Here is a 58,320-nt window from a genome sequence, read left to right on the forward strand (position 1 = left end):
TAATAACATGCAATGTCACACTTGCCCAGACCCCCCCCCCCTCCCCCCCTAGAGCGTGGCATACTTTATGGATGACGCCTAATGCATTTTAAAACACTTTTTTCATTGAAATGTTGAAAGCATGGCTCGTAATTAAATTTTTTATACTTTTTTTATTTTTTTGCCCCCCCCCCCTCGACTTTGGTCAGAATCGAGGGACATAAACTTCAAAAAATATTTGCAACGGCCTTAACACTAGAAAAAAAAATCCAAGACTAAAAATAAAACCTAAAATTTTACATATTGGAATAAACGTATCGAATAATTGAGATTTTTTCATATAATTCTAAAGTAATTACACATTTTTTTGAAAATATTAAAAATTTACAATAAGCTGCGTATTTTGGAAAAAAGAACTTAAACTTAGTTATTTCAATAACTTTTTCATACAATACAAAAGACATATTATTCAAAATTCACATAATTTTCACAAAACCACGCATTTTCAAAAAGAGCATTGAAAATATTAGTATTTTTTTTTTAATTTAATACTCAAATCATCTGAAATGTTACACATCTTTCAAAAGTAACTTTCCTTTTTTCAAATACTAAATATTCAATATTACGCCATTTTGAAATGTTAGTCTTGATATGAAAATTTTGAAAATATTGTTTTCGAAAAATCGGTAAATTTCACGAATGTTTCATATTTTAACATAGTAAATCGGACCATTAGTTGCTGAGATATCGGCATTAGAAAATGGTGGGTTGTTTGGGTGAGACTTCAAAAACATCAATGTTCCTGTTTTTAAACCTTTGCATGGCAATATCTCAGCAACTAAGGGTCGTATCAACAAAGTTTCAAAAAGCAAAATATAGAAAATCTTCTCAGCTTTTAAAAAAAACATCAAAGGTGGGCAAACATGTTCACTTATTTAAAAAAAAAATTAAAAACTGTGACTATTTTCAAAAAAGTTACCTAAAAATGGCTATAACTTGAAAACGGTGCTCTTTATCAAAATTTCACTAGAGTACTTTTTTTGCTGTTCCTATTCAGACTGTAGTCTCAATTCACCTCAGATGACGGTACATAATGGATTTTTTTCTTCAATTTTGAAAGCAAAAAAAAAATGATAAAGCTCAGAATGTTCACAAAAGTACATGTTGTATACTTTGTAAAAAATTTAATTGTTTAGTACTATTTCAAAAATTCATAGCGGCAATTTTGAGATTTTTTTAAATTTTGAAATATTATTGTAGAATTGTATAAAAATTGTTCCTATATGCACCTATTGAATTGTTTGAAGTTTCAATACGAAGTTTAAAAGTTTATAAATATGAATTTGTTTTTCATATGTATTTCACGTTTTAGATTAGTTATTTTATTTTATTTTGTTTTTGATCCATCAAATTCGTGTGTTCTCTATTTTTTTGTTTAAAGAAGGACAATTGGAAACGATTTTTTAAAATTTTGTAATAAATTTTACAGAGATTGATTAATGTTCATGCCCTTTCCAAACCATACTAACAATCTCTTTTCAAAGGTCTGCAAAGGTCAACTTTGATTACGAAGTCCATTTTTTGATGCAATATTTTCGAGGGGTGCATTATTCAGTGTTTGTGAGATAATTGAACAAGACGCACGCTTCGAGGATGAAATTTTTAATTTTGATTGCCGTCCTAGGCATTAGTGGCTGTTTGGTAAGATTTACATAATTCTGAGGTGAATTTGACTAAATTCATCTTAATGTGTAGGCTGAATACAACAAGCAGCAAATGCGTAAAATAATGGACGCCGCAAGGCCATGTTACCAAAAGTTGGACATTCCCACCGATTCCGATATGCTTGAACGACTAGCATATCGAAAAAATGTCACCTACAGCGAGAAGGAAGTGGTAAGTTTGAGTTTTTTTAAACGAAATCTTGTGAAATTGTTGATAATCTTTCTCTAGGAGTTCATGCTCTGCTTTCAACAAAACTTTGGCGTGTACGACACTGAGGGAAATTTGCGTCCGGATGCAATGGTGGAGTTTTGTATGAAAAATCCGAAAATGGATCGAACTCAAGTGACGGAAGCAATTAATTTGTGCGTTAAAAAGTGCAATGATTTGCCTTTACTAGAAAGAGCGCGAAAGATTTACGATTGCTTCTTCGACAGCAAGCAAGCTTGGTTTTAAATTTAATTGTGGCACTGAGAATAAATTGAAATGATAGTTAATAAATAATTTCTAAAATTTCATCGATGTCATCATTTTTTCCAAAACCATAATTCTCCTCCACTCAACCATGCCCGTTTCTAATCTGCGCCGTTGTTCCAACTCCATAATTAAAATCAGAATCATAAATTTCGCAGAATGTTAAGAAAAAAAAACGCGCCATGCCCTCGAGCAATTCTTTCATTCAAGACTTTTTGCAAAACTTGCGATAAATATAATTACGCGGATAATTAAGTGAAGCCCGCGTGCTACGCGGAGCCGAAAATTCCAAAAATCTGGAAAGAGGGTTCTTGCACCCCTTTTCTTATGCATCCCTAACCCTTTCGAGAGCAGAATGCCCTATTCTTCACCGACGAAGAACGCGAATAATAGGATTGATCGCCTCCGGGGGGTGCCCGTAAATAAACGGCGGACGGTGGTGACGTGTGGCGAGAAGCGGGCCCTGACAGACGCCATGCAGAAACAATGTATCATTTCGCGTACTGTGTGACTTGAACTGAAGAAAAAAGTTAGAGGTTAGGTTTTCAAGAATTGTTTCGGCGAAATTCTGGTCACGTCTTCGGCGAACAAATCAACGCCAACTGCGACGACGTCGTCACCAGGGCAATTGTCCAAAGTTTGACTCGTTAAATATTTAGCTGTAATTGGCGAAGGAAAATAATTAAAATTATGATGGAACCCTTTTTCTTGGGAAGTCTTTTAACGGAGAAAAAAAATCCAATCTACAAAAAGTACCAGCCGTTTGACCAGCATGAAACCATAACAATAAATAAGATGTTTCCCCAGAGTCGGGAGGCCCACCCCTGCGCAGCGATCGCAGCGCCGCCACCGCCCTGAAGTGACAGCTCGAGGGGTAGGACACTGCGTTTTAAATGTTTGTAAAGTCTTAAAATTCGTATTATATTGGCTTGTTTTAATATTATTTTGTGTTTTTTTTTATTTAAATGTACAAGCAATTTCCTGAAAAAATAAAAATATATTTAAAACATTCAAGTGACGCACCCCCCGATGACAGCTCCCTATCCGTCAAGGGGTGAGACACGCACTTTTTTCGAGGAGAGGCCCAAAAACAAGCCGTAAACTGTTTGTTTCGTTACGGGGGGATGCGTGCGTGTATTTTTATGAGATTTTCTACAAATGTAGCATAACACACAACTCCAAAAGTGGATATAAAACACGCAGCGGGACGATTAAACGAGACGCCGGAAACCCCGGAATCTAAGGAAGGCATCCCTGGGCCCGCCGGGGGCTGTTTGGTCGCTGTTCCACAGGGGGACGAAACTTATGTGGTGAAACAAAACGAAATCGTTGGCGCAGATTTATTGAGCTCTCTGGTGGTGGGCAGCACAGGAAGCAACCGGTATAAATTGCGAGCCGAAACAAGCTTGGATGAGGCCTCTACTGTGACTTAATTTATTTGCAAATGTAGCACGGGTTGCAGAATTGGAGGCTTTTACAGCTAAATTCACCTCAGAACAAAATCATTGAAGGATTATTTCTGTAACCATGTCTTGAATCCACTTGTCTGTGATCAAAATCTGAAATAACCTCATCCTGTTTGTTGATTCTGTGGACCATGTCCAGCAAAGCGATAGTGGTCGTCGGTTTTGGATATGTAGTCTTGGTAAATACCTTCGGGACAGTTGGAAATGTTTCGTTGTTCTATCGGTTTTTTTTTTCGTCGCAAAACTGTGGACTTTTTGCAAACATGAGGGTTGTATAACTGGAGGCGTTTGTCTTCAGTGGACACCATGAAGCAAAGTTGTTGGTTTTTTGAACTTTTTTAACCCTCAACAAAGTCAATTTTGTTACATAGGACATTATCAGTGAAAAAATCTACAGAAATGGATAAATTGTTACACGTTTATTTTTTTGTTCTTTTTATCAAAAATACATTTTTTAAGTTTTCTTAACAAAATTAATGAAAAGTTCACGTCTTTAGAAGGATATGTTTTTTTTTTTAAATTCAAAAATATTTTGCAAAATTTTGGCAACAGCATAATCCGATTTGTTCAACAGCTTTTATGCTGATTTGTTTAACAGTCTTTATTAATTAATTACATTCTCTTTAATCATTTTTTTTTAACTTCAACCCCAAATCAATCTTGCAACATCCTCTAACGTCGTGACGCGCATTAGCGCGCAACAGAATTTAATTAAAAACTTGAAATTAATGAAAACATTTTTGCATAAACAAACACTAATCAAGTAAAGTGTTTTCAATTAGCGACACATTCGCCTGGAATCGACATGTGCGCTGCTGCTGGCTGGGTTCTTCCGTCACGGAATGTTGATCTCTCCACTGACGAGCCCCGTCCTAAGGCAAACATCATTCCCATTCCCGCCAAAACTTGCCGGCACCCCTCCTTCAGCAGTGGTCCAGCGAAACAAGTCCACGCGGCGGCGGCGTCCTCCTTTTTAATTGTGATTTATGCTCATACGATTTTCATGTACTATGTGCCTAGCTAGATGATCTCCCTTCTCTCCCTCTACCCTTCTTGAGTTTTAGGGGATGATTGTAATCAGTACGTCGAAGGGTTGGTTGAAATGGTGTGGTTCCGAATTGGTTTATCCTTAAGCTACAAACAGCAGAAAATTCAACGCTACCATCTCTATTTCCCAAGTAATGTGGAAATCGTTACACTTGACAAAACACGCATGGTAAGGGAGGGGGGAAACAGATTAATCAGCATCCACTTAATATCAAAGTTTTTCCTCCGATTTTTCCTTGTGGAAGTAAGCATGTGTGGATGAATCGACCAAGGGAAAGTACTTGAAGGATTACACACGAAAAGGACACACCCAAGTAGGCCAAGGGAGGTTTTTTTCCCGCGGAAAGTTGTGTCTTGTGTTTTGCAACAATGTGAGAATGTAAAGAAATCTAGTCATCCGTGTGACACTTGGAAATGGGTAACAAGATTAGGGTTTTAGGATTGTCAGCTTTGCAAGAAAAGGGAAAATATGTTTTTATCTCTTTTAAGAATTTCAAGACACTGATAATATTAAATCAGCTCAATTATTACATGTTTAAAGTGCAAGAATTATTAAACCATTTAAACCATTGACCTGGTGCACAGTATATACTAACAGGATATCGTAACCAACAAAAGAACAAATTACAAGTTACAAAATTTAATTAAAGTTGCATTCCCACATTATCGAATGTCAGGAACTAATGGTCCAACTATCAAAGTTGAAAAATGAAACATTTGTGAAATTTGAAGATCTTTCTGAAAAAATATTTTGAAAACTTTGGAGTCAAAACTAACATTCAAAACAGGCAAAAATCAAATCTTACGCCTATGTTAGTTTTGCTACCAAAATTTTCAAAATATTTTTTTCGAAAACATCATGAAATTTCACAAAAAAATAATTTTTCCGCATTGAAAATAGTTGTTAAACAACTACAAAACATTGAAAATTGAACCTTTAGTTGCTGAGATTGGCATTAGAAAATATGGGGAATGTTTGGATGAGACCTCAAAAGATTTTTTTTTGTTTCTTTTCATTTTATTCGCTGTATTTAAGCAACCAAAGGTTCAATCTTCCATGTCTCAATCTTATTGTAAATTGTCTGAGCTTTACAAAAAGAAATATTTTCAGGAGCACAATCAATCATGAACACTATTTTTAAAAAATCGAAAAGGGGATTTTTTCAGTTCAAATTTAACTGTTTGTGGCTACATCTTGTACTTTTCGATTGCAAATTTGATTTTACATTGAAAATTTAATCTAAACATTTTGACTAAAATTTATATTTTTTCAAAAAAAAAACAATTTTCGTCTGTACTTGGCTCAAAATGCGATTTGTTGTCCCATACAATATTTGAAAAAAATATTAATTTGGATTTTTGGAAATTGATTTTTATTGTGAAAAGAGTTGATTGAAAAATCCGCAAAAGAAAATTCCTTGCCAAATATAGAAAAAAAAATAAAAATCCTTTCAAATAGGCTTAACAAAAGCTTATTTGATACTCAAACTCGTAATAATAGTACTGATTCAGTTCACCAAAAAAAAATACATAACAACCACAACGCTTCTGATTTGTGTTTCACTTCATAATATTTTGCCAAGCAAAACCAGCAACCATGCTGAGCGCGAATAAAAATTATTGAAAGTATTCAGTTATTCGCAACACTGGCGAATCGTCAGCTTCGGTCATCATAATTCAACAACCACACAAAAACCAGCAGCTTTGACTTTTGTTAAAGCATCTTTAATTAATCACTCCCACTAAGTCCGGTTCGGGACACAGCGCCGGCTTTTTTGCAATTTTAAACCCAACAGGTTCGAGACACACCCTAACATACACAGTTAAAACATCTGGACGATTTTTTATTATTATTTATATTTTACTTGGGTATAGACGTGATTTCAAATCGTTGTTAAAATGTATGCTTTAAATATATTGCTTCGTTATACTGTGCGTCAATCAAAGAAGTTTTGAATATAAATTTTTCGCATAAAACGATACAAACAGGAAAGTGTTGGGTAAGAATGTCCAAGAAGTAATAGGTTTTGGCAACCAAACCTGTTTCTTATAAAACCAGTTAATTTACGTTTTGAATTATAACATTCTTTAATCAGTAAGGAAATGCTGTACATCTCAAAGTGTACATTTAACAAATTAACAGTTGAAAAATAAACACCTCCAAATTTAAGTCAACAAACTACCTTCCAACAAGTTAACCATCTGTATGACTAACGACGGGTAGCGAATTTGTATCCGATCAGGCCAAATACTCTTTCTTCGGACTTCCTCAAATCATCGTTTACGTACCTACCTTCGGTTGATCGTCCGAAAAAAACCCCCGCCGTCGTTCATTCATTCAGCCCAGGTCAGCTCACTTAATTCTCTTGGCCGGCTGATCCAGACCGATCTTAATTGGGTACCGGCTCATCGTCGCACTTGAGGGGACTTTACAGGCAGCATAGACAATCAAACGCAAATTTTTTATTTCTTTTCAATTTGAGTAAATAGAAATTTAAAACGCTTGTTACACTGATTTCTTACAAATTGAAAAATGCACTTCACATCTGTTTGTCTGTGTAGTCTGGAACGAATCACTGTTCTCAACAACGCACTGGCTCAGGTGTTTGGCCGAAAAACTTGGAAGTGATCAGTTGCTGGTGACTCGCGTCCTCGTCCGGTGGTTGTTTGAACGTTTTCGTTCGCTTTCGTGAGTTATGGCACTTTTTGAGGTGCTCAAGTGGATCCAGTTGGGGCTCCTGGCCGGGGCAGCCCTGGGTCACCAAAATCATCCTTCGGGGGCGGGAGAGCTAATTGGAACGAGGTTCCGTTTTCCCAGCGATAACGATGGACACGGTCCAAACTCGGATGTGTACATCGATCGGATAAGCAGCTTCGACCGGTGGTCGAATTACTGGGCTAAGACGCCGAAACCGGATCGGGGGTGGAACGAGGCACCGGGTGGTAGGTACTGACTTATGCGAGTGGTGAAAGTAGTTGTTTTGAAGTGAATACTAGAGTTGCAACAGTTATGTCGAACGAAGAAATGTGGAAATTTTTTATTTCAAAGCGTGTTTGGAGAAAAAGTTCGTTACACTCCTTGTGCATATTCAAAAATAAAACAAAATTGATGTTTTTCACGGAAGGTGGTTTTAATAGTGTGGAAATTTTGTAAAGAGTGAAATGTATATGTGAAATGTACCGTTCTACATTTTTTCGAAGCGTGAAAAGCTATCCGTATTATTGTACAAAAATCTTTTAAAACTTAAAAAATAATAATAAGACGAGCAAAATTATTCAATTTCATTATTACCAAATAATTTCTGAACGAAAAATAAAACATAAATCATCACCCTCCATCATCACAAGATCTAAATTTGCTGAGAAAGCGCGGAAATTAACCTACCAGAGCTCCTGGTGAATTAGAAAACAATTCACAAAGCAAAAAAAAAACACACAGCTCTAACAAAGTGCCATAAATTTCACACCACGCACCAAGGAGAAAAACGGCGGCGTGAAACCCTTTCACTTCCCCCTTTTTAAAGCTAGAGAAAAAAACCTGAAATGACTTTTTTCACAAACCTTAGAAACCATAAATCTTGGCCACAATCGGAGAAAACAGCGTTTAGAAGGAATAAAAAAAAAGTTTCCCGCTTATTCAAAAGAGTTTTTTGTTGAGAACTTTTATCAATTTTCCACCAAACAGGCTGGGGAAATTAGAGTGAAAATTTGTTCGCGACTTAAATGAACAACTGATCGGAGATAGATTGTGCGCTGTGCTTTTTTTTTCGCTCGACTTCTTAATAATTTCACAGTTGGTAGTAATTTATGACGGTTTGAGGTTGGAAAAAAGTTTTTCAATTTCCCTTAATTAAGATCTATTTTGGTGGGCCTTACAGCAGATGCAGCAGAGTTAAGATTAATGTTAATCTCGTTTAATGGAAATTAACACTTGGCTGAAATGATACTTTTTTTCTTACTCTGTTGATGGCGTACGTGACTTCTTCTCTGGCTGGTTAAAATTGACGAATAATTTTGTTCCTAACCATCGGCCGGTGCAGAAATGTTGGACGAGGTCGTTTTTCGGTTTGTCGGCCGCTAATTTGGCATGAAGCTACTCTTCATGAATTGCTCAAGTGTTTAAATAGCGGATAATTGTGCTTTCTTCCGGGATGATCGACAGGTTGTTGATTTTCTAATTCTAAATTTCAAATTCAGAATTAACAAAATTGATTTAACGTGTAAAATCCTTCAGAAACACTTTCGAACGGTAATCTCTGAAAAACTCGGCAGGAATCTTCTATATGAATCCCCGCTATCAAGTTTAACGTGAGAGTAAATTGCCTTCTTTGTTGATTAAAATGCGGAAATGCTGAGCTTTTGTAGAAGGAACAGTGTTGTCATTCAGAAAATAAACTGCATGTATCTTGCCATGTTATTAAAGTTCGGCTTCAGATTTATCTCATTTTTGCTGAGTCATGACGACCACAAGAGCAAGTAGGCGCGGTAAAGAATTCCTTCCAAAATTTGTTGTTGTTGTTCTTTGGTTATTTTGTTTATTTGTTAATTTGTTAATTTGTTAATTTGTTAATTTGTTAAATTGTTAAATCGTTAATTTGTTAATTTGTTAATTTGTTAATTTGTTAATTTGTTAATTTGTTAATTTGTTAATTTGTTAATTTGTTAATTTGTTAATTTGTTAATTTGTTAATTTGTTAATTTGTTAATTTGTTAATTTGTTAATTTGTTAATTTGTTAATTTGTTAATTTGTTAATTTGTTAATTTGTTAATTTGTGAATTTGCAAATTTGTGAATTTGTGAATTTGTTAATTTGTGAATTTGTGAATTTGTTAATTTGTCAATTTGTTAATTTGTTAATTTGTTAATTTGTTTATTTGTTAATTTGTTAATTTGTTAATTTGTTAATTTGTTAATTTGTTAATTTGTTAATTTTTTAATTTGTTAATTTGTTAATTTGTTAATTTGTTAATTTGTTAATTTGTTAATTTGTTAATTTGTTAATTTGTTAATTTGTTAATTTGTTAATTTGTTAATTTGTTAATTTGTTAATTTGTTAATTTGTTAATTTGTTAATTTGTTAATTTGTTAATTTGTTAATTTGTTAATTTGTTAATTTGTTAATTTGTTAATTTGTTAATTTGTTAATTTGTTAATTTGTTAATTTGTTAATTTGTTAATTTGTTAATTTGTTAATTTGTTAATTTGTTAATTTGTTAATTTGTTAATTTGTTAATTTGTTAATTTGTTAATTTGTTAATTTGTTAATTTGTTAATTTGTTAATTTGTTAATTTGTTAATTTGTTAATTTGTTAATTTGTTAATTTGTTAATTTGTTAATTTGCACCTTATGTGGCATTTTACATCAAAATAAGTTTTAACAATTATACAATTTGTAATACGAGACCATGACTGCAACGCAAAGGTTGACCAAGACCAACTTGTCCCGAGAGTGTGATAAAGCCGAACCCGCTCATCGCGAGAACCGGATTGATGAACTTCACGATCCGTTGTTGTCAGCAAACTGTCGCCCCGACGATCTTGAAGTCCACACTCAGTTAGGTTTCATCTCCCGTACGAATCGGTCGGCTTTTTCTTGGCTTCCCGAGTGTTGTGTGATTTTAGACTAAGTTCCAAGCCGTTATCAGTAGACTCAAATTTTGAGATGATCCTCCGACTCGCAGAAGTTGGAGTTTTGCTGGGATTGTTGGTGTTGATCCCGAGTTCCCTGCAGCAGAGTAAGTTCCCAATGGTTACAACCGAGAAGGCAATGACCATGGGGAGTTGCAAACCGGTTATAATCGAAACCGCTACGTCGCCAATACCGGTAGCGTTCGACGCGGGGTTTACCCCAAGAAACGACCTTGAACTAGCTGCTTTGAACACATTACTAAATTCGCTATCGTGCAACTGAGTTGATAGTAAGAGCGTCCAGAAGTGGCTTATGAAGAGTGCAAAAATTTTAAGCCGAACAAGGAAATGTGAAGAGTTTGGTTTACACGTTTTATGTTAAACCTTGAAATAGTGATAACACGATTTGTTATTGGGAAGAGTAGTCTAAACAACTGCATTTTGGTATTCCATTTTGCCATGTTTACATCGTTGGGTTCTTTTAATTCTAGCAAAAACTACTTGATTTAAAAAAAACTAACGTATTTTCACTCCCTCCAGAATGCATGACCCCAACGCGCAAGAACGGCCTTTGCGTGTCGATCCACGACTGCCCGAGCATGCTGGCCTTCTTCGGCGACCGGTTGCTGACCTGGGAGGAGCGTGACTTCCTGCGGCTTTCGGTGTGCACCGGGGCCACGTCCGGCCGGCAACCGTTCGTGTGCTGCCCGGACAAGGCCGTCCGCCCATCCGGGACTGTTGGCCAACCTACGACAGCGTACCCACCACCGGTCATCTCGACAACGGACGCCACCGCCGTTGATCCGACGCCGCGTGGTGAGGTAGCGGGTGGAGTTCTTCCCGACCCGAGGCGGAACGAGTGCGGAATTAGCATCGGGATGAGGATCTACGGCGGTGAGGACGCCGATATTGACGAGTTTCCATGGTTGGCCATGCTGGAGTACGAGAACTTCCGGGGCGAGCGCAAGTTCAGCTGTGGCGGTTCGCTGGTCAACAACCGGTACGTGGTCACGGCGGCGCACTGTGTGGTCGGGGAGGTCGAGAAGAAGGAGGGAACGCTGTAAGTTGAATCGACGAAATTTGTTTTGAACTCCTTGGTTAGCTCTTTCTTTATATTTGCAGAATCAGCGTCCGGTTGGGCGAGTACGACACCACGACCGAGATCGACTGCATCGAGCAGGATGGCGAGAAGATCTGTGCGGATCCACCGGTGGACGTGGCGCTTGAGGAGAAGATCCCCCACCCGGAGTACGACGAACTAAGCAAGGTGAACGACGTTGCGCTGCTGCGGATGGCCCGGGACGTCCTGTACACGGACTTTATCCAGCCAATCTGTTTGCCGCTGCCGGACTTTAGGAGTTCGGTGGCCGGTGACGTAAACTTTGTGACCGGGTTTGGACGCACGCTGAAGGGCAGCCGCAGTCCGATCAAGCAGAAGCTGGGCATCAAGGTGTACGATCAGGACCGGTGTCGGGCCAAGTTTGCCACGAAGAAGGCGGACATTACGTCGAAGCAGATGTGCGCCGGCGGGGACTTTGCCAAGGACTCGTGCCACGGAGATTCGGGCGGTCCGTTGATGAAGCTGCAGAAGGTTTGGACACTGGAGGGTGTGGTGTCGTTCGGAAATCGCTGCGGACTCGAGGATTGGCCCGGAGTTTACTCGAGGGTGCTCGCGTACATGGACTGGATTAGGGCGACCGTTAGGAATTAGGGAGAATTTTAGTGCGTGTAATATGTGTTTGAAGAAATAAAGACTACTCTGAATAATGTTAAGTACGCATTGCTGTTTGTATTGCAGAACGCTGGGAAATTCCAACAAACGTACCTAGTTGTTACTTGGGGTATTCACACACTTTGCAAGCGTTATCATCTTGGTGAGGATTCTCGTTCATTTCCTCTCTGGAACCTTAGTTGAAGCTGCGCAGTCCTGCGAACTGGATCGATTTCTGCTAATCGCGTTTCTGAGCAGAGCAATTCTCTGAGATTTCGGTCATTCGATTTTTTTTGTATTTTTTAATCCGGCTGAAACTTTTTTGGTGCCTTCGGTATGCCCAATGAAGCCATTTTGCATCATTAGTTTGTCCATATAATTTTCCATACAAATTTGACAGCTGTCCATACAAAAATGATATGTGAAAATTCAAAAATCTGTATCTTTTGAAGAAATTTTTTGATCGATTTGGTGTCTTCGGCAAAGTTGTAGGTATGGATATGGACTACACTGAAAAAAAATGATACACGGTAAAAAAAAATTTGGTGATTTTTTATTTAACTTTTTGTCACTAAAACTTGATTTGCAAAAAAACACTATTTTTATTTTTTTTTATTTTTTTATATGTTTTAGAAGACATAAAATTCCAACTTTTAAGAAATTTCCAGAATGGGCAAAAAATCTTTGACCGAGTTATGAATTTTTAAATCAATAAAGATTTTTTCAAAAAATCGAAATATTGATCGCAAAAATTTTTCAACTTCATTTTTCTATGTAAAATCGAATTTGCAATCAAAAAGTACTTTAGTGATTTTTTGATAAAGTGCACCGTTTTCAAGTTATAACCATTTTTAGGTAACTTTTTTGAAAATAGTCGCAGTTTTTCATTTTTTTAAAATAGTGCCCATGTTTGCCCACCTTTGAAAAAAATATTTTTGAAAAGCTGAGAAAATTCTCTATATTTTGCTCTATTGAACTTTGTTGATACGACCCATAGTTGCTGAGATATTGCCATGCAAAGGTTAAAAAACAGGAAAATTGATGTTTTCTAAGTCTCACCCAAACAACCCACCATTTTCTAATGTCGATATCTCAGCAACTATAGGTCCGATTTACAATGTTAAAACATGAAACATTCGTGAAATTTTCCGATCTTTTCGAAAAAAATATTTTCAAAAATTTAAAATCAAGACTAACATTTCAAATGGGCGTAATATTGAATGTTTGGCCCGTTTGATATGTTAGTCTTGATTTTAAATTTTTGAAAATATTTTTTTCGAAAAGATCGGAAAATTTCACGAATGTTTCATGTTTTAACATTGTAAATCGGACCTATAGTTGCTGAGATATCGACATTAGAAAATGGTGGGTTGTTTGGGTGAGACTTAGAAAACATCAATTTTCCTGTTTTTTAACCTTTGCATGGCAATATCTCAGCAACTATGGGTCGTATCAACAAAGTTCAATAGAGCAAAATATAGAGAATTTTCTCTGCTCTTCAAAAATATTTTTTTCAAAGGTGGGCAAACATGGGCACTATTTTAAAAAAATGAAAAACTGCGACTATTTTCAAAAAAGTTACCTAAAAATGGTTATAACTTGAAAACGGTGCACTTTATCAAAAAATCACTAAAGTACTTTTTGATTGCAAATTCGATTTTACATCGAAAAATGAAGTTGAAAAATTTTTGCGACCAATATTTCGATTTTTTGAAAAAATCTGAATTGATTTAAAAATTCATAACTCGGTCAAAGATTTTTTGCCCATTCTGGAAATTTCTGAAAAGTTGGCATTTTATGTCTTCTAAAACATATAAAAAACTAAAAAAAATTAAAAATAGTGTTTTTTTGCAAATCAAGTTTTAGTGACAAAAAGTTAAATAAAAAATCACCAAATTTTTTTTTACCGTGTATCATTTTTTTTCAGTGTAGTCCATATCCATACCTACAACTTTGCCGAAGACACCAAATCGATCAAAAAATTTCTTCAAAAGATACAGATTTTTGAATTTTCACATGTCATTTTTGTATGGACAGCTGCCAAATTTGTATGGAAAATTATATGGACAAACTAATGATGCAAAATGGCTTCTTTGGGCATACCGAAGGCACCAAAAAAGTTTCAGCCGGATTAAAAAATACAAAAATTAAAATTAAAGAAAAAAGACCGATTCCGTAGAGAACTGCTCAGCAGTAATTGAGTGCTTTATTGAAGTGATAATGGCGAGTGTTGATAGACAGATTTTGTTTTTGCAACTGGTAATGACGGTAGTCGTCACCAATGTAGTCTTCTCTCAGGAAGGTACGGTAACTTTTAAGTGTTTCAAAAATAGTTAAGGCGATAGTAAATATCAGTGAGTGCATCGTTAACCTTACCAACAAATGCCGTGCATTTTCTTGAAATCCATCGTAGAAAACCAATTTCTATGACACCTGCCCACAACGCAATGGCCATTCCCACAGCATAAATCATCCACAAAAGAGACAAATCCTCTATGATTATAGGTTTCAAGGGGTTGTCCTGACCCCGACTATAATCTTCAACTTCCGAAACCCTGGAGAATGCTCCTTCCGCAAAGTATACGCGACTCAGGGCAAGCACCTTTTCGGTGACCACTGAATCGCCCATCGGGATCGCCATTGATGGCCATTCGTTGACGCTCTGTTTGGACCAACGGTACAAACCAGAGGTCATAGCTAACGATGGACTCTGGTCCATGATTTTCCGGTGCCATTCTTCAACTATTGTGCAGAATGTATTATCGTGAGCTTGCTGTACCAGTTCTAAGAAAACACTCTGCTGATTGCTTAACATGTTAGTTTGAGAACATTTTTCTAACCGTTGAAAGCTATACTGTGAAGCATCATAGAAATCATCCCAGCAACAAGATTCGTTCAAAAGTTGCATCGTATCAAGTTCCGGGTAGAAACGAGGACTCAGTAAGTATGAAATGATCAAGGACTCGTACGCGTTCATCAAAACCACGAAAAGTAGAAGTAATATGCCGAAAAGTTGTTGATCTAGTTCTCTGTGAAGATGCAGCTCGGTACCGACGAACAAACTCTCCAACACTAGCCCAATATTTTGAAATATCTTTTGAATCGTATACGTTCCAGCCATGTGTGTTCGGAGTAAAGCATACGCAACAGTTGATGCAAACATTGCGATCCATGAAGAAAAATCAAAAGGATCGGTCATAACGTAAATCGATGGTATCGGTTTTTGCAATCGTGGCACTTGAACATAAACTTTTTTGTTACGATTCATATATAACACGTTATACCCCATATTGATAAACACATCAATTTCAAGTCCCATTCTCATAATACGAAATGAAGAGCGTAATTGCGTTGAGACAACGCTAGCATTCAAACGCAATGCAACAAAATCCAAAAAATCATAATCATAATTTGAATTCTGGATGCCATCGTTTATAATAGACATCGGCAAACCGGCTAAGTTTTTTGTGGCAGCTATTAGTAGATCATGCTGCAGTTCGGTCCTTTTTACCACACTGCTTGTATATTGATTATAATGATAAATCATGCAATCCGAAGAATCGTACAGAAAAAGAATAGCATTGGTGCTCAAGCCATATTCAACAACGGTATTCAAAGTGTTCTCCTTTGTTACTACAATTCTTCTGTTGTCATAATGTAACAGATTTTTGAAATCCAAATCAACCTTATCCAAAAATAATATTGAATGCATTGTAGGTTTTTGTAGTCCTCGATATGTTAAAGAATTCCTGGTAATGATAACAGGGTCGTTGGAATCTCTTAGATAGCGAATCAATATAGCTTCCGCATTGAAGGACAGATCCTGGCTGCAAAAAATTATCGTTGTTTTTGAACCTGATAACACCACGTGTTTAGTTTGGATAAGTCTTTCACTTATCATTTCGACATCGGCCAAAACAACTGCAAATAGCAACATAACGAAAACAGTTGTGATATTGACCATGCTAGAAACTGAACTGAGTGGTCCAAGTAGAAGCTATAGTTCATCGGAAAGTAATGCAGTGCTATTTCAACTATAATTTTGCCACTTTACCATCGTACCCGTGCCTTAACATATTATTTGAAAACACGTGTCGTAGTGCTAGGGTGCATGTCGTACTTTGACGTTTCAAGAAAAAACTGTCTAAATGATTGACTGTGAACGATGCAGGAACTGCTGACGACAACAAATACGTACTGTCAAGGTGCCAATTTTGTGCATCCAATGATTGCTGCAAAGCGATGTCCTCGTAAGATGTGTTGTTAAAATATCAAAATATCAGCTCTCAGCAACTACAATGGAGCATTTCCATTCGAGCAGTTTTTGCTATTTTCTACATTGTATTCCATATAGCGGTATACGCACATCGGAAGGAACCGGTCAAGAAAAAATTCAAATGGGCAGCAGCGGCAGCGAAAGCAAGCCAGAGAGAGGGTGAAGAAAAGCCCCAAGAAAACGCTCCCTCTCCTTTGTTCTGCTGTTCGTAAAGCTGTTTCTTGACCCCTTTCCTTCCGATCTCCATACTAGCCTTATGAGAGAAATGTCATTTCTATCACTCGAATCGGGTATTCCATTAACAATCTGGAATAAAAAAAAAATAATAATAATAATTGAAAGACGCAACTTTTGGTACCATAACATCTATAGGTCATCGCTGAAATTTTAAAGTTATCGCAGTTTTAGTGAAAAAAGTTGATTTTTTGCCGATTTCGTCATTTTCGCGTTTTTGCGCGTGGCGCGTCGAAAAACTCAGTTTATATTTTCAAAAAATCTTATCTCCAAAACGTACGGTTCGACATCGCCAATTTTTTGAAATGTTATGTGAAATTTTCCGAGGAATCCGATAAAAATATTTTCAGACATAGGCTCTTTGGTCCAGACACGGTCAAAACGCTATTTTAAGTTTTCATGCGACTTTTTCAAATAGTATGCTAGATTTTTGAAACTTCTTACTATTTTTCCCGAGTAGCCAAACTCATCACCTTACTTTTGCGTCTAAGACAGCTAAAATCGGATGAAATGGCGTGGAGATATGATTTTTCGAAAAAAGTGTTTTTTGCGAAGAATGACGAAAATTGCCATTTTTCAGACCACCCTAACATGGCGTAGGTCACCCTAATGGCCAAACAAAAATATACGGGTCTAATTATTTTGGCCAAGGAACTCCCAGAAAAATTTTGAGCCCGATCGGAGAACTTTTTTTTCGGTTTAGGCTCTTTTCAAATGGAATTGCTGTATCGAGAAATTAAAAGTGAGAGTGTGTGCGTGCAACATGGAGTTAAACTTTTCGAAGTGCCATGGGAACCTTCACAGCAACTGCACAGAAAGTTTAACTCCATGTTGCACACACTCTCACTTTTAATTTCTCGATAGAGCTGTCAAATCTGCAACATGGAGTTAAACTTTCTATGAAGTTGCTGTGAAATTTACAACGGCACTTCGAAAAGTTTAACTCCATGTTGCACGCACACACTCTCACTTCTAATTTCTCGATGATGACGGTCGCTACACAAGTAACCGTGGGACTGTATATGGTAGCTTTAAATCCCCTCTATATCAACATATAAAGTTTTCATACAGAGTCTCAAAACTTTATATTCACTTTATACGCATGGAGGTAAAATTGAGTGGCGACGGGTAGAGTTGATATAGAGTTATACCGCGGTAAAACGTCAAAATACTACCTTACCGACAGTATTTGAAATAGAAAAAAAAGCTTTGCGCGCAGCTCTCTCTCTCTCTTGGGAGAGTGCTTTTCACGCTGGGATGACGGTTTTTGAAAGCTTGTTTGCGTTTTTTTGCTGTGTTGTGCTTCATTCGAGATTCTAAACTGCGTGTGGATTTGATGTTCAGAGATGTTTCACCTAGATGCCCTGCGCCAACCGTCTCGCCCGTCCTAAAATATGTTTACACGTATGATTTTTGTCGATAGAGTCTTCCTTCAATTAGTTGCATGAAAAAATAATACACTAGCCAGGTTTAAACAAAGTACATATCTATTAATCAATACACTTCAAACCTTTACAAGATATTGATAATCTTCACAATATTCATCGACGAACGGGCTAGGGCACGGAGCACCGATTGCGCACCCGGTCCCGGGGTCTTGGTGCAAGTTCCGCCGGCGGCACGCAGCTTCATGTGCAGCGAGGTGATTCCGAGGGACTTGCACTTTCCGCCTACGTACAAAGCGGCCACATAGCAGCGTAGGGCGAGCCTCGTCACGATCAGCCTTGACCTTCATGCCGCCGGTGCTCCGCCAGATAGTTACTTGCCCAAAAGATCCGTAACGTGGACGAAGGTATCGTTGAAGCTGGCGTAGACGTATGCCACTCCGAACACGATCTCGTCCGAACAAAACCTGGACCTCCTCCAAACGATTTTTCCTGCATCAACAAAAATACCTCCAAATACTGCCAAACTTTCTTTGCTCTCACTGATGTTGAGTTAGTGTTTTGAAACATTTGAAGAAATGTCAAAGTGTGATGTAACTTTAAAAGCTTACTTTACATTGATATATAAAGCTTACCATTAATGCTTTGAAACATTATTGAACTAAATGCTTTGAAACTTTAATTGGCTGTTCTATATGTCATTATACAGTAGATAATAATGTTCAAGCTACAAATGTTTCGAAACATTGGGAAAGACTATTTAAAGTGTCATAGCATCGTGAAAGTTTATTTAGAGTGGATTTAGAGTTTTGATTTAGTGCTTCTGGTTACTTGGGATATACTCTCGCATGTCTTTGGTGAAGAGATAATCAATTGATAGCTTTTCTATCACTCATTTGCAACACGATTCGTAAGGTTATGACTTTTTTTAAAGCTTGGCATGATTCAAAGAACTCAGCTGATCAGAAACCCTTATCAGCCAAGCATAATTATATGATTAAGCTTTGAACTCCTGCAAAAAAACATAGTTTTGTGATAAATTGAGAGAGCTATGAGCGATACAAAAAAAGGAGATCAAGTCTAGCCACTCTCCTCTAGATGTATCTTTTTATTAGATACATATAAATCAAAAGATCTTCAGCAGTAACGAGTGCCAGGTGTTCAACCGTTTAATACCTTCACAAGCATGACTCATTGAATTTATTACATCGCTTTGATCTAGAATCGCTCCATAAAAAGCTATCTAGTTATTATGAATCCAATTTTAATTCCCAGCCTGTCGAACGCCGAACGCCCGCTCCGGTCACTGCGTCCCGCGCGTCCAATGTCCCAGCTTTGAAGCGTTCTTCAACCCGGACCGCATTCTGGACCGCGAGGAACTCCGCTCCATCCAACTGTCCCAGTGTGGTGCAGACCCACCGAAAATCTGCTGCCCGGACCGAATTTCAAGCTCAACCGTTGCTTTTCCGATCGAACGAGTTGTGCCCACTTCAACCCCGAAACCAATAAAGTTGGTTCAGCAGCCAACGTTGCCGAATCCGACCAACTACGAGTGCGGCGTGGACATTCTGGCCGACCGGATCTACGGCGGCGTAGACACCGAGCTGGACGAGTTCCCGTGGTACGCGCTGCTGCAGTACGAGTCCCGCCGGGGAGTGGCCGAGTTCCACTGCGGAGGTTCGTTGATCAGCTTGCAGTACGTCCTAACGGCGGCACACTGTCTGGACAATGACAAACTGGATGGCGGGATGCGATTGTAAGTGGGTCTGTTTACCAGATATAATTCGGCAATGAATAACTCTTCTTCTAGCGTTAGCGTCCGCCTTGGCGAACACAACACTGCGACTGACCTCGACTGCACCGACGAAGAGGATACCAAGAATCGGTGGTGCGCCGATCCGCCGCAGAACATTGCGGCCGAAGAGATTATCCTGCATCCGGAGTACCGGCGGGACGATCGCTCTCAACACAACGACATCGCACTCATCAGGTTGGAAAAACCTGCTCGGGAGACCAACTTCGTGACACCGGTTTGCCTTCCGGGGACCGGATTTTCCCCCTCGGAACCCGGTCGAAACATGACCATTGTTGGATTTGGTCACACCGGTCGCCGGTCGCACAGTGGAGTCAAACAGAAGGCCCGCGTTCCCGTGTGGGACGGCCGCCGGTGCCAGGATAAGTGGACTTCGATCACGTTGCACGAAGGACAGCTGTGTGCCGGAGGGGACTACAACATCGATTCCTGTACCGGCGATTCCGGTGGCCCTATGATGGTGCAGCGTCTCTACTGGACGCTCGAAGGGGTCGTTTCGTTCGGCAATCGCTGCGGACTGGAGGACTGGCCAGGGGTTTACACGAGGGTCAGCAGCTACATGGACTGGATCAGGGCGACGATCAGGAGTTGAGCAATTCCGGTGGGAAAATCCCGTGGGGAAGACACGATCTGTAAACAACTAATAACCAGATCGCACACATTGAATTTTAATAAAGAGATGCTTGGGGAAGATACGTTATTGTTTTCTTGGCGAGAAGAAGAGGAAGAGATACGAGAGTTAAAGTTGTTTGTGTTTGTTCAAGCGATCGTGCCACTGCTCTCGGTATCTACGGGACTCCGAACTTAGGTGGCACTTATTGACTACCTTACTGGAGATTGTTAGTCCTACGATACTCTGAGAATTGTAAAATGGAATAATTCGCTCTGCAAACACGGAAAAAATATTTTGTAGGAATTTATTGATTGTATTAACGATTGTTAAAAAAATCTCACGATCGTCGAGATAAAAAATCTGATTAGGTCCAATCCAAAATTTAAAGCTCAAAAAATATTTTTTTCATTTTCAATTTTGATGATATTTTCAAAAAAATAGTTAAGCATACCATTTTATAAAATTACACAAAAAATATTTTGTTGACCCCTTTAGTCTTTCCGTTAACAAATCAATCAATTAATTCTTATTGACACGCGAACGCCTTAGCTCTCCGCTCACTCTCGGACGCTTATCAAATCCTTCGCTCAGTTGTTTTCTCTCATTTCGACGATCGCCAACTCGTGGCCGACCAAACGACGATCAGTCGGACTCCGTCGTCGTTCAAATCTCGCGTCTCGTTTAGCGTTGATTACAAATTGCCAAACTTATCAGTTTCGTCTAATTAGTTCGTCGCGAGTCGTCGTCCGGAGTGGATCGACTGCCTCCTCCCATTACTCTGAGATTGCCAAGTGTGCGTCTCGTGACATTTAGGAATGTCACCGATTCCGGTGATCGCGGCCATTGCCGTCGTACTGTTGTTTTCGAATTGCTGCTGCTCAACGGCAAAAGGTGAAGCTTGTGGAATGCCGATCGCTTCCGGTTTATCTGTACCGTCGATTCTTCCGTAGATCAACCGCCCGTTTGGGACGTGACCACGCTGTGCAACATTCCGAACGAGCCCGGCCAGAAGGGAACCTGCTCCGACCCGGATGACTGCCCGGCGTACGCCGCGATCAACGATCCGGCCAGCCTGAGCTCGGTAGGCCGTTTAAGCTTCCTGAAGGCGATCCAGTGCAATGTTTCTGCGTCGACGTCCACTCCCGGTAGCGCAGTGGGCGGTGGCGGCGGCATTTGCTGTCCGCGTTCGGGACGCTACAAGTAAGTCACGAGGCCTACTAGGTCAACCAGATAAGCGACTCTCCGGGCGGGCGCTGGAAGTGCCTCTTTTTTGCGAAAGGGGTCAAGGCGATGAACTCGACGCTATGCTATAGGGTAGAGGAACCTCACTTGAGTCTGCATCTTCGCAGGTCGCCAACGCTGAACGAGAATCTACCGCGGCGGACGCGCACCAAGTCGACGATGGTCCACTCGAGGTTCGGCGATGACGAGATGTGCGGCTTCCAGTCGTACGTGGCCAAGATCCGGGGCGGGGACATTGCCAACATTGACGAGTTCCCGTGGATGGCGATGCTGCTGTACGAGATGAGTGAGTGTGCTGGCGGTTGAGTGATGTAATAATTGTTTGGATTGAGCAGGATTTGTTACAATTTTCTAGAGGACTCCAACTCGGTGGTGCATGGCTGCGGCGGGGTGCTGATCAGCAGGGACTTTGTGATAACGGCGGCGCACTGCGTCACGGGACGCGAGTACGACAGCAAGGGACCTCTGTGAGTATTTGAAGTTCTTCTTTGCTGCTTCTCAGTGTTGATTCTAGATTCCTATGCTACTAGTATTTCCGATATTAAACGTTTTAATTCTTTTTATAAAACAAAATGCAAATATAGGACCCGATCGATTGTCGGGTGCTTAACTTTTGCTTTATTTTAATTTTTTTTATGCAAAACTTTTAACATTAGCAAGCGTTCTGATATAGCTTCAGTTGTGAACGATAAATCTATGAACAAGATTATACGTTCGACACGGTGGTGGACGCAGAACTTTGCGGCGATTATCATAGCCTGCCTATCATCGACCATTGAACATAGCCACTAGGATGCTCGAGATGGTCGAGATGGACAAGGTTTTATCGGTTGCTTTTGGGCCCCTAAATTACTCCCCAATATTTGGAGCGATGGTTGCGTCCACACTATGCGCATTGCATTTCAATTTTGTTTGGGAATTATTTTATTTTATCCGGTAGCGTAAGATATTCACCTTTTTAAAATTGCTACATCCGGTATGGTGCTGTCTTGCTCCTTTCAAAAGAAACACCATCCTCAAAACTGGTCTGAAACGCGATTTTGGAACAAAAAACATGTTTTAGATCAGTTCTGAGGACGCTTAGGAAAAGTTTAAGACAATTCTATAAATTTTAAATCTAGTGTGTTGGTTTGAAAAAAGTATTAAAATAAATATTACTAAAATCAAAACATTAGAAAGTAGGGTTTGCCACAAAAATTTCAATACGAAATTAAAATGAAATGCACGAAGCGTGGACACAACAAAAGACAAACAAGTCTAACAATGACCCCTGTAGATTGTTAGACTAACAGATCATGGAAAAATCGAATTGAAAAAATCGAAACTGCGTCAAAACTACAATCTTGTTCTTAGCTTAACTGCTCTTGTTAGAATGCTTAAGTTTTGCTGGGCAGAATATTTCGCTTTTATTTAGGTTATTCAAAAACACTAAAAAAGCAAAAAAAAGATTCATTGGTCCTATCAGGCTAATGCGCCAGTCCGTACTGTTGGTGCTGGGTTTGATTCCCCTTCGGTTGCAACTTTTTTTTTGTTTACAAAAATCGTACATGTAGTGTTTAATATTAAGTGTCTTTTTTGACGAAGGTGATGTGCATGCTTTTGCATGCGATTTTACCATTGGATTTTTTGCTGTGTATATCTCACCACCAAATTGGTTCCTATCTGACTGAAAGCGGAATTCTATATGTTTATTAAAATGAGATCTTATGAGTTTACAATGATTTAATTTTTATTTTGTCCATGCAATTTAAGCGTAACTAGGCTTGATAAAAAGAATTGTTTTGTTAAGAATTATTTTGCTCCTTTTTAACCAAGTACTAACAATGATAATTTCCAGACCAAACACCACCATCGATAAAACCATTCCTACTAAATAAATCATCCAAACAAGAGATAGATCATTAACGACGATAGGCTTCAACACGTTCACCTGATGCAAAATGCGATCTTCTAGTTCAAAATCCTTGGACAGAGCTCCCTCGGAACAGTAAATCTGGGTCAAAGATAGGACTTTTTCGATGATCACAGGATCTCCCATCATCCACATAAAATAGGGCCGCTCATTGACGAACGCTTTGGACCATCGTTACAAGCCGGAGCTTATCGCGAACGTTGGATACTGATTGGCCACATTTTTTGCCCATTCGTCGTGTATTCTGCAGTATGAGTTATCGTGAGCTTGCTGAACAAATTTTCTAGAATTGGTCTGCTGAATTCCACGCATGTTGACTTCAGGGCACTTGTCTAAAATTTGAAAGTTATGCTGTGATGCCATTTTACTATCATCCCAGCAGCAGGACTCGTTTCCGAAATTGTCTTGCTTATCTGGCTTACATCAGAATGTGTAGCGGCTAGCAGTGACAAAATAGATAAAATTGCAACCTTTACCATTGTAGCCCTGTTTAAACTATACTGAGCAGAACTAGTGACTACAAAGGCTACACTGCTTGTTGTTGGCTCACGCAGAAAAATTGAGGCTTATCAAATTAATAAATAACATTATCAATATCAATAATTTTATGTTACTGTTTTGATAACGTTGAATTATCGTTTTGATAAATTTTAACCATCAAAACGACAACAATTTTTATTATTTTGATAAACAAAATCATCACTCAACTTTTTTTTCGCAAGCACGTTTTCTCCTGTCAATCAAACATAAACAAAGAACCTAAAAGCGATTCGAAGTGCTGGAAGCGGTTTGAAAAAAATCATTTAACTTGTTCAAGAGAAGTTCTGGAGGCGGGAAATGCCGCAACCACTTATGTCCCTATTTCTGCGTGTTCCCCGTATAAATCGGCATCTCCCGAACTTCTGGGAATGACTACAGAGTCCGCGATCCAAACTTAAAGTACACCCCAGCCACACTGGAGAATCGGCGGCTTTTCCGGCAGAACAAACCCCGCAACCGGAGAAATACAACCAAAGATTGACGACCAGCTTGAAGAGAAGAGTCAGTAAGTATTGTTTTTTAATTGAGGGCAACGTTTGATTGTGCTAACTCCCTGAATCCGGTACTGAACCAGGTATTTGGACATCGTCAAACTGCTTACGGATGGATTTTAACTTAATATGGGCAAGGAACTCTTGGCAAGGAAGCTTGCACGGTGTTGCTTACGCAAGTCAACACTGCTCACACGGTACCGGAGGTGTTGGTCCAGCGGAGTTCCGAGGCGATGTATCCACCATCGATGCGGACCGATAGTTTGAAGAGTTAAAACATTCCTACGGATACGGCGGCAGCGGCCAGAAAGCATCCTATGCTCATTCTCCAAGTACGTTGACCAGTACAAGATCCACGACGCCATTGATGCCTATTGATGCCAGACTCGATTTTTAAGCAGAACCTGCGTTGGAAAAAATAGCATAATTCCTATTGAGAATCTCAGATTTTTGTTGTTAATGTTTTATGTTTTTGTTTGATTTGAAATAAAAAAAAGGAAAAAAAAAACTACCAGAAAATTATGATTAATATAATTTTCATTTCGATAAAACCCTTTATAGTTTTGATAAAAATATTTATCAAAATGATCAATATTTTTATCGATCTGATAAATTTTGCAAATGACGTTTCTTTCATGACGTTTATCAAGTTGATAATATATTTTGTCAAAATGATTAATTAAGTTTATCAAATTGATAAGAAAAATTATTTATTTTGATAAAATAAATTATTGGTTGCCAACCGATAATTTTATTTATCGAGTTGATGTCAGAAATTTATCGAAATGATAATTCTTTTTTCTGCGTGCTGAAACAGTCGGGGTAAATGGAAATTTTGAAAGTCAATGTATCTCATTTACCCTCGACGGTTTGTTAAACTTGTCGCATTGGACAAAGGTAACCATTGCTATAATGTCAAGTACACGTGGTTATCCTTTGTCACACATAATTTTGATGCACGTTTGTAAACATTGATAGTCGGGACACACTCAAACATGAATACTATGACATGCAATGCAACTAGAAAATTGTTTTAATGAATGATGCATCGAGATTCAGAAATCTAACCTCATTCGACAGTATCTAACAAATCGATGTCTCTGTGCTCTCTTATGCTAACTAGATAGGAAAACCAGCAAGCTTAGTACAAGAGAGCACAGAGACATCGAAAATCTGACCATTTCTTCCCGCGTCCCATTCCAGCAAGTACGTCCGCCTGCGTGAGTACAACGTGTACGACGATCCGGACTGCGTCATCGAGCAGGACCTGCGCGACTGTTCCGAGGAGAAGGTGGACGCTGCACCGTTGCGCATCCAGGTACACCCCGACTATGACTCCAACAGCCGCAACAAGTACCACGACATCGCGCTCATCCAGATCGAGCGCAGTCCGGAGTTTTCGGACTTCCTGCGGCCGATCTGCCTGCCCGAGCCGGAGTTGGAAAACGGAGCCACGGAGGGGAACAAGCTCAGCGTCAGCGGCTGGGGCCGGACGGACATTTGTAGGGTTCTCAGCTTTTAGGACATTCAGGACGTTCAGTAACCGAGTTTATTTTCGATCCAACAGTTCGCAAACAGTTGGGCAACAATGCGTTGAGTCCGATCAAGCTGAAGCTGGTCCTCCCGTACGTGGACTCCACGACCTGCAAGAAGATCTTCCGACCGCAGCAGCTGGACATCGGACCCGGTCAGCTGTGTGCCGGCGGAGTTCGAGCCAAGGACACCTGCGGCGGTGATAGCGGCTCCCCGCTGATGTTCTACGATCTGAAGCAGGGCGTTTGGGTGCTGACCGGAATCGTGTCGCTTGGCGTGAGGGACTGCGGAACCGAAGGGATTCCCGGGGTGTACACCAACGTGCGTGAATATCTGCCCTGGATCAAGCAGAATGCGCACGTTTGAAGGGTCTGCATGATGATATGACAAGTTTCTAAGCGAATAGATTAAATAAATTCAATATCGACAAAACCAAAATAAGGTGGCTCAAGTAACGAAAGAACAATCAAAATCAGCTGAGATTCCCCCGTTGGTGACGTCAAATTGAACAAGTGCGAAGCGAATTCCTTTGAAAAGAGGCAAACTAAAAAATGCTCATCAGTATCGACGATAAACGTGTTGAGCAGAAAAGATTCTCGATTGACTGACAAAATCTGTTCAAGATCCGAACCAGCTGTTGGAAGATGAACACCTGAATAAAGATTGCAAACGATGCCATGTTGTCTGGAACCATATCATGGTTGTAGAGTACTTGCTTTTTGATAGAGCTGTGGAGTCAGTTTTTTTGTATAACCTGACTCCACCTCAATAAACCGACTTCCAATTTGCAGCCCAATTCTCAACTCTTTACTGCGTTAATTTTTCAAACATTGTTACATTGAAAATCTAGGATGAAGAATACGAATCTTTGAAAAAATGCATTTAAAAAAACTTATTTCTACTGATTTTTTCAGTGATAACGAAAACATTTTGATAAAAACTGACATAAAAAGTAGTGCTTGCCATACCACTCTCCAAAAATGAATCACAGAAAAGATCCCCAAATAGCATAACTTTTGAAATTACTTATCGAAACTTCAATACTTATAAAACTCGATCTGTGAGACCCTAAACTAAGTCGAATGTAACCAGTTTGGGTCAAATCGGTTCAGCCAGTGTCGGGAAACTTGAGCTAATCTGTTGGTCCCATACATACATACGCACACGAATACCCACAGACATTTGTTCAGTTTTTGATTCTGAGTCCATATGTAAACATGAAGGTGGAAGGTGTGAAAAAATTCATTTTTCGAGCAGGATTATAGCCTTATCTCAGTGAGGAAGGCAAAAACAATTAAATTGATTTAGTCACCATGCGCCTCCATGAAATCACGTTGTTTCTGAAAACACTCAATTTTAAACGATAGAATATTTTAAATCGTACATATATAGGAAGGTGAAACATAACCAAGGTCCATGGGTCATCTCGATTTAAAAAATGTTGCTCCTGCCGTATTTGTATTTGCTATCATATTATATGTTTCATTACTTTTAAAAAAAAATGGGAAAAAGTCAAATTAGAAGTATTAAGAATTTCAAGACAACTGCCTGTCTGCTTTTTTTCAGCAATTTTCAGCTTATCTTCTTTCTTTCTGAAATACTCTCTTATCGCTGCAAAAGCGAAACATATCAAACTTTTTTTTCGTTCATGGAGGGGAATTTTGTGATGTTTCAGTTCATACCAAATCAAGTTTTGCCGTTGGTTTTCCATGTGTTGTAAATTGTTAACTGCAATCAAGGTTATCTCGACTTGATTATAAGACATGGTTTTCACTTAAACTGAATTGCTATAGTAACTTTATTTAATTCTGTTGCCATTATTAGTTCACAGGAATTTTCTCTATTTTGAAAAACATCAGATATAGTGAAACAATCGTCTGAACACTCCCGAGTTAATTTACAAAGTTATCATCGCAGAGTAACTAACCATCAGGAAATAATTCTTGACTTTTTTTTTATAAGGTCCTATAAACAAATGTAAACATTGAGTGTATCCCGCTTACTCCGATGGACTTTGACATAAGGTGTGAAAGGGATATACTCAATGTTTACATTTGTTTATAGGACCTTATCAAAAAAAAGTCAAGAATTGAATATCTCAATTAGATGTGGAAACCTGTTCTAATACCGGTTCTTAATCGTAGGGTGTCGATGTTTTGTGTTGGTTTGTGTTGTCAATCAACTACTCAAATATTATTTCAAAATAATTTGTTTTTATTTGTAGTAAATATTAAAACATTTTACATATATATTCACCAAACATCTTTTTTTCTTGCGTGTACCCGGAAATGCCATCAACCTCTGGAGAACCCCTCTTACGAGCCACACGACACTCAGCTCACAACCTCTTAAAAGCACACACCGCCCAGCTCGACACCATTCGTCATTATCTGGATTGGCCTGGTCGAAGCCGTTGCGAAAATCTATTTACTACGGAATAACCCATCGCTCGTGTCCATTCATAAATACTTTACGCGAAATGTGACCACACACAACCATCTGGTAGTAAGTCGTCATTAATGGCGACGATTGTGGTTTGTTTTTATGCCGCCCGATAAACTTTTTCAACTTTTGCTGTGCAGTAAGTTGTCTAACCCTTCTCCCAGGGAAGCACCGTTGATGGGCGTGAAATTGGGCCAACTTCAAATTAGTTGATGCAATTTTATGTTAAAGTGGTACGAAATAATTAGAAACCTTATTTATTCAGTTTTTCACAATTTTTTTCGAAAAGTTTACTCATAAGAATTACTTGTTGACTTTACACAGATTTAAATCATCCTTTCACTAAAATGCAAATGCAACATCATTTTTTCAGCTCATAAACGGTGACTCGGTTGTAGGTACTTGGGGATTTTTGGGTAAGTCCAGAATGCAATTTATGACCAAACAAAAAAAAATGGATGGAACTGTGACAGGATTCATGAGATATAAATCAACCTACAATAGACCACTTAGTCGGATAATAACATTTCGTTATCCCGCCGGTCAACTTTTAATATATTCTTTTAAAAATATTATTCTTTCTAAATCGATTAAACATTCTGATTTGTAGTGAGAATAGTAGAACAGTGAAATATTTAATTATCGTAAGGATTTTAAAGCACTAATGTTTGTTTTCACTAATGTGTCCAGACTCGATTATCCGAAGCCTTGATTATCCGATGTTTTGTTATCCGAAAGTTTTAGAATTATTTAATTTTCTTACTCAAGTTCTCTATTGCAAGTTTCTACTCAAACCTAAGAGTCCAAAGGCTTAAATGGGGAGAGCACCCAAACATCTTTCTACTCCAAGGAACCTTCCTCCCCAGGGTTCGAACCGACGACCTTTGTGAGTCCAACCGGCGCCAGCAATTCCACCGGAGCAAGCTTGGATTGGTGTGTTGTTTGTACTTATAGCAAGGCGACTCTTACACTTGGAATGACTTAACGGCCAACAACGAAGGCCGGGGCCGACGTTGTACTTCCCCATTTGATGAAAGGCTGGAGCAGATGGGAAACCGGCTTTTTTAATTAAAAATGGTTTTATTTTAATCATCTTGGATTTAAAAATTCTAAATCATTTTAGATTTGTTTATATTTAGGTATGTTTATGTTTTATGTTTAAGTCTGACCGAGCCACGTAGCCTAGTGGTAACGCTTCCACCACGCAAGCGGTAGATCGGGGTTCAAATCCCGGCTCGGACCAACACAACTGGTGATCTTATCCCTTCTGGATTCGATTGCTTAGTAAAGGGAAGGTAGTGTATCGTCACAAACTGCACCTTATCGAGACACCTTAGAAAGACAACGTATGGAATGTTAACATTAACCTTAACATGTTAACATTAAGTTGATAAATAAACTGTCACTGAATCCGCTTTGTAAATGCCGGCCCCGATACTCTTCACGGGTGTTCCCCTCAGGAACAGGAAAAGATTTACTTTACTTATGTTTAAGTATGACGCTCGAACATCAAAAATAAGACAAAGATTTTTTTGTCGTTAAAATCACGCTAACTCGTGATGTTAATTGGCAAACCCCTTATGTTTTTGTATCAACATTTTTGCAATTGTCTATTCTACAATTTTGTAGAACATTAAATTTTCCATAAAATGACTTGTCTCTAAAAAATTACAGTTAAGTAACGAAAAATGGCAGAATTTTTGATTTTTTTTGTGTTTGTGAAAAAAGAGCTGTAAAAATCAATGACTAGTCCAGAAAAAAAGCTGTGTGATTTAACAATTCAACCACACCCCTTGTAACGGTTGCTATCGAATTTCAAAGCCACACCGAGCTTGCGCGAGAAAAACGGGGATTCTCAACTTCAATATCACAACCCTTCAGTGGAAACACAAATATATGACGTATCAAATGATCGTCTCCAGCATCGTCATCGAATTTGCCCGTTCAGCAGCTTCCAATCGGGCGTAATTTCCTCGCCGACCGCGACTTCCCCGTCGCGCGTTAGAGATTACTACGTCCAATCGAGCGCGCGTGTGTTCCCATAGTCATGCTCCTCCGAGGGACCCTGCTGCGGTGGTGACGCGAAGTCTTGGTCAGTTTGGTGGAAGCGCTTCAACGTTGTGCATACAGAGAAGTGCCGTTGACCACACGATCATGGCGTTGAAGTTGGCAGCAGTGTTGCTGATCGTCGTCGTTGTTTTGGGGACATTAACGGTGCGGGTCGAGTCCAGGACTTTGCCAGGTGGGCTTCAATACGAGAAGGTGATTTATGAGTGTTGCGATCGTTAATTGGTGGATTTTTCCATGACGTAGAAAGCCGGAACTGTACGATACCTGGGCAACAGGACGTGGGAGTCTGTAGACCGGTTGTGGAATGTGCGGCATTTCAAAAGATTGCCAACGAAAGTGAATCGAATCTGGTCGCTGCACGAGACTTTGTCGAGGCGTTGTGGTGTGGTGAACGGGATGAAGGTGAGATTTGCTGTCCCCGGAATGGGGCCGACTACCAGGCGATGGAGGAACCAGAGGACGAAGAGTGTGGAGTTCAAGGGCTACAATATCGAATCCGCGGTGGAGCGATAGCTCAAATTGACGAATTTCCATGGACAGCAATGCTACTGAAGGAAAACGGTAAGTCGGTTGATCACAAATTAATCGTACTGAGACTCACCGGACTTTCCCACTAAATTCAAGGTAAAACCAAACACCTGGAGTACCACTGCGGGGGAGCGTTGATAAGTCGGACCTTCGTGCTCAGTGCGGCCCACTGTGTTACGTTCAATGCAGGCGGAACAAATATAAAGGATCCAATGTGAGTAAACAACACTTCTACGCGTGTTTTCAGATTTTTTAGTCTATTCAATAAGGAAAAAAATTGTGTTAAGATACATCCAGAACTGGGCATTGGCATACATATGACCTGGGCTAATACCAATCTTAATTCACAATTTTGCAATACTTTAATTAACATTTAAAAAAAACCTATTACAAAAACAGGCCTGAAAGAAGCGAGTGTTCGAGGGTTAAAACAACTGGTTAAACCCAGCCGCAAGTTTGCGGTTGGGGAAGACTCGATAAAGTTTTATCAACTTGTCGCACGCGCTTGATGATAATAACTAAAACAATTTAAACTGAGTAACGTAAGAAGTACACAACAATCACTGGCGGTACCAGAGGTACACAAGCCCCACCCCCTCTTTCCTAAAATATGTTTTTATTTGAAATGGAAGTCATCCACACAAACTGTAACGTGCTTTTAATTACACTTAAAAAATCTCACACTTAGCCATAATGTTTGTGACTTCTTCAAGTGTAATCAAATTTAAAAAAAATATTTATTCTTCGCGCTGGATATACAGTTTGCATGTATGTTCAAATAACTATTATACAACTCAACTTTTTCGAAGATGATGTCAGTAAACGCTTCAGTTTCGTCAAGGTATGATTGATTTGGGCTCTCTGAAAACGCTCCAATGGGCAGAATTGAATTTCAATAATTCCATATCCTAATTGAAAATGTTATTTATTGGCCGGAAATTCATTATGATTCAATTCCGTCGATAGCGTTTACTGACATGACATCAACTTCAAGGTTATCGAGTTATGTAAAAGATGTTTGGGAAGTGATTTGAGATGGAAATTTTCAGCCATAATTTTCTTTCACCTACCATGAGATGATGCCAGAAAATCGAGCTACCATCTAAATCCACAATATTAAATTGATAGATACACCCAAAAATACATATAGAGTTTTGCCACCAACGCACACCATCAAAACAAATGTGTTCATTCGTTAATTGCAACAGTAAATCTCCAACAACTATGGACCACTCTTTAGTCACAAAGCTGTGGCCTAGCCATTAAAGCTAAGGAGCTAGTCTATCAAAGATTGCTGGTTCGATTCCCGTAGACAACACTATTTGTTTTTTTTTTGCCGAATGATTTTTTTTAACATGAACTCGAAGGCATTATTCTCTAGGCCATTTCGAGCTGTATTCTCAGTGTCCATTAATGGTACCACTTTTCTTTTGGCTCGAGGCCACTCTTCTCTTGGACGTGTGCTGCCCAATTTTGGGGGTATGACAGCCTTCATGCTGTGTTCTTGGATCTAACCTCCGGAACGACTCCGTGACCATTGGGGGAAAACAGGATATGCAACAAATGTAATTTTGTGTTTTCTTTTCCAGCAAATTCGTCCGGTTGCGCGAGTACAACTTCTTCACGGATCCGGACTGTGAAGTCGAAGGCAACATGTTGGATTGTGCCGAACAGAAGGTAGATCGCGAGCCCCGCCGCATCGTGGTACATCCCGACTTCATGGCGGGAACGGCACCAACGTACAACCACGATCTCGCCCTAATCCAGATCGATCCCGTGCCGCCGTACACGGACTTTTTGCGCCCGATTTGCCTGCCCGAGCGAGGAATGCGACCCCGGCGGTTCCTTACCGTGGCCGGGTGGGGCAAAACGGACTTTTTCAAAGACTCGTTTGGGACGATCAACTTTAGTCCGATCAAGATGAAGGTTGTGCTGCCACACGTCGATTGGAAGCTGTGCCAGCAGGTCTACAAGCTGTTGCACATTCGGGTGAACGAGTCTCACGTGTGCGCCGGGGGAAAGATAGCACAGGACAGCTGTGCCGGCGACAGTGGCAGTCCGTTGATGCAGTACGACCCACGGAGTGGCTCGTGGTTTCTGATGGGAGTGGCCAGCTTCGGGGTGCAGAATTGTGGTCGAGAGGGAATTCCCGGGGTGTATACGAATCTGGGAACGTATCTGGACTGGATTCGAGAGAATATACAACAGAGTTGAGTAGATCTGGTGGAGTTTGTTTTAAAAGAGAAAGAAAGAAATAAAGTATCCTCTCTCGGCAATAAATTTGTTTACAAACTGTCCGCGTGGTGATAGGCGACCGGCAAGTTTCAGTGCAGGCCACCGTTATCAGTTTCGCTCCGATCGTCGAACGGTTACGATGCATCCGGCAGTTGCTCTTCTGATCGCCGTCCTCGCGGCGTTCCGAGTGACTCAGTGTACTCCAACAACGGCTAGGTCCAAGGTCGCGCTCAGTTGCGTCATTCCCAATGAAGTTCAGTCAGGCATTTGTGTGCCTTCCGGGGATTGTCCAGCGTTTCAGCGAATCAACGACATCGATGGGTTAAACTCGGTTGGTCGGATCAGTTTTATAAGGGAGCTGTACTGCGATATCGACGCGGAACAGTATGGCGTTTGCTGTCCCCGGAACAGTGTCGTGAGTTATCGGTTAGTTATAGGTAGTGCCCGTTTGACATTTGAATGCTGATTAACTTCTTATCGCCAGACACCCAACGCTGAATGAGACGCTGCCAAAACGGGATCGCAACATGTTTGGCACCAGATTCGGTGAAAACGATGAGTTCCAGTGCGGCGAGTCCAACACGATCAACAAGGTCAAGGGAGGAATTATCGCCGCTATCGATGAATTCCCGTGGATGGCCATGCTACTGTACGGCACCTCGAGTGCTCCAGGCTGTGGAGGTGCTCTGATCAGCAGCTCGTTCGTCATAACAGCAGCGCACTGCTTGGTCGGTAAGAACGTTCAGGATAGGGGAAACCTGTAGGTATGCTAGAGTAGATCACAACAATCAACGCTAATGTTTTTGTTTTTCTCTAATCTAGTAAATTTGTCCGCCTTGGCGAATACGACATCAACCGTGATCCAGACTGCATGGTGGACGGAAACTACGAGGATTGTACCGACGGTAAGCAGGACGTCAAGCCAAAGCGCATTATAGCTCATCCGGAGTACTCTTCAAGTGAAATCAGTCAGCACCACGACCTGGGCTTGATTCAACTCGAGCGGTCCGTCTCGTTCAATGACTTTATCCGGCACATCTGCCTTCCACCGATGGCGGAACCGATGCTGACCTCGCCTGGAACCAAGTACAATGTGTGCGGCTGGGGCAGGACCAACTTCTTCCGGGGCGGGCTCGGCGAAGACGCGTTGAGTCCGATCAAGCTAAAGACGACACTGCCGCACTTTGATCACCACGAGTGTCGGGAGATCTACCGGGCGCAGAAGTTGAGCCTGGGAAGTGGACAACTGTGCGCCGGAGGGCGGAAGGCTGACACGTGCGCTGGGGATAGTGGCTCGCCGCTGATGTTTTTTGACCGGAAGGCGGGAACGTGGCTGTTGACTGGAGTTGTTAGCATGGGCGTTCAGAGCTGCGGTACGGAGGGCAAGCCCGGGATCTACACCAATGTGGCGCAGTACGCGACCTGGATCAAGAAGACGGCGAATGTTTAATTTGCCTTTGAATAACACAAACAGGAGACATAATCAAATGAATCTATTTATACCAACAAACATAATCACATTACAAAAAGTGATACACTTTAATCTTCTCTCAATAAACTTTTTTTTCGTAGATCACCTCCTACAGCTTTTATAATGCACGCAATTGGTAATAACCCCGTCAACTAATCTCAACAACAGTCAAACGCATGATAATGATTCCCGGAATTCCCTAACCAGCCACAAATAGCCAAAGCCCATTCAGAGTTTGTTATGATACGATCGTTATCATGAGGAACGTCTTGCGTAAGTTCTGTTGAAAGATTTTTTTTTCAGACAGACCAGTGTGATGCTGCGGCGGATTTCTACCAGATAAGGTTGCTTTATAAATAGATTTGGCTAGTTGAGAGATCAAGCAAACTGCCAGACAGTGAGACACCTAACAGGCTGACCAATCATTTATTTACTATTCGGATTTGCAATAACTCAGAAAAGTCGTTTTGCCTGTAAACTTTAAAAAGTTTCTAGTGTAGACCCAACTAAAACTCCTTCCTCAAATGTGTCCTTTTTCACATCGACAATTACGATCTTAAGAATGTTATAAAAAAAAACTAGTCTTTGCTTTGTTCATAAATCTGTTTATTCACCATTCGTTATATGAAGAAAGATATAAGGCACATTTTCCATGGTTTTAAGCTTCCTGTTTGAAGCTTGTTGAGAACATTCATTCTCGATACAAAATCACACATGCTAGATTGCGACAACTTGGAGGATTTAAGATGGTGAGAAGAAATTGGAAATTTTGGAAAATCCCTGACTGGATTCTTTAGGAAATATTAGCATTTGTGCCAAATAAGTTAACGTTTAGGGGGTCGCTGTTTTGTGTTGAAGTTAATATGGGAATTTTTGAAAAAAAAAATGATAGAGAAAGGTACAGTGCAAAGTTAACCGAGTTGATACTAAAAAATATTAGATTTAGTGATGACTTTTAAGGTTCTACAGCAAGCCCTCAACCTTTACCAAGTTGACCCCTTAACCTTTGCATGTTGTGACCCAAAAATCCAATTTTTGTTTGACACCATGATGGTCACTCATTTCGCTGAATCTCGTTGAGAGTTTAATGCTCTGTTTCTGTTTGTCTGTGCGAGTTTAATCCATGGCAGATACTCCACAACGCTTGTATAAATCCCGGGACTGCCAACCGTGCCACAGTCTTTCCGTCCTATGCTTACAATTCCACTCAACACCCAGACGCCATTCTTCCAGTCAAAGTACATCAACGGTGATCCACTATCACCATTGCAAGAATCCTGCCAACGCCCTCCTGCACAGATCTGGCCGGATATCAACTGATAACCAGTGAAATTTTTCTGGCACTCACTTTGCTCCACAAACGGCAGCTTTGCCTTCATCTTAATTGGACTGAGCGCATTTCCATTCCTGTCTTGAACTGCAAATCAAAAGTGGCATGTTAAAATGTTAATATATATTATTTATTTAAAATTGGTCTTACAGAAATCCGTCCAACCCCAACCACAGACTGTTAGAATACAATCACGTTTTAATCCGGTAAGTCTTCCCTGCTCGGGGAGACAAATTGGACGCAGAAAGTCCGAAAACTCCTCTGTCAAATCAATTTCAATGAGGCCAATGTCGTGGTAATGGTCAGCACTGCTTTCTTGGTAGTCTGGGTGCACAATTATTGCCAGAGGCTTTTTATCAAGCTTCCCTTCGTGAATACAATCTAGCATTTCTTCCTGCACTTCACAATCTCGATCCTCCAATAGGTTGTATTCTCGTAACCGGACCAATTCACTGTAATTTTAGTGAAATTTGAGAATTTTATCATTCATTTACTCTTTGAAATCACTTACAGTGGGCCATATGTGTTGTACTCCCCTCCAATCAAACAATGAGCAGCCGTGATCACAAAATTTCTACTTATCAGAACCGCTCCACATCCTGGAAACCTTTTGTTGTATTTCAACAGAGCAGCCCAAGGGAATTCATCAATTTGGGCAATATTTCCACGAAGGATGCGATTTCCAAATGTTACAAGCCCACACTCGTTGTCGTCTGCATCGCCAAGATGACCTACAGATGTTCTTGTCCGAATTCCAAATCGAACTCGCGGCTCAACATCCATTGATATCCACGGCTTTCGGTAACTGTCGATGCTCTGCGGACAGCAGATCATTACCTGTTCGTCATCCCCACACTGCAGTTCCCGAATGAAGCTTACTCTGCTGGTGTTGGCCATCATCTCAACGTGGTTGATCTTCTGGAACGCAGGACATTTTTTCAGATCGACGCAAGTCCCATCGTCCGTTTCATTGGGAATACGGCAGGGCACTACGTTATCACTCCCGGTGGGACTGCCCACAATTGAGACAGTTATCGCAATCAAAAGCACCGTAACGAATTGAGAGCACACCATGCTGATGCCGGTTCAAAAGTTGCGACAAAACTGACGCGAGAGTCTTGATGTGGTCTTTGCGAAAGGTCGCCGTTTTATGCGACTTTTAGTTATACACAAGGGATTGGAGGACAGACATACATAACAATCTGTTTACATCTTTTTAAATCTCAATTGGATAAACTACTTTGAACAACATTCAACACTGTGTATGTGTGTTGTAGGGATTATGGGTTGCAGGATTGAATATGTAATAAATTATTAAATGAGTATTTATTATAAGATTGAATTATCTTCTATATATAAGTTATAAAACGTCCATGGTAGAAGGGAAGATGTTTCGAAATTAATAACGCCGATGTGGTTAGTTAGACTGTCCAAAATGTTCTGCCTTTATTGTAATCGAAAAGTCCCCCAGAGCCTCACACATGAGGTACTGAGGTTTTGCTTACTGAGCATTAATCGAGCTACTTGCTTTAATCGCGGCGAGGTAAACGAAGTTTAGCTTTGTTCGCAGTTTGGGTTACTGTTGTCGGCTGTGCTGACGATGTTGGTGGCGTCGATCAATTATGCGGAAAGCAATTTCCGTAACTTATATAAAAAATTTCGACGGTTTTGTTCAAACGCGAATCAATTCAACACGGAAAGTCGGATCGAGGTGCTCTTTGTTGCGTTGGATTCGTGTAAGCCCAAGGAAGGTTCTTACGCCAAAAAATCACAACTTTGGCCACTCTGGAACCGATTCCGGAAAATCTGCAGATTGTATGGGAAAAGTTACGTAAAATCAAATTTTGATCTCAGGAGGCTGAATAAGCAAACAAGTTAAAAACGTCAACAAACGAAAAAAAAAGGCAGAACGAATTTTGTCGGGTAAGGCTTATAAAATTGAATTATTCATAAGATTCAATTATTCATTCAGAGAGAAAGAGAAGTCCTTCCAAACGTGCACCGTTTCAAAAATAGAAATAATAATGTTTTTTGGTTGAGTATTTGTACTTCATTGGACGCTTAGCAGCCACTGCTGTCACATCCCGTGATTTCCCTAATCCAGCGCAAATACTTGACCACATTCGTATAGATCCCCGGCAGATCGCTCTTGCCACAAACGGACGGGCCTCGGCTGACAATTCCACTGAGTTTCCAAACACTGGCGCGCCTGTCGAAGAACATCAGGGGAGATCCACTGTCTCCAGCGCACGAGTCTTTGTCTCTCCGTCCACCGGCACAAATCTGTCCGGGTATCAGCTCAAGTTCTTGCAGACTGTACGCCTTAGCACATCGGATGCGACCTACGAAGGGAAGCGAGGCCTTCATCTTGATCGGACTAGATATTTCTCCGAACAAGGATTGGACTGAAAAACAGTCATTAGAACTTCAGGAATAGCAGCATAAATCTACGAAAAATCAATCTTACAGTGATCGGTCCTGCCCCAACCCGTCACGGTCAGCATCTTTCCCAGCTGATGGCCTGCATTTTTCCAACTTGTTGGAAGACAAATCGGACTTAGAAAGTCGGAGTACGCTTCAGTGAGCTGAATTTCGATCAACGCGATGTCGTGATGTTGCTGGATGCTGTTTGCTTCGTAATCCGGGTGGACTACGATCCGTTGAGGAGGGACATCTAGCTTTTCCTCCGAACAATCTTCGTACTCGTCTTCAGATATCAAGCAGTCGATATCGTTATTTAAGTCGTACTCGCGTAACCGGACAAACTTCCTAGAATGAATAAAGCATGTCAACTACCAGATCAACGCAGCGCAAGCTAGAATGAACTTGCAGTGGACCATGTCGGTTGTAGCCGGGTCCGGCCAAGCAGTGAGCTGCACTGATGACGTAGCTTCTGCTGATCAGAACTCCTCCACATCTCGGCACATCATCCCTGTACAAAAGCAGCGCTGCCCACGGAAACTCGTCAATGCCTGCGATTGCTCCTCCATGAATTTTTCCCGCGTAGGACACAGTTCCGCATCCGAAGTCATCATCACTGTAAAGCTGCTGGGAAGTCCGATGGTTGGTACGCCGATCGCAACAGATCCTGTTTTCACCGCACTGCATAGCTGAGTAAAAGCTGGCATCCAAACGGGCACAATCGCTGGGATCAACGCAAACGCCATCGTCAATTTGATCGGGAATACTGCAGAATACCTCCTGATCTTCATTTGAAATATCCCACCATATTAGAAGACTCATTTGTAATACATTTCATTTCTACAAACCTTGTTGAGCCCATGCGCCCACCACAAGTACCAAGATCTTTAACCGCCTAAGCCACATTTTTACACGAGCACGTGTTTTACTTTCGACTGTCAGTGAATCAATGCGGCGCTTGATCACTTATGGGAAGTCCATAGACGATAGGCGTGCGTGGATTAAATTAGTGCTGGTTGTTATCAGTGCGAAATGTTACAATGTATACATCAGGATGTTACAAAATGGGTCATTCAACCCGTTAAATCGGTGCGTTATGGTTTTTGCCAGTTTTTAGCCCCTTAACGATTTTTGCATCTTTCAAAAACCTCATGAGCTCATAGTCCGTGTTTCAGGGAAAACTTTGCCAAGAGTGCGGAAAGATTCGTTCACTATTTAAAATGTTACAGAATTTATAGCACCGCTGCTGAAAACATCTACTTTTTCTTCACTCTCTTCTGGCAGCACCAGCAGCTTGCTTGGTTGCATGAGCGTCGCGACGCCTGCCTCAATCTTTTCTGCAGGAGCAGCAAGTGCTGCCGATTTTATTTTGCTGGGACCAATTTTCGAAAAAAAAAAATGCTAAACTTTGAAGGTCTGTACCGAGCTCCAGGGTGCTCCAAATTTCAATGTTACATATATTTTGAAGATAAACGATTCAGTGGCCAAAGTGCCCCAAAAATTTAAATTTTTTAAAAAATCTTTTTTTGCCTATTTAAAATTCAAATGCAAAGCGCCAGCTTCTGTTACATCCAATCACGCTCATATTTGGGATTTGGGCTCAGTATGCCCACCGGAACAAACCCCTGAATGTCCGCCAAATAGTCATTTTTGTTACACTCTAATCTACATACTTTGTATTTGATCAAACTTTAACAATAAATACTACATCACAAATTTCACCCTTGCGTACGCTATCCAATGATTTAAATCCTGTAAAGTGACGTTAATTTTGCCATGACCCATGAAGAGCATCGGGCCGCATTTACAAAGTGGATTCAGTGGCTATTTCTTAACCTAATGTTAACATGTTAAGATTTATGCTAACATTCCATAGGTCGCCTTCACTAAGGTGTCATGCTAAGGTCCAGCTTGTGGCGATACACTACCTTCCCTTTACCAAGCATTCGAAACCAGAAGGGAAAAGATGACCAGTTGTGTTGAACCCCGATCAACCGATTATGAGGCGGAAGCGTTACAACTCGGTAGCCTGGCTCGGTTTAAATCCTGGCGGAAATTAAATTGAATAATGTTCACGTTAAATTAATCACAACTAGGTCAGGTTAAGGTTAAGGCTCTTTGAACTGTAGAGAGCCATTTTAGACGGAGCAATGAACCTTAAAAACAGTTAAGGTTGAGGCTACACATTAAAAACATGCTAAGTATCTATGGTATTTTTTTTCGGTGCAAGAATATACAAAACAAATATAAAAAGGTTTTTTTTATTGCGTAACACACGCTAATCTTATCACTTTTGAGTTTGCATGTTTTGACTATGCTTTTGTTGAACCCTGTAATGCATATTATATTAATTATAGCAACTTTTTGCTCCTTCAGTTGTATGCAAATGGTTTTTTTAGAACTCTTCTTATTTATCCAACTCTGCAGAGACTCGTTGGATGAATGTACGATTTGTGCTGTAAAAAATATCCTTATGCAACTTGTTCTACAAACAACTATTGCCGTTACTAAAAGTTCCAAAAAAACCTAAAAATCGCCAAATGGAAAATGCCGGTCAAATAAGGATATGTGAAAATAAGTATAACCTGCAAAAAAACAGTTTAGTTGTGGTTTAAAAATTAAACTGATAAAGATGGATTGTAGAAGGTTTAATGAAGAATACTTTGCTTAATTGTTGCATCATTTTTATTATTATTATTTATTTATTTTTTTGTGATAATCGCTAGCACTCGTTTTTCATGGTGATCGTTTTCAATCTGGATTCAATTGCAAAGTAAAATGAAGTTAGTGTATTGTTACAAGCTGGACCTTATCTAGACACCTCGTCGCTAGTGTGCTATTTGTGACAACGACCATTTTGGTCGAAAATGAGTTGATGATGACGTTTTGTTAAACTCAGCAAACTTTATACATATTTTGGAAATTCGCTTCCGTTATTGGTATACACACTTGTGACATAGACCAATTTCTCATCAAAATGAGCGTGCTGTCTTGTGACATGCCGTATAAATGGCTGGAAAATTCAGATTTTTTCTTTTTATTTCACTAATTTATCACGCAAACTATTTTACTGCCCATAATTGAAAATTTGGCTACTATGCCAAATAAGTATTCCGAGGAAAACTCGTTTTAGTGTTTGTCACCAAATCTCCGTCAAGGCAATTTTCCATAACAGTGGCATATTAGCCGTTTGCTTTTTTGCATCCGCAGACAAATTTAAACACTATTTTAGTGAAATTCAAGTTTCAGAAGATGCGTTGGAACATCCTTTACCGTCGTTTTTGTCAAAAGTGGATATTAGCCTTTTTCAATGGCGGGCAGTTTAGTTTGTATGGGAATTCTGTCCACACTTGTGACACGTAGTAAAATTTTCACTTTCAAAGCTCACTTTTAACGCGTGCTTTTAAGATTTTTGTTTACATTATTTATTGTATGTATATTTACTGCTAATAAATATTTACATTTGCCAGGGATATTTGTAAAAAAAAAGATTTGGTTCAACTTTCTTCAATTTTTTTGATGGACACTGTCTACTGAGATGAGTGATCCCTCAATTTGAAGTTATGTTTAGCACAAAAGGGAACAGCATGTTATTTCAACATTATTTTTTACTTGAGTAATATCAATATAAAGTGGACAGGCAAGTTTTCATCAAACGTGTTGTAAAATAATGTATTCAGTTAGTGAGAAACAGCAAATTGGACTGAATAGGATCAATTCCTTAACCTACGTTCTTTTTTGGAAGGGTAAGCGATTTGTTACGATGTTATGTCGTCATTGAAATAAAGCACAAGTCAATATATATTTTTACATATTTTTATAATGTGCCAATTCTCTCCCCAATCACAGCCTCGCCGTTTTCTTAATCCATGGCAGATACTCCCTCACATTGGTGTAGATCCCGGGTCGATCCACCGTCCCGCAGGTGGACGTTCCGCGGCTGACGACTCCGCTCAACACCCAGACGCCCTCACGCCGGTCGTAGTACATCAGCGGTGATCCGCTGTCTCCCGCGCACGAATCTTTGTCCTTGCGACCACCGGCGCAAATCTGGCCGCGGACCAGCGACAGCGCTTGCGACCGGTACAGCTCTCCGCAGCGACTTTGCTCCACAAACGGCAACGAGGCCTTCATCTTGATCGGGCTGGACATGTCCACGTTGACTGGGGAAAAGAAAGAAAACATTTCTCAAATTCGATTTTCTTTAAAATATTTTTCAAAAACTTACACAAATCGGTCCTGCCCCAGCCGCAAACGCTGAGAATTTTGCCCCGCTCCAGCCCAGGTTCCAGGTTCGGCTCCGGCAAGCAAATTGGCCGCAGAAAGTCCGAATAGCGCACCTGCTGGCTCAGCTCGATCAGCGCGATGTCGTGGTGCTGCTGAACGCTGTCCGGTTGGTAGCTCGGGTGGAGTTTGATCGAGCGCGGTCGCACGTCCAGCTTGTCCTCCGAGCAGTCCAGCCCGTCGTCCATGACCATGCAGTCCGGGTTGGTGAACAGGTTGTACTCGCGGAGTCGAACGAAGTCACTGAAAAGAGATAATAATCATAACAACAAATTTCGTCGAAGAATCCAGTGTACTTTGGGTCCTAAAAATTGTGTTTTGAAGATTTTTTCTCGATTTCCAGGATACATATTTCATAAAAACGCATTTAAAGGTCCATAAAAAGGCAGAGTTCCCAAATTTTGACTAACATCAAAAAGTTTCCTTGGTAAATTTTCACTTGCTCTAGGTACCGTCATCTGGGGTGAATCGGGACTACAGTCTGAATAGAGACAGCAGTTTTTAAAGCTCTTAAACGCTTGAAATTTGGAAAACGATGCACTATTTTAGATGTTCTGTGTCTGTTATATCCAAAACTGATCACAAGTATCCAAAATATTGTACAGTAGCAAGGCTAAAACGGCTATCCCAATTCGCCCCATGTGTCCCGTTTCGCTCCAGATGACGGTGCAGTAAAAAACATTTATGAAAAATTTCTTTGTTATTTCCATGGAAATGAATCAATTGTTACGAGGATACAAACTTAATCATTATACGGAAATGAGTTCTGTAAGTAGTTCCATGAACATTTGTTTGTTTGATTTGACATTGTTAAAAAATGTGAAGAAAAATGTTATCAATTACGAAAAAACACTGTTACGCAGAACAAGTCAATCCTACAGAGCGCAATTATTACTTTCATTTTCTCCCCGCGCGAAACAGAAAAGGTAATAAAAAGAGAAAGCTACTCACAGTGGTCCGTGCCGGGCGTAGTTCGCTCCGGCCAGACAGTGCGCTGCCGTCAGGACGTAGTTCCGGCTGATGAGCACACCTCCGCAGCCCTTGTAGTTGTTCCGGTAGAAGAGTAGCGCCGCCCACGGGAACTCATCGATCTCCGTGAGCGATCCCTTGATCTTGTTCTGGAACGTCTGCACGCCGCACTCGTCGTCGTCTTCTCCGAATCTCGAAGAGAGATCCGATGTTGAATTTCGGACCCTCCGCGGAATATTGGTGGATAGTTCTGGATCGCGGTAGCCTGCTTTCGCCAGTTTTGGACAGCAGATCATGGTTTCGTTCTCGTTTTGGCACTGGAGAGCCCGTATGAACCCTAACCGGCCTACGGAACCAAGATCCTGCCCTTGGTTGATGGCCTGGTAGGCTGGACAGTCCTGCGGTGCGGTACAAATACCTTGGGTCACTTCATTCGGAATGGTGCACGGCGTTATAACATCCCAAACAGGTCTGTCGTCATCTAATTTCAGGAAAATATTCAGGACTCATAACTTCACCAAAAAACGGGATGACTCAGAGTACCAACCTTCAACGGCGAAATTCCCCACGGCGAACGCGGCCAGCAGCAACAGCGGCAAAAACATGACTTCACTTAGAAGGTCTAACCTCTCTGGACGTCCGTACTGGATTGGCGCGTTCGTGCCGGACTTTGTTGCCTATATAAACACAAACTTGTACGCGGGGACGCTCCTGGAACGAACCGTCCAACACTCCGTTATCGCTCGTACTGAGTTGGTCGTCATGAACTTACACGACCAAGTGAACCGGCTTTTAATGATCGTGGAGTCACTTTTGGAAAGAGTCTACAGCAATGACCGAAATCAGCTTGATCAGCTCTCATAATATCAACCAAAAATAATCATACTGTAAGTCTTGGAATATGATCTTTTTATACCTTAGTCCAGATGTCGATCGCGTCTAAGTGCACTTGACTTTGGGCAATGCAGCAATGGACCTGGCCTAACACTTGATCGTCAGCTTTGGTTCGGTGGCAAAGGAGGGAGGCTCTCCTGGATGAAGTGGGAATCTCCACACCGTACAGACATATGAATGGGAATTTTGCACGTGGTAAGATCAGTGGCGTGCGGGCGGGGCTTTTCGGGGGGTTGGAGGCGTGGCTACACGGGTAATTTTTCTGTTGATTTTGACTTGGGGATGCTGAGAATTGTGCACGTCCATGTGATCTACATGGTGGTCGATGATGTAAAAGGAGTGGTTTGATTGATTGATGGAAAGTTTTTCCAAGTACTTTTTATTTATTGGCAGATATAAAACGTTAAAAATTTTCGATAGAAGAAGCTCGTATTTTGCTATTGTTATACCTTAAAATTTATGCACATATCTTGACTTTTTTTTGATAAGGTCCTATAAACAAATGTAAACATTGAGTGTATCCCTTTCACACCTTATGTCAAAGTCCATCGGAGTAAGCGGGATACACTCAATGTTTACATTTGTTTATAGGACCTTATCAAAAAAAACTCAAGATATAGTCCAGACTCCATTATCCAAAAGCCTCGCAAAAAAAAAAGTTTTTTTTTACTGTCTCATTTTGGGTTGCTGAGCTCCAACCTTTCTGGAAATATGTAGGTTATCAAAGAAGGCGGCAAATACTGCGCCCCCTGGAAAATTGTGACTTTTCATCTTTTCTAAATATAAATATAAAAAATTTCGACGGTGTTGTTCGAACGCGAAACAGTTCAATACGGAGCGTCGGATCGCGGTGCTCTTTGTTGCGTTGGGTTCGTATAAGTCCAAGGAAGGTTCTTACGCCAAAAAGTGACAACTTTGGCCACTCTGTTACCGATTCCGGAAAATCTGCAGATTGTATGGGAATAGTAAGTAAATCAAATTTTGATCACAGGAGGCTGAATATGCAAACAAGCTAAAAACGTCAAGATACGAAAAAAGAAAAGACGAAGTTTTCGGGTTTAGCTTGTTTGGTATAATGCCAGGCAATCAGTCATTTCATTTCGATTATTTTGGTGTCGCAGAGCTCGAATTTCAACTCAAAACCAAGAAAACCAAATGCATGATTTCAATATCCAACCAATTCCACCTGAACCATATTATCACTACCATGACAGCCGTCCATTGCCGGCCGCTTCCATCTCCACCGCGCACCAGGGACAAGGAAAGGGGATTTGGATTACGGGAATTGTTGATGCTCCACTTTTTTCAGAGTTTTAAGGAAAAATCTCCACGGTATCCTCAGGGATTTTAAATATTTCAAACTTTATTTCAAAAAATTAAACAAACGATTGTCAATTTGTTGTTAAACAGTTAAAAAATATGGAATTTTGTTCATTCACATTGCAAAAAGTGCAAGCCAAGGTAATCATAAATAAATGCAAACTACCATCACCACGCCTCTGCCTTGCATCCAGCGCATCGGATCAATCACTTGATCGCTAATTGATATGTTGACCAACGCGTGGGCTCGCACGATGCAAAAACGTGCCTCCAATATCTTGCCCAGTCTCGTCCACTGCTGGGGAAATCCAATCTCTCCGAAAACAACTTTCCAACTCTCTGCAGTCATGCTGCGCCATCGCCGTCCCATGTTTCAGGAAAGTCCCCGTCCAACTCCACATGAATGCTAAACACATATCTGCTTCGCCAACCAACAAATGCCGGCATTTGTTGTCTCGTGTTGTTGTTTATGTCGCGCAGTTGTTTTTGTTGACACTCAACGCGGTTCCGCGCACTCGATCAGCTGTAGACCACGCCGTCGGGCCCAAAACTGGTTCATGACGTCACCCACTGCCACCACTACTGTATGCGTATACGTCTTGTCCGATCCAAAACCTGATCTTCTCGCCGCGATACTCAGACATTGTGTGTATCTTGGTGGTGAAGATCAGTCCACGATCGAGTTCGCGTTGGTGAGGATGTTCTTCGTGACCACGCTGCTTTTGGCCGCCACCGGTGGTGAGTCACAAACTTGTCTGAAGATCGGCGTTTGCGGTGTGTCAAATTTTGATTCGTAATTTCTTAAGCACTTGCGTTCACCCTGCTGCCATGTGAGATACCGAACGAAACCCAGACCGGATACTGCATCGGAGCTGACGATTGCCAGCCGTATCAGACGCTTAAGGAGTCGATAAAGGGAAGTAACGATGTGACGACCGCTGCGTTCCTGCAGCGACTCAACTGCTCCAAAACCGGAATTTGCTGCAAGTCCATGCCAACGTACGACAATCCGCACGTTCAAGTGTTTGAGAGCTCGACGATCGCGTCAAGGCTGTCGGTGGAGGAGCATAGTGAACCTGTGCGCTACACGGCCTCGAACTGTGGCATGGAGTCGACGGGCGATCGAATCTTTGGCGGTCAGGTGACCGGTATCGATGAGTTCCCGTGGTTGGCGCTGTTGTTTTACCAGCCGGCGGATGGCGGTACGGTGGTGCCATCTTGCGGGGGTGCACTGATCGCGTCCCGTTGGGTTTTGACCGCGGCTCACTGCGTCAAGGGTAAAGGCTACCGAAGTCTTGGAACGCTGTAAGTCGCTACGAAACGACCTCCAACGCCTCACTAATGAATCATTTATTTAGAAAGTTTGTCCGGCTTGGTGAGAATAACCTGGAGACACCCAAGGACTGCGAGTTGGACGTAGATGGTCGTCAGGAATGCGCTGACAAGCCGGTTGATTTGGACGTGATCAAGACCATTCCTCATCCAGACTATGCGAGCCAGAGCTGGGACAAGTACAACGACTTGGCACTGATCAAGCTGGCTAAGGAGGCACCCTTCACGGACTACATTCGGCACCTTTGTTTGCCCGGGTACTACAACTTGACGGAACAGGTCGAACTGGCCACGGCTAGCAAGTTTGTGGTCGCTGGTTGGGGTCACACGGATTATTGTGAGTACTCTTTATCAAATCTTCTCAGACTGGTTTCAGTCCAAAATTAACACTTCAAACGGATAATTCCACAGATCAAACCGTTGACAGCGTCCCCAGCCAGATCAAGCTGAAGGTAACACTCCCGTTCGTGACGAACGAGCGCTGCCAGGAGGTGTACGGTAACTATTCGCTTCGGATTGCGGATACCCAGATTTGCGCCGGAGGACAGAAAGCGCGTGATACGTGTCGAGGAGACAGCGGATCTCCACTGATGTTCTACAACCGGCAGCAGTCGCGCTGGTTCACGTATGGACTGGTTAGCCGTGGTCCGTCCACCTGTGGAACGGATGGTGTTCCGAGTATCTACACGAATGTGTTCCGATACGACGAATGGATTCGGGAGACCATGGCCAAGGTGGAGAAAGAGGGAAACTGATGACGGACAGGGGTTTGATGTGTGTGCACAATAAAGAATGGATTGAATTTATTACGTTATGTTTTCATTCGGTCGGCAAAAGATTAATCCTTGCTGACAACATTTCATTCTACTTACTGTGAGCTACCTCTACCAGCTACACGAAGAAAAATGAGTTCCGAAAATTGTGAACAAGCGTTCATGAAAATTGGCACAACAAACAAAGTGTTCAAATCACATGGTTTTTGGAAAAACATGAACACTTTGTTCGTGGTTCCCAATTTTATGAACGCTTGTTCACTACTTTCGTAAATCAAGTAAACATTCCTGACGGTGCAAGTAAACATTCCTTTGGCAAAATAGAAATTAATCGTGTCTTAAGAATTTGTGTTAAATTTTGATTATTGCAATCGATGGCTTAAAATGTTTCATATAAAATACGAGCTTTTCATAGCATAAACATTGATAAAAAATAGAAGCGACCCTCATTTCAACAACTAAGAAATTGATTGTCAAAAAATCGTATTCTCACATGAATTCTTGATGCAAACCGATAACATGACAACCGGTTCCCGGCGGGTGCGCTAGTCCCCGGAGACCACACCGAAACAAAACTGTTACATTTCATAATCAGTTTCCCAACCCCCCCAGAAAATCCCACTCGTTGTCGTCCACTTGGCCACGTGCGGTAGCCGTCCGGCCGTCGAAAAGTCCATTCAATTAGGAGGTCCACCCCGCCTACTCCGACGATGATGACTTTTCCGAGAGGGTGAGCCTGTGCGTCGATGGTCACCCCTGGTTACCTGACCTGTGGACGAGCACTGCTGGGAAGCTCCGTCGGCAGTGTTCTGTTCCCAATCAATTTCCCATTACGGGACTTGAAGTTCATAAAGTCGAGTCCCGCTTTTTTGGTGCAGTAAATTAGTGCCGGAGGCCACGTGCTGTTCCCAAGGGTGACAACTTGTGGCACGTATGGGGACGGACAAGAGAAGAGTCCTTGGCGACGAGGACCACCAGCCAAGATTCGACCCAGAAAGGACGAACACGAACACGCATGGCGCACTAGGATTGTTACAAGCAACAATAGTTCAAGGAAACCTCGGACGTCCTTCGGTTGCTTCGAACCTTGTTTCCATGGGAGTTAATACAGTAGCGGTAGTTTGTTGTTGTTGTGAATCTTAACAAAGGTCTTTTTTCTTGTTATTTATATTTCTCCGGTTCCATTATTGCCATTGGATTTGATCATCGCCAGCGGGGTACCCATGAGTCCGGACAAAAGTGCTCAACGCATGTCGGCCAGGCTTTCTTTGATTTGCCGTGATTGACCTTGTCAAATTTAATAAAATATATAAAAATTAAAAATATATACAAATCATGTGATGCTCTAACTTCACAGGACGGAAAGGATGTTTCCAAAATACATCGGGGTTGGGTTTTAATAATCATGTTTGCTCCTCATTTTGATTTGTCGCTAAGATGCTTAGTACAGAGTGGATTCGTTAATTTCGAATGTCCGCTTATTCAAATGCCCATTAATTCGTACGTATTCGAACTACAAAGTAATCACGTCAAAACCAGTTGCCAAATTGATGTTGAAATTTTAACTCCATTATTCGATGATTTCCGAGCACGTGGTTTCAAGCTTTTGACAGCTGTCAGCTCATTCGAATGCAGTTCCATCCGAATGAGCGAGTGCACTCTGTAATCATTGATCGGTGAACAATCTTGGAAATTCTTGAAGAGCTTGACTAGCTCTAAATATGCTCCAAATAGGGTATATTGACCATTAGTAGGCCCTTTCTCAAAATCTCAATTCACAGCTGGAATTTATTCTAAAATCTATAATTTTTATTTTAGAGCAGTTCTCTCAGATTTCGGTCATTCGATTTTTTTTTGTATTTTTTAATCCGACTGAAACTTTTTTGGTGCCTTCGGTATGCCCAAAGAAGCCATTTGCATCATTAGTTTGTTCATATAATTTTCTTGGCAGCTGTCCATACAAAAATGATGCATGAAAATTCAAAAATCTGTATCTTTTGAAGCAATTTTTTCATCGATTTGGTGTCTTCGGCAAAGTTGTAGGTATGGATACGGACTACACTGAAAAAAAATGATACACGGTAAAAAAAATTTGGTGATTTTTTATTTAACTTTTTATCACTAAAACTTGATTTGCAAAAAACACTATTTTTATATATGTTTTAGAGGACATTAAATTCCAACTTTTCAGAAATTTCCAGGTTGTACAAAAATATCTTTGAGCGAGTTATGAATTTTTGAATCAAATTTTTTTTTTCAAAAAATCGAAATATTGATCGCAAAATTTTTTCAACTTCATTTTTCGATGTAAAATCAAATTTGCAATCAAAAAGTACTCTAGTGAAATTTTGATAAAGTGCACCATTTTCAAGTTAAAGCCATTTTTAGGTAACTTTTTTGAAAATAGTCGCAGTTTTTCATTTTTTTAAATTAGTGCCCATGTTTGAAAAGCTGCTCTATATTTTGCTTTTTTGAACTTGGTTGATACGCTCCTTAGTTGCTGAGATATTACCATGCAAAGGTTTAAAAACAGAAAAATTGATGTTTTCTTAGTCTCACCCAAACAACCCCCCATTTTTCAATATCGATATCTCAGCAACTAATGGTCCGATTTTCAATGTTAAAATATGAAACATTCGTGAAATTTTCCGATCTTTTCGAAAAAAATATTTTCAAAATTTTTAAACCAAGACTAACATTTTAAAATGGCGTAATATTGAATGATTGTCAATATCGAAGGGATCGTAGGTTAAGAGAGGGTTCAGATTATAAAACGAACTTATCAAAGTATTCTGTTTTAAGGCACTGATAAATCCATCAAAACAGGAAGGTTAATCAAGAAATTCCGAATTAGTATCCGACTGTATGTGGAAATTATCAAAAACTACCAATGAAATTTCACTTGACTCAAAAATGTTGAATTAAATAAAATGGATTTTTTCGACTATAAATCATTAAAAATACTATGTTTCGATAATAGAAACTGGCAACTCTGTTGAAGAATCTTCCTTTGTGGCCCAAATTGGAATAACTCTCCTACCTTTTTTGACTTTCTGAAATTCTGTTGTTACTACACAGTAAAAAATAGTGTGAATTTGGAAGGTGTAATTTCAAAAAACCAGAAAAGTGGTAAACTTACACATTTTCAATGGTAAAATTACTCATTTTTTCTGACATAAAATATGTACCCCTTCCCAGATGTAATATTACCATGATTTTTATACTTTTCATAAGACAGATCCAGCAATTCAACTTCACCTAAAACACTCTCTAATTTCTTTACAGCCTCCATGGGAGCAGCAATAAAGTCCAATAAAAAAAGACAAACTCCTTCGGCAAGGATATATGTTCTCCTTCCAGGATCTCTCCCCGGTCTTGTAGAAATAACACACGCACTAAACCACACTTGTTTGCTGATGTGGTTCATCCCGAAAAAAAAACGGAAGAATCTCCTGACTCAGATGTAAATGTCGTGTCGCTTGGTGAGAAAGGGCCAGAACCTCCGGTGTCACATATGTTGCAGTTTGGTCGTTTGTTCTTTTTTTGCTTTTTTTTCGGAGGATAATGTAACTTGCACAAACTTTGGTGGTCCCCGGGAATTTATTGATATGTCTTTGTTTCGTCGACACTTCGTGCGTATAAAGCATACGTGGCACAATAAATAATGCCAAATTTGATTATGTGCCAACAAAAAATGGTTGCTCTCCTTGGCGATTATTTGCTGATTTCCGTCGATGACCGGGGTCGGAATCGGAAGCCAGCGAAAGTGCGCTACATTATTATTTATTTTTATGGGCTGGCGAAAAGATTTATCGGCACAATTTCACTAATAGATTTTCCATTATTAGTTGGCGTCGGTGGTCGCTTTCGCTTTCCTTCCGGGCAGGGGACCGAAGCGCGGTCGACAAGGTGAGGTTATGTTCTCGGGCCAAAGTGACGCATTTAACTGGCGATGTTCAGCCGGGGAAAACGGCACTTTTTCCCGGACGAGGGGTAAAAGTTGCTGATTGCCGTTGTTTTATTGTCCTCTGGGCGATGTCTTTATCTTAATGGATTGCGAAGATGAACATGCGTTTACCGTTGATTGTGGCAATGATTTGTAGTACCGGGCACGGTAATCTACGGGTTAGACAAAGGAAGGGGGTGTTACGATGAGTGTTAGTGGACGATGAACACGAGCTTGAATCGTTGTAATTATCGCCAAAAAGGCTTGTAAAATATCATAAAAGAAGTACTCGAATTTGAACATAATCAAACCACGTGATTCGTACTCCAAATTGAGTCAGTTGCATGTGTTTTGAATGCATAGACACTGGGCACTAGGTTGAATATATTAAATTCACTTATTTAGGCCGTTGCAAATATTTTTCAAAGTTTATGTCGTCGAGTTTGTCATTTTCGATCTGGAAATTTTATCTCGTGTTGCAAAATTTTGAAACTTTTATATAAGAGCAATTCTCTACAAATCAACGTATTTTATGAAATTTAATTTTAAGATATTCTTTTAATGGTTGATACTTTTTTTTTATATCCAAACTAAACAGGCGAAAAGAAGCATAGACCATTTTATCACGGATTTTTTTTTTAAATCATGATGTTTTTAAAAATCATTTTGAAAGCCAATACAGATTTTAGGTAAATCCTCTTCTTTGGAAACAGAAAAATAGCCCCCAAAAAAAGCAACTTGGAAATGGAAAATTTAAATTTTCCAGATGTTTACCAGTTCACTTCGATTTTCTTCTGATAATGGCTCGTCAACTATTGATAAGATTTACAATGTTAAAAATTGAAATTCTTGTGAAATTTGCCCATCTTTCGAATAAAAATATTGTTATTTGTTTAAAATCTGGCCTAACATATCAAACGGGTTCCAAACAAAAATGTTGGCCCTTCTGATATATCACGTTTATTTACGAAATTCTGAAAATATCATTTTATTTTTTTTCGGTTCCTATATCCGTGAAAATTTGTTGGTCAATGCTTTTCTGTAGCTCAAAAGTTGCCTTCAAAGGTCCATTAAAATCAAATAATTAAAAAAAGAAATAACTTCATTCTAACTTTATTTTTAAAATGAGTGTAACTTTTTCTGATTGTACTCATCATAACCTACTATTTACCTAAGACAATCTTTCAGAAAATTGCTTCCCGAGGCTCAGATTTTTGAATATGTTCAGTACAATCTATTTTTGTATAGATAGGATAGGTTCCAAAATTGCAAGGAGACTTATTTGGACGAACCAATGTTGCAAAATGCCTTCTTTGAGCATAGGGAAGCTTCCTAAAAAGTTTAAGTTTAGCAAAAAAGTTTTTGTGAAGAGGTTTGTATGGGAAAACCAAAGATGCAATATGACTTTGCCAGACATAAGAATTCGGTGGTATTTTCACTGCTGCATCCAATTGCATTCGCTTCTTAAAGAGGATATTATTGTTTTTTTTTTTTTAAAGCTGAAAAATAATAAGTCTCTCCTGTACTGCCCATGATCGCATAAATGTCCCATATGCATTTTCGTCACTTTTGAGTTAATGATGCGGTTTGGTTCAAAATCGTGTGCTCTTTCTAAAGAGCCTATAACATCCAGTACTTTGTTCTAGAAATCGGGAGGAAATCCAGTTTTTTCGTGAAAACTTAACACGTAGCCTTATGTGTGGGACAAACTTGCCTTGCGTTTTTCTCAGCATGCTGTTTTTGCATATGGGACATTTATGCGATCATGGGCAGTGTACTTCAAAACAGTTTAATAAAAATCACGCTAATTTTGCATGCCTTTTTGTTATGTTGTTATGTTAGCAGAAAGATTTGGTTTTCATAAAGATCCAAGCACATTTTGCTGATAAGATTGGTTTGGTAGGTTATTTATACTTTTCTAAAAATGATTGAATACATATACCGTCAGTGGGGGTGACTATGGGTCAAAAAGCGATACACCTCTCGTAATTTCGTAAAAATAAAAACAACTAAAATAACTTCTAAAATCTTTTAACGTTGAATTGTCCTTGGATAGTTTACTAACATTTTACCAAAATATGGTGAAATTCGATGCACTCTACCTTAAATGCCAATCGTTTAAAAATAGACTCAATTTCACCCCTTAGAGGGGGTGACATTGGGTCAAATGAAACTAAAATAATGCTCGAGAGGTCATTTATGGCCGAAAACGTTCTTCAAATTCGGACTGCCAAAATGACAGTATTTGTTCTAGGAACGAGATTTTTTCAGCTAAGCTATCTTAAGATGTCCCCTTAACAACCCTTTTAACAGAATTTAGTTTCATTGAAAAGAATCTGAGCACTGGTAAAATCCGTAAAAAATCACTTTAAACCAATCTCACCCCCAAATCAAATGAATAACAGTGGATAAGTTGCATCAAATGTTATTGTATACATTTTATGCGCAAGATAAAAAAGGTTATAAAATACTATCATTATAAAACTTCATTATAACCGAAGCCATGTTATTATATTATATTGTTATAGAAGACTTTTCATTCTATTTTTCTTCTAGTCTTCACCATTTATCACCCCTCATACTCTCATCATACTCACTAACAGTGGTTCAAGTGCTCACCGGTCCTTTTGTTCGCAACCTTTCGTGACACTTCAACTGTTGAACGCATGACCACATCCGACACCACCAGAAGAGGAGGCTTCCAGGTCCAGCGTTTTTGTTTTCCACGAGAGTTCCTTTCATCTTGAATAGAACAGAACCAGCTTGCTCTCCTCTCCTCGTCAAGAGGTACTTTCTTACAAAATGTGTGATATTTCACGTCATTACACAAGTGCCCTTTCTCTGCGTGATTGAGAATGATTTTCCTCAACGCTGTCCATATTGTGTCGGCAGTGATTCCATTAAGTACTTTACTGGTTTAGATGTCAATCCCGGCGAGCATTTCAAACTTTTGATTAAGTGCCTGGCTGCGTTTTTGACAGTTGGAATAAATGCAAATTAATCCGTCAAATGTCGCACACTTTCACTCTCTGACTCGCGCGTTCTGATGACAAATTAATGAATATTTCATTGGGAAATCCCAATTGATATGGAAATTAGGTCACGAAAATCGAAACCCGCCTAGATTTGGTGGGTGGCGCGAAAGGGAAGTGAGCCATCAGGGCCGGAGATTAAAAAAATGATGATGTGGTACTGCGTGTCACATACCCTGCAGGCGCAGCCACCTCACTGGAGAGAGTGTAACGGAAAGTTAATATTTATTGAGGCATTATGTTAATTTATCGCGAAATAATGGAGTTACAAATGATGGTGGCTTCCGGGCGCTCGCGCCGCATATGAACTGCGAATGTTATTAAATATTCCCCCTTTGAAGTGATCTATTTTTGATCGCGTTTGAAAAATTGACTTTGCGCGAAAAACAGCTGTTGCACCCGTGTTGTAATCTGCAATTTCCTCCCGACTGTGATATCGGGAAAAATGTTTAATGATGCTTCAAAATATGCAAATTTCTGCGCGACAGTGATTTGTTGGTGCTCGTCCCGTTTCCCCCTTAGAACTGAAACTATAATCCACTTTTGTTTAACAAAGTATCTCTCCAGAAAAGGCTCTTATTTGCTCGTTCAGAAATGGCCGTAAAAACCGTCTCGCAACGTGACACAAAGTTGCACTGCTTTTATGTCGTAAAAGTGCAACAAAATGCTAAGAGTTTGTTTTTCTCTCTTCTCTTTGGGGAAATTAAAACGACCTGTGTTGGACTGGAAGGAAGCTGGCCACGTAGAAGAAAGGGCTAAACTTAAGTGCCACGGAACAGACTCTGTGGCGGAAAGAGGAAAGTTTTTTAATTAAGGTGGCTGTGGATGAGCTGAAGAGGAAGAATTTTCCCTTTTTGAGAGCTGTTAAATTTTCATTGTTATGCATGAATGGAAATTATGAGTCGAGAAACGACTGAACCTGTAAGAAAAGCTAGTTTTTAATTCAAACAAGGACTTGAAAGCTGTTAGTTAAAAATGAAAAATTTAGTTTTGAAACGTTGACTTTTAATATCACTTCAACAACGGAATTCAGAAATAAAGTTCTAGGGTTTCGAAGTTGGAAAACTGTTTCATGGTCCAAAATTCAATTTAGAAAAATACTATAAAACAGCCTGTTACTGCAAAATTGTAGGCCCCGTTTAGTGTACTCTTGATTCGGGTTTTCCTGGGAAATAGTTAGTCAGCAGTTGATGAGACAATTTTTTATGCTGTTTCACAAACGTTACAGATTAGCTTAAAATATTTCATTTGACATTTCTGCTGAGCCATTCTCTAGAAACACAGAAATAGTAGTTGATGCAACATGTTGCAAAAAGAAGATTCGTTCAGCATGAGTCGTACATTGATCCAGCGAGGTTTACCGAGTTTGATTAAAACGACGAGTGAAAAAATCAAGTTCAGCAATGAGTTGCTTACAACTTTCTTTTATTCCAAAAATCGCTTTTTGAATGGAATTTTTTTCGATACCAGTGCTGCAAAATTCATCTTTTCAGCACTCATTTCAGTGCTGAAAAGTAGAACTTTTCAGCACTGGTATTGAAAGGTGTTAATTTTCCATTTTGTTATTTTTGGCAGGGAAAAGTAGGCCGTTTCGTAACATGAGAATGATAGGAGAAGTAAGTAGTTTCAAGACGGAATTGAAAAAAAAACTATTTTCAACGAAACTATTCCTCAAGCTCTATTGAAAAACGCTTTTTAGAAAATAGAAACGTGGAAATTGTGTCGCCTACCCCGTTACATTTAAAAACATAAATCTTAAGACAAGTCTTACCGAAAAACAAATTTAAATCCTATCAATGACTCCCTGGTTAACGGTACATTTGCAAATTGCACGTATTAAATTGTTACACATAAAAAAACGTGGTAATATTACATCTGCAAAGCGGTACATCTTTTATGTCAAAATGTATAATTTTACCACTTTTCTCGAGTAATGTCAAATTTTCAGTATAAATTGAGGTAAAATTACATCATAAAAGAGGTAATATTCAACCTTCCAAAATGGCTTTTTTTACTGTGTATGTTAAAGTCTCTCTGTTTTCGTTTATTTCCAAAGTTTTGATTAACCGAAGTTCGATTATCCGAAGGTATGTATGGGACTTCGGATAATCGAATCATGAACAAAACATTTTTTTTTGTTTTCTTACTTTTAACATCAAATTCGTAGTTTTGCTTCAAAATTTTAGTAAAATTTGAATGGTTTATTGGCTATTAAATTAAAAAAGCATTTTTCCAATATTTCATCATCGCCATTTTCGCCGCCATCTTGGATATAAAAAATCTAAATCACTTTATACAGTGGACTCTCTCGTTGTCGATATTGAAGGGACCGTTGAGAGCAAGAGTTATCAATTTATAGAATGAAAAATCAATGCAATCTATTTGGAAGGGATTGAAAATCTTATTAACAGCTGGAGCAATATTGATATCGAAAAGATCGACAGCCAGAGAGTCCACTGTAGTAGTTTAGAGGTCATACTTAAGCTCGACATTAAAAAATAAGACAACGAAAAAACAATTTATTTCTGTGATCCGATTTTCCGAAGTGAAACTTTGCCAAGGCCATCATCGAATCTGGACTGTAATAGGGGAGAGTGGGGAGACTTGATCCCCTTTTTTTGTATCGCTCATAACACTGTCAATTTCTCACAAAACTATGATCTTTTTGCATGAATTGAAAGCTTAAACATTCAACTATGTTTGACGGATAAGGGTATTTCATCTAATAAACTCTTCGAATCATGCCAAGCGTTTTAAAAAAATATTTTAAACGTTTGTGTTCAAAATATAAAAAGTTTAGCATGCAAAATATTTAAAAACTTAAAATTTTCTTTTTTAGACCAAAATTGAGCATGTTTACAAAAGCTGGTAATTTTTGTTTACAAAACTTTTGAAAAATGGTTCAAACTGCAGTAAGTTATGTACAACTATACTAAAGGAAACTATGTACGAAAACCAAGCCCAATTATTTAATCTAGAGGCTGATTCCAGTGACTGTAAAAATGCAGGGATCAAGTCTCCCTAAACGCACTTTTTTAAACAATTGATTGTAAAAATAGTATTACGAAAAATTTAACGTCAAATATTTAAGGGTTTTGGAGTTGATATGTTTATCAAACAAATCATGTATAAACAATATTTTTTTGAATATTTTTTGTGTGTTTTCTATACTTATCAAAACAAAGAAAAAAGATCTCTTGGAAGTT

At 39.9% G+C, this 58,320-nt stretch overlaps 10 protein-coding genes across 12 annotated transcripts; 7 read left to right on the plus strand and 3 right to left on the minus strand.

Annotated features, from left to right (window-relative positions):
- Positions 1-1,596: 1,596 nt before the first annotated feature.
- Positions 1,597-2,223, plus strand: LOC120423292 (uncharacterized). Its single transcript, XM_039587053.2, has 3 exons — positions 1,597-1,680; positions 1,735-1,875; positions 1,933-2,223. Exons 1-3 carry the CDS (start codon positions 1,633-1,635, stop codon positions 2,155-2,157), a joined length of 414 nt encoding a protein of 137 aa, XP_039442987.1. The 5' UTR covers positions 1,597-1,632; the 3' UTR covers positions 2,158-2,223.
- A 5,106-nt stretch (positions 2,224-7,329) lies between these two features.
- Positions 7,330-12,093, plus strand: LOC120423302 (CLIP domain-containing serine protease B9-like). 2 transcript variants are annotated; one of them, XM_039587065.2, is made up of 3 exons: positions 7,330-7,631; positions 10,858-11,377; positions 11,440-12,093. In XM_039587065.2, exons 1-3 carry the CDS (start codon positions 7,385-7,387, stop codon positions 12,026-12,028), a joined length of 1,356 nt encoding a protein of 451 aa, XP_039442999.1. In that variant the 5' UTR covers positions 7,330-7,384; the 3' UTR covers positions 12,029-12,093. The 2 variants fall into 2 exon arrangements, with proteins under 2 accessions (XP_039442999.1, XP_039443000.1); XM_039587066.2 differs by lacking the exon at positions 7,330-7,631 and adding an exon at positions 10,240-10,424.
- A 2,124-nt stretch (positions 12,094-14,217) lies between these two features.
- On the plus strand, positions 14,218-20,431 carry LOC120423312 (CLIP domain-containing serine protease B10-like). The gene is made up of 3 exons (XM_039587075.2): positions 14,218-14,330; positions 19,199-19,679; positions 19,734-20,431. Exons 1-3 carry the CDS (start codon positions 14,249-14,251, stop codon positions 20,326-20,328), a joined length of 1,158 nt encoding a protein of 385 aa, XP_039443009.1. The 5' UTR covers positions 14,218-14,248; the 3' UTR covers positions 20,329-20,431.
- Positions 20,432-20,999: 568 nt separating this feature from the next.
- Positions 21,000-26,505, plus strand: LOC120423303 (CLIP domain-containing serine protease B8-like). The gene is made up of 6 exons (XM_039587067.2): positions 21,000-21,240; positions 21,300-21,549; positions 21,699-21,877; positions 21,947-22,058; positions 25,738-26,036; positions 26,102-26,505. The coding sequence occupies exons 1-6, from the start codon at positions 21,165-21,167 to the stop codon at positions 26,431-26,433; spliced, it is 1,248 nt and encodes a 415-aa protein (XP_039443001.1). The 5' UTR covers positions 21,000-21,164; the 3' UTR covers positions 26,434-26,505.
- A 3,852-nt stretch (positions 26,506-30,357) lies between these two features.
- LOC120423298 (CLIP domain-containing serine protease B8-like) lies at positions 30,358-33,326 on the plus strand. The gene is made up of 4 exons (XM_039587062.2): positions 30,358-30,751; positions 30,823-31,140; positions 31,204-31,321; positions 32,697-33,326. The coding sequence occupies exons 1-4, from the start codon at positions 30,664-30,666 to the stop codon at positions 33,319-33,321; spliced, it is 1,149 nt and encodes a 382-aa protein (XP_039442996.1). The 5' UTR covers positions 30,358-30,663; the 3' UTR covers positions 33,322-33,326.
- Positions 33,327-33,440: 114 nt separating this feature from the next.
- On the plus strand, positions 33,441-34,918 carry LOC120423297 (CLIP domain-containing serine protease B8-like). The gene is made up of 3 exons (XM_039587061.2): positions 33,441-33,768; positions 33,827-34,102; positions 34,165-34,918. The coding sequence occupies exons 1-3, from the start codon at positions 33,482-33,484 to the stop codon at positions 34,790-34,792; spliced, it is 1,191 nt and encodes a 396-aa protein (XP_039442995.1). The 5' UTR covers positions 33,441-33,481; the 3' UTR covers positions 34,793-34,918.
- Positions 34,919-35,385: 467 nt separating this feature from the next.
- On the minus strand, positions 35,386-37,251 carry LOC120423296 (CLIP domain-containing serine protease B8-like). Of its 2 annotated transcripts, XM_052706110.1 has the most exons (4): positions 36,655-37,251; positions 36,294-36,595; positions 35,919-36,230; positions 35,386-35,884 (listed from the first exon to the last, which is right to left on the minus strand). In XM_052706110.1, exons 1-4 carry the CDS (start codon positions 37,215-37,217, stop codon positions 35,868-35,870), a joined length of 1,194 nt encoding a protein of 397 aa, XP_052562070.1. In that variant the 5' UTR covers positions 37,218-37,251; the 3' UTR covers positions 35,386-35,867. The 2 variants fall into 2 exon arrangements, with proteins under 2 accessions (XP_052562070.1, XP_052562069.1); XM_052706109.1 differs by having other exon boundaries at positions 35,387-36,230.
- Positions 37,252-37,522: 271 nt separating this feature from the next.
- On the minus strand, positions 37,523-39,508 carry LOC120423306 (CLIP domain-containing serine protease B8-like). Its single transcript, XM_039587071.2, has 4 exons — positions 39,413-39,508; positions 38,974-39,349; positions 38,611-38,912; positions 37,523-38,548 (listed from the first exon to the last, which is right to left on the minus strand). The coding sequence occupies exons 1-4, from the start codon at positions 39,468-39,470 to the stop codon at positions 38,205-38,207; spliced, it is 1,080 nt and encodes a 359-aa protein (XP_039443005.1). The 5' UTR covers positions 39,471-39,508; the 3' UTR covers positions 37,523-38,204.
- A 2,864-nt stretch (positions 39,509-42,372) lies between these two features.
- Positions 42,373-44,631, minus strand: LOC120423305 (CLIP domain-containing serine protease B8-like). Its single transcript, XM_039587070.2, has 4 exons — positions 44,365-44,631; positions 43,800-44,298; positions 42,793-43,091; positions 42,373-42,727 (listed from the first exon to the last, which is right to left on the minus strand). Exons 1-4 carry the CDS (start codon positions 44,420-44,422, stop codon positions 42,408-42,410), a joined length of 1,176 nt encoding a protein of 391 aa, XP_039443004.1. The 5' UTR covers positions 44,423-44,631; the 3' UTR covers positions 42,373-42,407.
- A 1,853-nt stretch (positions 44,632-46,484) lies between these two features.
- Positions 46,485-48,169, plus strand: LOC120423304 (CLIP domain-containing serine protease B8-like). Its single transcript, XM_039587069.2, has 4 exons — positions 46,485-46,769; positions 46,838-47,336; positions 47,390-47,700; positions 47,775-48,169. Exons 1-4 carry the CDS (start codon positions 46,589-46,591, stop codon positions 48,116-48,118), a joined length of 1,335 nt encoding a protein of 444 aa, XP_039443003.1. The 5' UTR covers positions 46,485-46,588; the 3' UTR covers positions 48,119-48,169.
- Positions 48,170-58,320: the final 10,151 nt, after the last annotated feature.

Source organism: Culex pipiens, chromosome 1 (genome assembly GCF_016801865.2).
Source record: "Culex pipiens pallens isolate TS chromosome 1, TS_CPP_V2, whole genome shotgun sequence".
Taxonomy (NCBI): domain Eukaryota; kingdom Metazoa; phylum Arthropoda; class Insecta; order Diptera; family Culicidae; genus Culex; species Culex pipiens.

What these genes read in the sequence shown, in the direction of transcription:
- LOC120423292 (XM_039587053.2), top strand. Translation starts at nt 1,633, where the DNA reads ATGAAATTTTTAATTTTGATTGCCGTCCTAGGCATTAGTGGCTGTTTG. An exon ending in TAGGCATTAGTGGCTGTTTG is followed by an intron (nt 1,681 to 1,734) that starts GTAAGATTTACA and finishes CTTAATGTGTAG; the next exon opens with GCTGAATACAACAAGCAGCA. An exon ending in CCTACAGCGAGAAGGAAGTG is followed by an intron (nt 1,876 to 1,932) that starts GTAAGTTTGAGT and finishes ATCTTTCTCTAG; the next exon opens with GAGTTCATGCTCTGCTTTCA.
- LOC120423302 (XM_039587065.2), top strand. Translation starts at nt 7,385, where the DNA reads ATGGCACTTTTTGAGGTGCTCAAGTGGATCCAGTTGGGGCTCCTGGCC. An exon ending in GTGGAACGAGGCACCGGGTG is followed by an intron (nt 7,632 to 10,857) that starts GTAGGTACTGAC and finishes CACTCCCTCCAG; the next exon opens with AATGCATGACCCCAACGCGC. An exon ending in GAGAAGAAGGAGGGAACGCT is followed by an intron (nt 11,378 to 11,439) that starts GTAAGTTGAATC and finishes TTATATTTGCAG; the next exon opens with AATCAGCGTCCGGTTGGGCG.
- LOC120423312 (XM_039587075.2), top strand. Translation starts at nt 14,249, where the DNA reads ATGGCGAGTGTTGATAGACAGATTTTGTTTTTGCAACTGGTAATGACG. An exon ending in TGTAGTCTTCTCTCAGGAAG is followed by an intron (nt 14,331 to 19,198) that starts GTACGGTAACTT and finishes TTTAATTCCCAG; the next exon opens with CCTGTCGAACGCCGAACGCC. An exon ending in CTGGATGGCGGGATGCGATT is followed by an intron (nt 19,680 to 19,733) that starts GTAAGTGGGTCT and finishes CTCTTCTTCTAG; the next exon opens with CGTTAGCGTCCGCCTTGGCG.
- LOC120423303 (XM_039587067.2), top strand. Translation starts at nt 21,165, where the DNA reads ATGTCACCGATTCCGGTGATCGCGGCCATTGCCGTCGTACTGTTGTTT. An exon ending in CTGCTGCTCAACGGCAAAAG is followed by an intron (nt 21,241 to 21,299) that starts GTGAAGCTTGTG and finishes ATTCTTCCGTAG; the next exon opens with ATCAACCGCCCGTTTGGGAC. An exon ending in CCGCGTTCGGGACGCTACAA is followed by an intron (nt 21,550 to 21,698) that starts GTAAGTCACGAG and finishes GCATCTTCGCAG; the next exon opens with GTCGCCAACGCTGAACGAGA.
- LOC120423298 (XM_039587062.2), top strand. Translation starts at nt 30,664, where the DNA reads ATGGCGTTGAAGTTGGCAGCAGTGTTGCTGATCGTCGTCGTTGTTTTG. An exon ending in AATGCTACTGAAGGAAAACG is followed by an intron (nt 31,141 to 31,203) that starts GTAAGTCGGTTG and finishes ACTAAATTCAAG; the next exon opens with GTAAAACCAAACACCTGGAG. An exon ending in ACAAATATAAAGGATCCAAT is followed by an intron (nt 31,322 to 32,696) that starts GTGAGTAAACAA and finishes TTTCTTTTCCAG; the next exon opens with CAAATTCGTCCGGTTGCGCG.
- LOC120423297 (XM_039587061.2), top strand. Translation starts at nt 33,482, where the DNA reads ATGCATCCGGCAGTTGCTCTTCTGATCGCCGTCCTCGCGGCGTTCCGA. An exon ending in AACAGTGTCGTGAGTTATCG is followed by an intron (nt 33,769 to 33,826) that starts GTTAGTTATAGG and finishes TCTTATCGCCAG; the next exon opens with ACACCCAACGCTGAATGAGA. An exon ending in GTTCAGGATAGGGGAAACCT is followed by an intron (nt 34,103 to 34,164) that starts GTAGGTATGCTA and finishes TCTCTAATCTAG; the next exon opens with TAAATTTGTCCGCCTTGGCG.
- LOC120423296 (XM_052706109.1), bottom strand. Translation starts at nt 37,217, where the DNA reads ATGGTGTGCTCTCAATTCGTTACGGTGCTTTTGATTGCGATAACTGTC. An exon ending in TACAACACATATGGCCCACT is followed by an intron (nt 36,596 to 36,654) that starts GTAAGTGATTTC and finishes CTAAAATTACAG; the next exon opens with TGAATTGGTCCGGTTACGAG. An exon ending in TTGGGGTTGGACGGATTTCT is followed by an intron (nt 36,231 to 36,293) that starts GTAAGACCAATT and finishes TTTGATTTGCAG; the next exon opens with TTCAAGACAGGAATGGAAAT.
- LOC120423306 (XM_039587071.2), bottom strand. Translation starts at nt 39,470, where the DNA reads ATGTGGCTTAGGCGGTTAAAGATCTTGGTACTTGTGGTGGGCGCATGG. An exon ending in GGGCGCATGGGCTCAACAAG is followed by an intron (nt 39,350 to 39,412) that starts GTTTGTAGAAAT and finishes TTTCAAATGAAG; the next exon opens with ATCAGGAGGTATTCTGCAGT. An exon ending in TACAACCGACATGGTCCACT is followed by an intron (nt 38,913 to 38,973) that starts GCAAGTTCATTC and finishes TATTCATTCTAG; the next exon opens with GAAGTTTGTCCGGTTACGCG.
- LOC120423305 (XM_039587070.2), bottom strand. Translation starts at nt 44,422, where the DNA reads ATGTTTTTGCCGCTGTTGCTGCTGGCCGCGTTCGCCGTGGGGAATTTC. An exon ending in TACGCCCGGCACGGACCACT is followed by an intron (nt 43,092 to 43,799) that starts GTGAGTAGCTTT and finishes ATCTCTTTTCAG; the next exon opens with TGACTTCGTTCGACTCCGCG. An exon ending in CTGGGGCAGGACCGATTTGT is followed by an intron (nt 42,728 to 42,792) that starts GTAAGTTTTTGA and finishes TCTTTTCCCCAG; the next exon opens with TCAACGTGGACATGTCCAGC.
- LOC120423304 (XM_039587069.2), top strand. Translation starts at nt 46,589, where the DNA reads ATGACGTCACCCACTGCCACCACTACTGTATGCGTATACGTCTTGTCC. An exon ending in GCTTTTGGCCGCCACCGGTG is followed by an intron (nt 46,770 to 46,837) that starts GTGAGTCACAAA and finishes TAATTTCTTAAG; the next exon opens with CACTTGCGTTCACCCTGCTG. An exon ending in TACCGAAGTCTTGGAACGCT is followed by an intron (nt 47,337 to 47,389) that starts GTAAGTCGCTAC and finishes TCATTTATTTAG; the next exon opens with AAAGTTTGTCCGGCTTGGTG.